This window comes from Daphnia pulex, chromosome 2 (assembly GCF_021134715.1).
Source record: "Daphnia pulex isolate KAP4 chromosome 2, ASM2113471v1".
NCBI lineage: Eukaryota > Metazoa > Arthropoda > Branchiopoda > Diplostraca > Daphniidae > Daphnia > Daphnia pulex.
This window is the reverse complement of record NC_060018.1, coordinates 9606699-9675381: the sequence shown is the minus strand read 5'-3', so window position 1 is coordinate 9675381 and position 68683 is coordinate 9606699. Positions and strand designations below refer to the sequence as shown.

Sequence of the window (68683 nt, the reverse complement as noted above, 5' to 3'; positions counted from 1 at the left end):
ATTTTCATTTCATTTTCATCTCACATTGCTCTTACAATTTCTTGTGTCCAAACCAAAACATTGTGTTTTTTTTAAATAAACACTTACACTATTGTTCTATGTGTCAAACGTATTCCAAAAATATTCTTGCGTGTATAACATTTTAAAAATATTTGGGCCTGAATTACATTGAAGTCCGTCTTTCAAGCCCAATGTTCGTGACGTTTGGCCCAATAAAAGTTGGCCTGAAAGACGTGGGCCTGAATAACTGGGCCTGAACTTCGTTCACCTGACGAATAAAATATGCAGGTAACATTAATAAAATGGACGTAGGGATCGAATCTTTGCCCTTTGAAATCATTACTACCATTACTCTACATTCAAATTTTCCAGTCGTCACCGTTCTTATGTCCGGAAAGCAGAAAAAATACCATGTGGCGGTAGCTTCAGCTATTTTGGATCTTTTTAGCCAAGAAACTTGAAAAAAGACTTTTTGAAGACGAAAGAGAGGGGAGTCAGTTGAGATAAAGCACCTTACATGGCAACTTTTTGATCTTGCGAAACGACCGTGACTAGGTTATAAATTTCAGTGAGATCTTGATAAGACCAACTGATTTTCGACTTTGGCTTCGACATGGACATTCCTTCACTTTCCAAGAGAACAGCTACCAATTGATGAACTTTTTTCATGCCTTCAATTGCCTTTTGTTAAATGACTGTTATCTTTCTCGGTGTCGGACACACCAGAAACTGCATTGCAATCACTGCTGGTGTGTGTGAATAAAGCACGCGCCAAATCCAACTTAGGATGCTCCTCCATTCTAGAAGAGCAGCAGTTAATATCAGAGGGTTTCTTTTTATCCGCTACCTCCACCTCTTCATTTTATCTTGGTGTCTATATAGTCAAATGCTAGCAGGGTTCCTTTTTCATTTTATAAATACTCTACCCCCAAAAAATCGCCGGTATATACTTGCAGTGAAGTGCACGGAGAATCAACAGCTTTCCCCAAGGCATAGTAGATAAGTGATTAACTTTTCCTGTCAATTTTAATTCAAAAGATGGGAGATTTGAAGATGGTTTGGCGGATGATGACGACCTTGCTACTTTCCATCCGGCAATGCCATCCCAAATCAACGCTTAAAATTTACATCATTGGCAGCAATTCCTAAATTCCATGAAAGGTATTAGTTGAAATTATAAAACGTTTGATAAAAGACAAGAAATACCTGGAGTAGTTTTTTATGAGGCTCAAAAACTTTCAAATGGTATCGTTCCTTCTTGAACATCTGTAACGAAAAGTGTAGTAGTAGTTAGGAGTGTGTATGTAGTTAGGAGAGATAGGGAGACTTCTCTATATTTGTTACCAATATTTGTACACCGTGAGACTGAATGAGCAGCTGTTCTTTTTAGTTTGCGCGTAATTTTTGTTTGTGAATGATTCTTGAGGATTGAACCGTATCCTGACAGTGATGATTTGTAAATTGTTGCTCTGACGTAACCGATAGGCTGACTATTCATTCGTTCAACACTTCGTTTATTACTTTGACAGTTATCGAAGTACACAATGGTTTACACATCCACTCTTCTGTCTTCAACCCGTGAATGTCATTAAATATTGCTCTCGGGCTATATCTAAGAGTTCGTAAGCGCATTAAACAAACCCAAATTTTTCACATGCAAACTATCAAGTTAAAACAATGGGGAATCGTGTTTTTGGTAAGAAGTCTGGACTCGTAAGATATACATGTCTTGGTGCACACCTGACGCTCAAAATATTCTTCTGTCAAGTAATATCGATCTTTTATGTCAATAACGCTCCGGAAATTGTTGTATATGTTAAGTATGAAAGAAATAGCATGAGTGTCATTCTAACTCTTATGAGGCACAGTGTTGTGGGCTTACATATCTTTATGGGCATCCACTGTATGCGGGGAGTCACATGGCGGGACAAGCAGGTTCACGTGATTGACATATATGCATCTATACATATAAGAATCTCTATGTGCGACGTACTATGAACATTGCATTCCCTGATATTAATACCGTGGTATATGTTGTATGATGACACTAACTATCCTTGATGAATGTTTGATATCAATCGGGAATCTGCTATATTGTTCACATGGAATGGCGATACAACAGATGACAGATGAGAGAGTGTAAACAGTATCTAGCTATTGCTACCCAGAGTGGCGTTGTGCCCATCCCCAACACTCACCCTCAAACTCACTATGGGTACAATATGTAAATGGCTGTGAGATCATGGTCGGACGCCGAGGAACACATATCATACTCGTATGCCTAGAGGGATACTGAATAAATTTTGTAGATTAAAACATGAAGGAAAAACGCGGTCCAGTGAGCGGCTTCGTGAAAATATCGGCAAATTTTCTCGCTGATTCGACGTAATTTATTTCGATCTCACCGCTCACCGCTGATAGCGCATGGCTATGTGTTTTGTCTCTAGTTTGGGTTTCTCGTCAGCTGGATTGCGCTTTGCTTGTCACACATGATGGTAATGGGGCCGTTGTTGCATGTCTGAGAGAATTCTGCTGATCCAAACTGATTTTGCTCATGTCGCTGGCCTTTACGTACTTGGCTTCGGTTGTTGATGTTGCTACGCAGGGCTGGTGGTGACTGCAGCACGCGACGGGCCCACCACTGTACATGAAGACAATTCCTGTTGTTGATCTGCGAGCGTCTAGGCCACCCGCACCCCGTGTAGTTGGCATCGCTGAAGCCAATCACTTGGCTCGGTTCTGATCAATTGAAGCAGATGCCATAGTTGTGTGTGCCTTTAGATACAATATTTTTTGCCTGATGGCCTTGCTGTGTGATGATTCGAAGTTTTCTACGAATCGGTCGGCCTGTCCAACGGCAAATGAAATGTTTGTCCTTGTCATCAGAGCCAGGTAGAGGAGGATCCCTATTGCCTATCTGTATGGGAAGGTCATTCCGGCTTTTTTCTCCTCCACCTGCCCCCCCCCCCCCCGTGCTGTTGCCATTTGGAAAGTTTTATGATCTTCTCGGTGTAGTCTGGCTGTGACAGGTATATTTTGCACTGCATTCAGTCTCTGTGGATGATCATGCCCACGAACCTGCCAAGTGCAGATGAGAAGATTTCGAATTCAGTACCCATCACGGATAGTAGATCGTTGATCGAAGGTTGGCTGTCGCTGGCGATAATGCCGTCGTCGACCCAGATAGCAATGTACGTCGCTTTGTCCCCTTTGTTACAGACGAATAGGTACGGGTCTGCGGCTCGGTAGGTCGGTGTGAAGTCGTTCTAATGTAGGAACTAACTGAATCATTCACCCCATAATCTTGATGCTTGTTTGAGGCCGTATATTGTCTTTTTCTGGTGGCAAATTCCATTCTCACGACCCGGGGTGATAAATATCTCGGTTGGCTCCATGTATATTTCTTCGGTGAGATTGCCGTACAAGAATGCGATCTTCACGTCCAGTTGGACCATCTTCATTTTTCTTGGTGCGACAGTAGACAATAGTAGTCGTATGGTGACGACTAATGCATGTGACGACTAATGCATATGTCTCGTTATAGTCTAGGACTGTGGTCTTTGGCTGAAAACCTTGGCTACTAGACGGGCTTGGGAATTCCGTTGGCTGTCGGTTTGATGGTGAAAGTCAATCTTGATTCAATTGGTTTTCTCCCGGGAGCAGGGTGTCAGTTACCCTGTCTCGTATTCGTCTTTGAAGGCCACGTGCTACTTGTCCACTTCAGGGCAGTTGATGGCGTCTTCGTACTGGTATGGCTCGTAGGAATCGTTGCCGTTATCTGGCATATAGCCGCGCTCGAATCCCATTGCTTCTAAGGAATTATGCTGCGCAGCGAGCGACGGGGAAGGCAAATTTGGTTTGAATCTGTTCCGGTGTGGTTATCTGGTTGATTTGGATTACTGGGCTCTGTATTCACATTCGCTGTTAATTAGGTTGTCGATTGTTGTCGTTGTGTCATTAGTTGGCATATTGGTAGTAATTGGGCGGTTGCTTTGGGTAGGATCGTTTGGCGCGTCTTCGATAACGTCGGTGAGGCGTTGGTGTTCGTCGAACGTCGCGTGGATGCTTTGTTTTACGGTTCGGCTTTCTGGATCCCCCCCTTCCAGGCTTTCGACGTGGTTTTGTAAAATACGAAGATGCGTCTCGAACTTTTTTTATCTAGCTTCCTTCGTTCTTCCTTTGGTACATGGACGTAAGCGATGGAGTCGAAGAAGCGGAGGTTTGACACGTAGGGCCGTCGACGATGCCATGACTCGTATGGTGTGACAGGGGATGCTGTTAACTGTACGCCGTGTAGGATGCCGCCTCTGCCCACAAGAAAGTAGGAGTGTGGCCTTCCACCACAAGATTTTTCGTGTCCTTTGTCACGTCATTGTCTAGGTAGGTTCTGTCGTGAATGCACGTCCGCGTTTTTTCAGTAATGGTGCGGATGCCGCGTTCAGATTCGCCGTCCCGTTTGGTGTGTGGGGCGCGCTTGTTTCGTGCACTATTCCTTTTTTGTTGGGCCGTTTGGCAAAATTGCTGCTCGTCCATTCTCCTCCATTGGTATTAAATTTCTGGAAAAATACGCATCGTAAGCGCTCAAGACTACATCTCACCTTGAAACGAGGCCGTCTAAAATGCTAAAAAGGCCGCTTTTCTTCTTTCTAAAAGTTTTATTTTTTTCTTAATCTGGAAAATAAATCATCTTCGTTAGCCTACAGCCTTTTTTCTAAAAACAAAGACTTGAATTTATCTGACCAGCCACTAGGTGGTTCTGGACAGAAAAATTGTCCGTCCGTCTGAGTTTCTGTGCAAGATACTGTACAAGCTTTTTTAAAGAATTAAAGAAGATTAGAATAGTTTCCAACCGCATATTACCGAAGATTTGGGGTTTTGGACAAAGATGAACTGGGTCCATTCATATGTGACGTTTCAAGCGAAGAAAGGTAAAGAGTGGATTGAAAACTGCTTGAAAAACAATGTGTTTCCTAGAGATTACTATTGTGTATTGTATAAAATCGTTTCACCATTCGTTGGCCTTTTATTACTTTAAAATATACCTACTTCAAAATTTGTTTCATTTTGGCCCAATTCAGCTTTTATTCACCTAAAGTGAAATAAATTAAGGCAAAAATGGGTTTTGCTTAATTGAATTTAGGTTAAATGCAATTCACCTCAAATTCAGCTTAATTGCATTTTAAAACATGGAAAAACGCCAAAATGCATTTTTTTTTAGTCCTGACTCCTCCCCTTTAAAGCAGACTACTTTAAATCGCTTTTTGACAAAATCTTGCTACTGACAAATTAATTATTACTTTTCAAATTAAAAGAAGAATAGAGACCAGGTAACATTTTTTAAATTTGTATTGTTCAAGATTGTATTTTTTATTTTTTTTGTATCCAATATCACTTGAGTATGGACAAAAGAAAAAGAACTTGAATGACAAGAGAGTTTCATATTTTGACGAACAATTTGTGTTGTGTGTTATATGCAGATGGTTGCTATAACATTTAAGATTTACCAATCATTAGTTCCATTTCATTCAAATAGCTTGGTTTTTTCTTGAGTACTTCAGCACCAGACCTTGTTAACGAAATCAGTTTTGCATACTATGCGCTTAACCACAAGGCTATTTCATTTCACTTTTAGTTTGTTGGCACGGTCTGAACTATTTGAAAATTTGTAGACTGCTTCTTGCAGCTTATTACCAATAGACTCCCAGACCGGTAAAACTTTGAGGCCCTTTGCACTCAAAATGAAGTAATTTTCTTTAACAAGTTCTGTTGAAAAAACAAAAAAGGAAAGAAAATTAAAACTTACAGAATCTAAGTGGTAATATGTGATAGACATACCAAGGAAAAGCAATTTTACAACGTGATCCAGCTGTAATTGCTCTCTATCTTTTTTGCCATTCCAAATGGGTTTGGAGTTCTCATCAGTAATAACTTTGGTCGTGTTATTATTTTTTTCCAAATTTCAATTTGAGTCCAAATGAGTTCTATATTTTCTGAGACAGGTTCTAAAGTCATTTTTCAAACACTACTGCGGAAAAAGTAACAAAAAATAACTATATGAACGAACGAACTCAAAACACACTCATGAGGTTTTAAAAATAATAGTATTTTTTTATTCCGTCTGCTTTTTGTATGCAACATATATAAAAATGGGAGGTGCACAAATCGATAGGTGAATAGTGAATTGGGGGAGGTGAACAGAGGTCCAGACATCTATTCAGCTGAAGTAAAAAAATTAGTAGGGAAACATGAATTTAAAAATTGAGCTGTAATGAATTAAAAATCCAAATTCACGCCAAGATACACACTTGTACTTCACTTCAGCTGAATTTTTGAACCAAAATGCGCCTAAAGAATTTTTCGACTCTCTTATAACAGTTAACGATTGCGTAGAGATCAAGTTAATTGGCGACTATCGAGACAGCTCTATGATAGAAGAGATAGAAGAAAGTCCGTTCACGTTTTAGTGTCTAGAATATGAGTAAAGAAGCCATACAAACGTTGTAATGGAAATATGAAATACAGAACGTACCTTCTCGAAAAAACGTAATGTTTCTCTTGAGACTGATTGTGCGTGAATAAAATAACAACGCAAGGGGCTCAAACTTTGTTAAAATATTTTTTCCATGTAAAACTATTAACCGGCAAAGCACCGATAGGATTTATTTGTTCTAAATCGTATATCATACCAAAATATAAATTTTAAAAATAAATTTTTATTCAAAAATTAAAATAGCACGCACGGAATGATAATTTCATTTTAAAAATCTAAGACTTTTGGAAATGATTTCTTGTATCATGTATTACCCATATCTCCCTCTAAAGCCAAAGGAATAAAAAAATGATTTTTTTTTTTGGGGGGGGAGGTACACACTATTGCTTCATAAATCGGTATGTCAAGAATTAGTTTTTTTATATTTCATAATACAATTAGTTTTAATCACTCTAGAATGAATTTTCCAAATGTTAATTTCTGTCTACCTTGTTTAAGATGTTGTCAGAAGTCGTGAAAAATGATTTTATTCGAAAGCTTCAGCTATGTCAAAAGAAACGGAGAAGTAAAAATTTGATTTTGCTTAAAGAAATATTTCAGTATAATCATGAAATAACTAAAATATCTTCTAGTATTTCTTATAATAATGAAGATTTCCATGCCTGCTTCATGTCTTAAAACGTAGGGAAATGTGATGCACTGATATCCTGCAGGCATTTTGGTTGTGATTTTCTCTTCTCAAGGAAGAATCACCGAAGAACTCATAAAACTAATGAAAGGTACTTCCTAACAGTTTTGTTCATTTTCAATTTTATTTGCAATAATAACTATTTTTTTGTACACAACAATGGCAACTGCTAATGTCGTCGACATCAAATAAGAATATTCTGCTGTTCAAGAGCAATATCAGCTGGAGCAGAATCCACTACCAGTCAGAATGAACTACGTTCCACAATATTTGTTATTTTTGTTCCTAGATAAAAAATAATTGGACTAACCAGGACTTGGTTTTAAATATTTTAAATTGGGACTCAATTACGATACCCCAATGTTGCTTACGTTCGTTAAGGCAAATAGTACAGTGTCGTTTCTGTAAAGTAATGTTGGAGTAAATGGTATCCTTGTTGATTCTACAGTACTGCCAATAAGTAATCTTAGAACTGGTATAAGGAAACAGGGAGAAAATCCTGGAGTTGTCTGAACTAGATCAACTGCTGTAACCGTAAGTTTTTCAATTCCACAATTAATAATTGAAATAACATTTAAATTATATTATTTGTCGGTCCTCCACCACTCAGTCTACATAGGTTTTAACATAGAATATATTGTCAACTATTTTATCGGTAAGCTTTAACAATTAAGAACTGTCATCAATAACATCCATCCAAACAACAGCCTGTCCCTGCACAACATAGCACAAATGCCACAAATAACTAACCAGGTAATAACACATGTTTCAAATTACAATTAACACAACAACTAATTGCAATTTATTTCTCGTAGACTTTAAATTCCGCCATGCATTTTTTCAGTCTAAAGTGTAAAAGTTTCGTTTGTAAATCTGGCTGACTTTTGTGGTCAGTGTTCGTCAATTATTGACATCTAAAGGAATGGTTCGATAACTTATATTGAGATTCTGAAACTTCTCTTCGTCTTCGTCTTCGTCTTTTGTGAAGACGTTGGAAAAATTGCGTAATCAACAACACTAGACGCGTGATTAATACCTCACATAATAAATCTATATTTAACAAAACCGAAGAGTGGAAGGTGTTATAATTCTTATTCGATGGTTACTGAGTAATGAAAATTATTTTCGATTTTTTTTGGCAAAAATTAATAATTATTATAGTGGCAAATCGACTGGTGTATAATTTATTTTCGTACTCATTCTTTCTTTTTTAATTTCCGACAACAATTCATTTCTATCAACAATTCAATTGTTTATAAATAAACGGATTTATTTCTCAAATAGTCAATGTCAATATTATATTAGAAATTATAAAAAGCGCTAAAATATAAGTTTTCATTAAAAAACAGTGGACTTTGTTCTAATGTCGGATAGGAAAATTTGATGGCGCTGCACTTGCCGCTCGATCGGAATAGTTCATGGTTTCTGGTTTTGAAGTGGAAGTGTTTTCAATTCAATGTTTGTTTTGTTCTGTGTTTTTAGTTTAACTGGAATAGTTAGCCCTTTCTGATATTAATATTCAAGTATTTCATTTGTCTCTGTTTAAAGATCAAAAAAAGGAAATATGGATAACCTTTGTCGTCTCCAGTTTCATCGCAGGTAACTTATGTAATGTTTATTGTCATTTTTGGTTCTGTATTTGTATCAGCATGTGCTAGTAACTTTGCTATTATTATTTAAAATAAACTGAAATGTAACTGAAATGTGTTGTCAAATTCGATTCAACAATGAAAAAAATTAGTTTTACAGTCTCTCAGTATAAGTAATAGAAAAATGGAGTTGAACGACTCTTTTTTTGTTTTTTTTGCACATTATATACTACCAATTTTAATGTTATTTTTATTTTAACTAATTTTAATGTACTTTAATTTTACACTAGATTTTTAATTTGTTTGGTTGCTTGGTTTGTTTGTAACAGCCGAGAAGTTGGTGAATTCTTTGAACGATCCTGAAGAACGCAATAGACTCCGAAAAGTTATGAAGACACCAAAAAGGCTTTCTAGTGCCGTTTGTTATTTACAAATTAAACACATGGGGTTATGAATTTTGTGATTACTTATTTCTTTGATTATAAAAATATTTTATTTTTACATTTTGAGAGAGAAATACGGAAAGTTCGGTGTGATACGGTCAATGTTCCCTGGTGTTCTGATAATGGCATTGACTGGAACCCCCACTCCCGACACGCAATCCATAATCCATTCATCGCTTTCTTAGCGATTTGACGCTTTCTTTGTTTTTGTGGGTCGGTGAGTTCTTGTTTAGTCTTAACTTATTAAAATTTTCTTTTTACCACAGACATCAAACATCAAGGCACTGGATTATCGACACAAATCACACAAACGAATGCGGCATTGTATTTTTTTCATGGAATGACTGTAATGCTGCTTTCGACTTTGTTTAATGTTGTTCATTAGCAGTAGCATATCATGCTGGTATATTCCTGACGAAACTCGAGCTTTTGTACAACAAAGTTGGATGTGTGGAAACAGCCGGGTATTGATTTTTACGTTAAAATTATTATTAATTTGCTTTTCGCCCCCTTTTCTGTCCACTCCTTCGCTTTTTCCCTGTTTCCTATGTATCAAAGACTTGTATATCGATACAGATGGGACTTGATACATAGGAAACAATGGAAAAAGCGAAGAAGTGGGGGCGAAGTCACATATACGGCAATCGGCAACACCGAATAAAATGCCTGAAAAATGTGTCGAAATGGGGGTATCACGAAAATAGTGATATCTTGGACATCTTAAAATACTTCAAAAAATCCTCTTGGATTCGGAAAGATGGATGAACGGGCTACATTTTTTATAAATTAGTTATTTTTTTAAGGTTGAATATACGGCGAAAAGCGATGTACACTCTCTCCCTTTTTGGGTGTACAAAGGGTGTACATACTTGGTGTTAAATGAAAGTGGGTACCAGCTTGTAAACCTGGGTATACATAAGGTGTACATATTTATTTTGTACATCCTTTGTATACCCTGGCACAAGGTCATAACGTCTTTGTTTTATCAAATTCGCGCTACCACAATATTTCTCTACCATCCCCCACTTTTAAGAATGAAAAAGAAAATTTTTTGTTTTATTTTATTTCTTTCTATTTACTTTCACTTCCATTTAATCTCATCATTTGATATTTTACTTCTTCACATTTCGTAATTCATTGCTTTCTTAGACTCATTCAAAGGCTGTCACATTTATATATGCTTTTTCGGGAGTCGAACCCGTAACCTCAGATTAACAAGCCAGTATTTATCCGCTTTGCCACCAGCTATTGATATATAGTTGGGAATTGATTGCTGAAATTGATTCTTGAATGAAAGAGCTTGCTAACAATATATTAAGCCAACAACTTATCGAGTGTTCATCTAGCCCCATTGAATTTCGGCGATGGGACTTGGAAATTTTTTTCGTTTTTAGCCGCCATTATGGATTTCCATCGCGCTGGTTTTCAAGAAAGAACTTGAGATTATGGGGTATAGGGATGGGAGAGAAACGCGGTCGAAAAAAAGATTTCTGGGTCTCTTCCTTTCGCTAAAAGAGTGTAAAACTCGAAAAAACCTAATTTGCATACTTATACAGGAGGCATAAAAATCGTTTTTTTTTCTAAACAGAATATACATACGTATACAAAAGATGTGTAAAGACGAATTTGTACACCATCTACAAATATGTTGCCCGAAAAAGGACGAGAGTGTAGACGGAGGGGGAGACTAGGTTTTCGTGATATTTCACGATTTACAACCATGATTATCTCGTTAACAAAAAAAGATAAAAATCCAGACTTTATTCCGTTAGAATCGCCCTGCGATTCTGAGCAGAATAGACCTAGTCCGGATTTTTAGAGTCCTTTTCCGGATTACGATCCCAAAACGACCTCCGGAAAAAGGGGGTATTTCGGTTCGGTTAATTGGGAGATGGCTTGTTAATGAGTATGGTTTTATTTTGCGAAAAAATTTCCGACATTTTCCGCAATTTCCTCATCGCCAAATACCTTGGAGAGCGCGCGGTCGATTACAATTCTGAAATTTGAAGTGTAATATAGAAGTAGCTGTCGAAATTTGTCTTTCAAAAAGTGAGTTGAGTATGTCAGGGACACCATCAATACCTGTTGATACACCCTAAAGTTTTCCACTTCAAAATTTGTACTTTTTACTACACACTTGCACTGTCGCCCCCATAGGCATTAGAAATTTCGACAAATTTTGAAGTGGAAAACTTTAGGGTATAGGGAAGGGTTCTCTGAGTTGATTTTATTGTAAATCATTCTTTATATTCGTATAGAGTGAAGAATTGTGCTTCTTTTGGCACAAAAAAAATTTAGCTTTACTTTTAGTATTTTTTGTAAATTTTTGAAAACGCCGTATTTAACACGGCGCAAATGGGGGGGGGGAAACGGGTGTACCTAATAAACTGAAAGATACCGTAGCGCCATGGGGGTTAATCCTACAACAATTTTGTGTGTGTTCAGTTGTGTTTTTGAGTTCAGAAAGCTGCTTGTTTTGTTCGTTTGTTGGTTTTTTTTATTATTTAGCTTTATTTTTGCGTCGCGCCAGAATTTACTTTGTCTTAGGTCTATATGGATGGAATGGTAAGTGGCAATAATAACTATAGGTTTTTTCGTATTAGTTTATCCGTAGTTTCAATTCGTGAAAGAGGTATTTAATTCCGTGGTAACGCTGTGGCGATTGCGTCATCTTCACTTGACGGACGAACGACTAGAAATGCAAAACTGACAACACCTCGGGAATAATTTAAAACGTATTTCTCTCTCTCCGCCCCCTTCCAGTATACCGGGGAAACACCCCACAAAAATTCGTTCCATTCCCTAAAAATATCTCCACCGAAGGGTGGGCTGAGTAAACAAAAATCTTCTCCTAATTTTATTTAGTTGAGAAAAAAAGAGAAAAGGTTACGGGATGGGGGTCAAAATGTCTTCCAGATGTTTCCGCTGCCGGTTTGGAATTGAACCTTATTAAGACGCATGATCCCCCCACCCCTCCCAAACTCGAGATTCATCATCCGGCCGGAGTTCCAATTTAAAACCTTTATTTTCCCATCGTGATCGACGCCAGTCATTCGACGCTCCACACAAAAGTCTCACCATCGTCATAATAAAATAAAATTTGAAACCCCCGCTCTAATGTGTGTGGACTTTGTCATCGAACTGAATTCATTTTACTAAATTATTTCTGATGTGTAAAGGGGGAAAAATGGTCGATTGAACTACAGGAAATCAAGCCCGCCAGAAGGAGCTCCTTTTCTTAGAAAAATGGGCAGGTGGTAGGCGTGCCCTGAAGCAAACAATCTGCTGATCTACTTTTGCGGTGATTTGATTGGTGTAATGATTACCGTGACCGCAGCACACTGCCGTGAGTAACCTTGGCAACGGCCCGAAAGAAAATTCTGAAGGTCGATACAAACTCTTGGATCGTTCAAATCAATTTCGTGCGATATGACTCATCTGCCGACCCATCAACGAAATGTGTGCGTGTGCAATCAAAGCAAATACAACCGCACGCATCTGGCGCGTGTCATTAACATGGTTTTAGACTGAGCGCCACTCCTGCAACGCTATTCACATTTTTATTGGGGGCATCTCAGTTTCGATGCTGATCGAATTCTTGTCGATTCCAAGAATTCCGGAGATGCTGAATCCACTCAACCGGACTTTTAAAAACTTTTCAGCCGTTTTTTTCTCTGTTTTTTTGTCGCGCCCTCATCTCTTGTTCTAAATGAAAAGGCCGGGAGGGCGGATGTAGCAGCCATTACACGGAAATTTGTTCATGCAAATCTATACCGTGTGTGTGTGTTTTACCCGCTATCGTTCTCTCACACAAGTGGGCATATATCCGCCAGACGGAAAGTATCAACAGTGTGGTACGTGTGGTATGGAGGAGGAGGGGAGAGAGGAGGTTTTTTTCCCCAACTGTTAAACGGGTAATATGATTATGCTTCAACTGTGTTCGGTTGGGTCAGGTGTTATTCTCTGAATCAATAGATGTAGGGGAGAGTGCCGGTAATGTTTCCTCCCTCGCCCTATGTTACACAAACGATCCTAAAATGGCGAACAGAGGGTGGAGGCCAGATATGCCAGCCAAAAGGAAAACAGCATGCAGAGAGTTAGAGAGAGAGAAAAAGGAAAGACTGGATATGGGAGAAAGAAAAGACAATCGCGAGCGTGAAAATATCCGTTTCCGTTGAACGATATAGAAGAAAGAAAAGGGACACGTACGCGGACGGTGGAACACGAAATGTGCCGCTTGTTATTGGTACAGTATGGTCCAAAAAAATCCGAACACCGATTTTATTTTGAAAGCCACCTACCCACATTGCGGGAAACTATGTTTCACTTTTGGTCCTAATTTTGGGGGGCTAGGAACAAAGCGAAAGGTTGGAAGAAGGGAAAAGGAGTAATGAGCTCATTTAGCCACCGGTCATGCCTTTCCCCCCAAAAAAATCATGAATGAAACCAGACAGGCTGTCTGGAATTTCCTTTGCGGGTAAAAACGAATAACCGCATTGCAATAGCCGTAGGCCTTAGGCCCTAGGCTCACCGTCAATATTTCGACAAGTGACAAGAAAAGGAAAAAGCTGTTCAAATCCTGCACCATAAAGCGGGAAAAATTCAAAGTTATCGTAAGGTTGCTTTGAATCACGTTTCATGCAAGTCAATTTTGACCGAATGTCGTGACGTCAATGAAGTCATTTCATTGGCGATTAATAATCATTGCCTATTATGTTGCTATCATTTAATTAAAGAAGTAATAAAAAACGATAATTTGATTATCAATTTAACGAGATTCCATATTTAGAGATGCCGAGATTTAAACTCGGGACCTTAGGGGTAGAAGAAAAACCCCCGTATCCACTAGACTAACAACGAGTTGGCAAAATTACAAAGAAACGAATAGCAATGGGTATGAATTACTTTCAGGAATCAATTTTTTTTTAATAATGAATATGTGGCAATAAGGCAAAAGTTTTCTTCATCTGTTACCGTGTTAATTTGCAATCATTCACCCGTGATGTTTCGTGAAAATCCAAACAAAAAACTCTCCTTTTCGGAGAGGGGAGCTATTGTCTCGTTGACGAATTCTGGTTTGGGTGTGAGAGAAATTGCAAGGAAATTAGGCATTTCTCCAGCCACAGTGGGACTTTGGCAATTCCGATTTCTTGAAACGGGAGACATTTTGCGACGAGAAGGATCGTGCAGACCAAGAGTTACCACTCCACTCAAAGATCAGCGATTGTTACGTGTGGTTCTAAACAAACCTATCACGACATCAAAGGAAATTGCCGGTAAAGTGTAGTTTTTATTCTCATGAATGAAATCATTTGTTAATTGCTAATTGAAATAGATACTACCGATGTTGATGTCTCTCGTCAGACAATTGTTCGACGATTGAAAGCCGTCAATCGAATTCCGAGGAGAGCTGTGCGGAAATTCTTTCTTTCTCCTCAACACATTCAAGATCGATTTGAGTTTGCTGCTCTTCATGCTTATCGTGATGCTCAGTGGTGGCGATCTGTTATTTTCACAGACGATAAGACATTTGGGTATCTTTAAATAATTACTGGCCGATACTGTAGTGGTTAAATCGGTTGCCCTCCACGCCGGAGTCTCGAGTTCAAATCTGATGCGTCGTCCGTTTTTTTTTTTTTATGTAGATCTGACGAATGTGGCAGAGTTTTTGTTTACCGCCCCAACGGCACTAGATTTGAAAAAGACCATGTTCAAATTTATGACCGTAGTGGGAGAAAGACTGTGCCAGTATGGGGTTGTTTTTCGGCTGAGGGGTGGGCCCTTGATTCAGATTCACGGCAGATTTACCGGGCAGCAATATGTTGAAATTCGCCAGGGTAGTTCCACACCGCTTTATGCTGTTGATCTATTAATTTTTCAAAAATATTTTGTAAATAAAATTCTATTTCGACTTGGCCGAGATTCCAACACCGGCGCTTTAGAATCATAGGCCGAGTTGCTGACCACTATACCACCCGATGACATGTATGAAGAAGGGAAAACATGGGAGTCTATGGTATGGCCCAGGTAAACCCCCCTTCTCTCACCCCTCTCCCATGAGTGCGTGCAGCCTCCCCCGCTCGACCACCCTTCTGGCCGGCTTGAGCAGCACCTCGCGTCAGCCCCATAAAACAAGAAACTTAAAAGTGATATGCGTTTGTTACTTTAAAAAACATGAAATTGTTATAGATATGTTTGAAATCAATCCGTAAGATTTATTTAATCAAACATGTTCATTTCCTACTTCACGTGAGTACTGGCATTGGCATAGGTAGAGGGGGGAGACGCGTTCAAGGCCGAATGAATCTTAGAAATAATTGGGAGAAATAGGCCCACTTTGACGGAGAAATAGGCCCACTATGACGGAGAATTAGGACCGCTTTAAAAATATATTTAAAGTGGGCCTATTTCGTTCGGTCCTATTTCCCGGGCCTATTTCGTCGGGGCCTATTTCGACAGGTGCTATATCTCCGGCTTCCCCGTGAGTCGCCGTTTGGCATTTCTTCGTCGATCGAAGATAATAATTCCAACGACTCGAACGGTAATCCGCAGATCCGTGATAACTGATAAGCGATTCTTTAATTGGAACGCCTTTGCGACTGGAGTGACTATTACTACCTGGTCGGTCATTTCGAGCGCACCTTCACCTCGACGGTGGTCATTCCCGGCGTCAACACCGTCACAGCCTTGTCTACCAGCCGGTTACGGCATTTGCCAAATTGCGGTCGGTAAATCAAGCGTGATGGGAACGTTTGCTAATTTACTGCCCCGTATTCCGCCCTATAGAAATCCTTTGATCGTTGTTGACCATCAATGTCCTTAATATTATGACGCTATTGCTGAATTCCCGTGTTAATTTATGCGCTGGATTTATTGTATATCCAAGGTAATTGCTTGAATTAATTTACTGAAAATTATTTAAAAAAAAGACCTCTTAAAAAAAAGAAATTATGTTTTATTCTGTCTCTTAAAAAAAAGAATTGAACATAAATCTTCAAATAGATTTTCTCCAACGTTTATTTAGACGACCATCTAGTAGTACATTGAAAGTATGTGAAGAGACACATGCATACAACGTAAAAATCTTGACAGCATATTTATCATCTCATGGAAGAACTTTCACCCGATTCTAAGTAGCGTGAAACGACTTTTTCCAGCTGGTTAAACTCTTTCTCGATCAAAGTTGCACACAAGTAGAGAGAAACGTGAAACGAGATAGTCCTCGTAAAGCGGTCGTAAAGGATGGTTATTGACAAAAGCATACACGACGTGATTTTCAATGGCACCACAAGCCACGAGAAATCAGAATTTAGAATCCCAACGAAATCCGACCTCGTCAAACAACTCGGCCACCATTTCAGTTCAAAACTTTTGTTGTCAGCTCAGCTCACGAGGGAAGTATACTAGTCCTTTAATTAGTTATAACATATCGGAAAACGGGAAACGAGATAGACCTCTGAAAGTGTAGTTACAGTCAAGGTAAATACATCAACAATGATTGAAATAGCACTACTCAACTAGGCCTATATCAAGAGGAATTAATGCGAGTTTAGTGGTTCGCTCTTCCAGCAGAATCTGATCTCGGACGCCAAGTCCATCAGCATTTTAATTTTACCATGCAGCAACACAGCAACAATACATTTTGCAAGCTCGGAGTCTTATAAATTTAAGTTGAACACGTAGAGATATCAGAATTAAGGAATATATAACTCGATAGAGGGAAAAAACAGTCAAAGAGAAAGGCATTATGCAAGCCACGAGAAATCACCAAGTTCCATATTTCCAGCAAAATCCGACTGAACCCATACCAGTTGTAAACAACTTGTCCAGCTCCGCTATATTCTTTCTGGATTCAGTTACGCATAGAGAAGTAAGAAAATAGAGAGAAGAGAAAAGAGAGAAAGTTCGCATTCAATATTGAAAAAAAAAATTATTATTTTTAAGAAAGATACCGTAATCGGTTTGTTTTTCTAGCTAAATCTGACCTCTTAATTTGGCCAGCAAAATTCTACATCATGCTAATCAATTTAGAATTTACAGTTTACTGAGTAGCGTTCAAGATTTAAGAGAAGTCAACGGCCGAATCTTTGTCCCGTGTCCGCTACTGCCATGGTATACTCATTCCAATTTACCCCGCACTTTAAACAAATCAAAAATAAAAGTTAAATATTTTGGGCCATAAAATGAATGAAAAATAAATGAATAAACCATTATGCCACCCCCTAAGCCCCTTCCAATCTCTTCCACCCCGCTACTACCAAAATAACAAAACTTAATATGAAAAAGTTAAATTTCGAATGAGAGACAAAGTCTAGGGAAGTGAAAGGAAAGTTATTTACGGAAAGCAAACGAAAAAGAAAAGCGGACTTGGAAGATCAATCTTTTGTCTCCTCAATAAATGCACTAAATAAATAAACTTAAGTAAATTCTTGATTAAATTCACTAAAAAAATAAAATAGAATCATTCATTTTCTCGTTTTACTTTTCGATGTAAAGATTTTTGAGAGAACTGCCGGGAAACAGGGGACCTTGTCGTAAAACTAATTGCCGATATCTTCGTAGCTCTTGGCCGGCTCTTCCGGGCGGTTGAGCTTCTCGCAGAGGTCGCACCAGCCGTCGGTTGGAAAGCGGATGACCTCCCAGTCCTTTTTCCAGTCGAAATATTTCGAGTAGAGCCCCGGATTGGTGTCCAGGACGTAGAGGTACTCGGCCAGGGCCTTTGGCGAGGCGAAATCGGCCGTGTTGATGTAAGAATGGGCCGGAGCGTAAGCGGAGTAATCCGCACCGCCGTAAACGATGGGGACGAGGTCGGCTTCCAGGGCGCGATAGAATTTATCGGTGACGTAATCGGCGCACGAGGAATTCTCGGCGGTGATGTAGAATTTGTAGTTGCCCAGGAGCTTGTCGCAGTGGGTCCCCTTGGCCGGATCGCATTTCAAATGGCCGCAAGCGCCGTAAGTGTCGATCTGCGTGTACTGGGCCATTTCGCGGAAGTATTTCTCCCGTTCGACCGGAGTTTCACAATTGGAATTGAACCAGGCCACCATCAGCTTGGTCTTGTTGCCCACTTTGGGATGCAAATGGTGTCGAACAATTGACTCGGATCGGGCGGAGTCTCACCTTCCGGCAGCGGCTGGGGGAGGACGTTGGCCACGACGGAAGTCGATTTGAGGCGGAGGCTGAAGTACGGATAGCTAGAGAAGACGTCAGAATCGCGACGGTGGGTCATGTTCCAGTTGAAATAATTTGACAGCGGCTCGGTGAAGACGGACAGCCGCTCCCGCTCGCTGGCCATCGCCTGGTAGTAGAGGAAAACGTAGCGCTGGAAGGCCAGCCGGTGATGGGGCAAATTGTCGACGTCAAAATCGCTGGGTTGGAAGATGAGGGCGTCGCTCTGGTTGGCCAGACTCTTGTCGGTCGTCGTCAAGCAGTTGGTGTAGCGACAGCCGGCGGCGATGAACGGCTCACGACCCAAACCAAAGCGGAAATTGTCCCAGCGGAAGAAAGTTGTCCACAACAGAATTTGCTTGGGCTTTCAGTTGTTTCGACAGTAGCAGTCGACTTGGACGTCTTGTTAGAAACCTCCTGCTCGCAAAATTGTTATTATTTGATTGAAGAAAAACATACCGGTAACAATTACAATATTTTAGACATACCGGGGCGGTGCTAGAGTTGCTGTTCTTGGCAGCTTCCAGGCCTTTGCAGACAAAAATCTTCATCGTTATTTAGTGGATGATTTGATGCCCCACCTGGCTCTTCATTTGGGGGTTTGACATCCTAAGAGAAAAACAGTTAACTACTCTTTATGCTTGAAATAAAACAAATATCTGTTCACCTTAGGGTATGTTGGAAGGCTCGAAGACACACCTCATCACCTGAAATAGTGTTAACAGGATCTACAACAATAACCACAAAGGGTGTTCAGGAAGGAAAGCTTGGTTAAGAACCTAGAGATAAACATGAATTCCTGAGAGCCAGTAGCCATATCCAGGATGTGAATGCTGCCATGAAATTTTGAATACGATTAAAATTCAGCTGCATAATTAGCAGAAACCAATGAATTTTACATACCTTGATGCTTTTTCAGTTGTCTTGACAGCTACATCTCCGTTTTCTAACTGATAAATAAATGTTTCTTATTAAGAGCTTCTCTCTTTCCATTTTAGAAAAATAAAAACAGAACTGTCAAACCATGACGCTTAAAAAACAAACTGCACAGTTGAGCCAAACGACCGTCAAAGTCGCTGTGGTGCGGCTGCTATGGCTGCTGTGCTGTGGGCCTGTGGCTAAAAAAAAACGGTATGTGACGTCTACATTTAACCATGCACAATACGGAGAGGTGCTGGCGTTCCAGTATAATTCACTTGACGATGGGTACTGGCGCGACAGCTGTTTTTTATTACTCTCACAAGAATAAAATTTCGAAGGCCGACACGCAGTTTATTAACACAAAGCATTTAAATTGAAAGCACTTGTACCGCTGGATGCGATGTATGATATAATTTTACGGAATTCAAATAAGGAAACGGAATTTGTCTTAAAATAAGGGAAAACGCAGGGTACAAAATAACCTAAATGGCAAATTTTACCTGCGAGTAAAATAGTTGTAATAAAAGAAAATTAACTTGAAACAATGATGCTTGAAAAACGAAATAATGCCTATTAAATAAAATATACTAACACAGCACAATACAATATACTAACTAACTACTAATATACATACATACTATTTATGTTCCCTCTTTGCTTTCCGTTTCCATTCGTGAAATTCGGGCTGGGGAAACTGGTAGGGAGGAGTTGGGCGCACTAATATTTCAATAATAATACTTGTTAAATGTAATAATTAAGAGTTAGAGAAAAAAATTACCATTTCATTGCAACCATCCGCTTTAACAAAATTCATTTTCAAACTAGACAGTTGTCGGACCAGCGCGACGGCAAGTTTTGCCGAATCGACAATACAATTTCGGCATTATGTCGATTCGGCAAATCCAATTCGGCAGATCCATTTTTTTGCCGAATCGACCAGCTTGCGTTTTCGCAGGGAAAACACAACATCAACATTTTACCTCTTCGAGTAGAAAATTATTTGTTTTACTTATTTTGCTTTTCTCTCGCCGTGTTTTTCTATTTATGGTTTTCCAGCGGTTTTCTTTAAGGCAAAGAATGTCGGAGTGTAACGTTTAAAATTGTCATTGAATAAACGTGTGATGGTTTTCAATTTTTTTCGTGGAAACTCCTGCCCCAGCTGATCTTTTGCTTGAAATTCATATTCCTAAAAAAAAATTGTATTATTATAACTTCTAGTTGTTTTAGGTTTTAAAATTTAAACCTACATTGTCCGGAATTCGATTTCCCACGGTAAAAAAAGTTCGAGGGTCATCGTACCTCTGTAAAAACTGGCGGGCTCTTTTGGTTTCATCATCCACCATGGCAGTAGGTACTTGCATCAACTGATTGGCACTTTCATCCGACAAGAGTCGATCCTTGTTCTCTATTAGCTGACTGATTCCATTCAAAAGTCTCGACTTTTTATTATCGCTCGCTTCAAGCGAGAAGATCCTTTCCTGCAATCGGGGTTCAGTAGCTTTCCATTCAGGCAGCTCGGCCTCTTGTTCCTTTTTTGTGGGTTGAATCCAGGATTGAGCCCTTTCGAGTTCCATGCTCAACTTGGAATTAGTGATCTGCAGGGAAGTGAGCTCAACCAATTTCTCTTCCGCTTTGGTCAATTTCACGTCCAGTTCCGCCCGTTCGTCTAGGACAAATCGATGTTTCTGCTGTTCTTCAGAAAGACATCGCAGGCAATCGGCCAACTGTCGCTCCGCTTCTTCCGCACGAAATACAGCTCCAGCGTGAGCTTGACGAGCTCCGTTGAGAGTAGAGTCACACTCCTTCAACATCCACTCCAACCTCAAAATATTTGACTTCAACTCTTGATTTTCCAACTGGACAATCGACAGGTGAGCGGTCACTGCGTCCCGTTCTTCAGTCAATGCAGCCATCTGAGAAGCACTGTTAGTTTGATGTTCTTCTTTTGCAGCAACTGCAGCAGCTCGGAGTTCAATAACTTTTGACTCCAGGTCGTGAACATTAGAGGTACTACCCACATGTGACTGATGACTTTGGAATGCTTTGGAAATACCAGAAACTGATATCCTTTTATTATTTTCTTTAGTTGGTTTCAGTCGCGAAACTGGGGTTATTGGCAACCTAGATGAAAAAGAATTGTCATAATTGACAGAATCATCCTTAATGCTTCGTAAAATCTTTGTGATTGCTTGAGAGAAGTCAGAAAATGAACTCCGTTTCTTGTTTTCATTTCTTGGTTTTGTAAGAGAGAATTCTGTCACTTCAGGACTAGTCAACCTGGACGGAAATGAATGGTTGGACTCTTCCTGAAAGCTGTGAGTCGGTGTCTCATCAACACTCCTCTGACTATATTGAGAACTAACTGCTGGTGTAAAAACTTCTTCAAGTAGAACATTTTTCTGAAATTAACAAAACAATTTACTATACATGTTGGAGCAAAAATTTAACAAATTAATATTACCTTACGAAGTTCAGGAGAAAAAACATCGTCTAACTCAGGCGAATCCACTGATAGCGATAGCAAGAAAGCCATTTGGAACATTTTTAGGTTGAGTCTATTGCCATGACTTTCCGTCTGCTTTTTCTTTACGAACGCGATGGACCGGCCAGGGAGGAATATAGAGGAGAAAGCAGTTTGCTATCCCTCTAAGAGGGGAGTCCGGCCCTTAGTGGTCCGGGGAGTGGAAGCCGCCCACCAGTTGGCAGCACAATGAGGTAGAGGGTAAGTTTTTAGCCGTTTCCCCATAAGCTTGCGTGGAACAGCTGACTACCCGCAGATGATTTTGTTAACTTAAATTGCAGGGGTTATTTGCAATATTTTTGAAAAACACTTCAAACAAAAAGTAATCAGAATTAAATTTCTGATTTTGTTATGTAATTTTTTTTTTTTTTTTACATAAAAAAATCAGAAAACAGGTTTTTCAAAAATATTGCAAATAACCCCTGCAATTTAACAAAATCTTAGGTATAGTAAAAATTTTAGGTATAGGAACATTAGATCATTCACTACTTATTTTTTAATTTTAATTCCGATTCTCCCGGAAAAATGTTTACATGGCCGACATAGGAAATGCTGAAGAGGCCCGTCCTTAATTAGAGTAGTCCATGAGATTTACATATTAATAACTAGTCAAAATTGAGTGAATCTTTCTTCATGTTAATTAATTCAGACTCATTATTATACAAGTCATATTTTTATTGTTAATTGTATTGTAAATGGGGTATGGGGAAGAGACCACATTTAATCTGTAACTACTTTCTCCAAAACGTTCGTTTACAGACAGGACAGGATTGGTATCTTTGATACAATTCGTATTGATCCTTATGCATCAATAGAATAACTGGCGATCGAAGTTGATGGACGGCTGCCGAGATTTGGGTGTGATTTGACTTGGCCAGAACTGACAGATCTGTCAACGTGTCGTCAGGGAGACAGAGCACAAAAATGGCTGGCAACTTCATGTCTTCCAGGTTCCTTCGTCGTCCCCGGTCATCCCTTTTCGGTGACCCGATTGCTGAATTGACATTGTCCTTTGAACAAAATGAATCCATGGTCGACCCTTGAATTTTTTAAATGGAGAGCTTATTCATTTATGAGATCTGCCTTCCTGTGGCAGTGCAACTCCTTGAACTCATCGATGCTCGTCGATGCCAACATCTGTGTGACAATCACAGTTGTATTGAATTGCCAATATATAAAGTCAAAGGGTGATTGTACCAGAATTGCTCTTACACTTGCGACTTTGGCTGGGAAAGGATCCCATATCAGTTGGGCAACCGTAACCTCTTGTTGTATTGCAGTCGTTGGCGTTTTGAAAAATATGGGAACCCAGACTTGGGTGATGCGTGTGTTAATTAGCGTTTATTTTCTTTGTCAACCTTTCTTATCGTTGGAATATTCTACCCCACCTGCAGTGGCCATCAGGGCGACTCCGCACAACAAAATCCAACTCTTATTCGCCGCATCTGAGGTAAATATTTCAAAAAATAAGAAATCTAACTCCAACTTTCTCTAGAAGAAATCCAACTGCTATTTAATTGTGTGTCGAAAGTTCCCCACAGCATTGAAAATTCAGCGGAATGCGACTGGCCACTTGGTCAGGTTGGAAGGTGCTTCAGCATTGGTACTGGACTGGTTGTCTCTTCGACATAAATTCAAGTAATACAAGTAAATAATTAAACATTGATGGTCTCCCTGTCAATAGATTTTTTACTATACAACAGTTACTCTATCTTGGACATCAACGGCCCTCCACGTCCGATTCAAACCCTTGAACCTGCTGGACCAAACAATCCAGGGCTCATCAGCTACGTAGTTAGAGGGGTACTATATGTCCATCATATTCAATCACATTAACTTTTCCAATCGTGTTTTCTTGTTTATTATTATATTTTGCTGGATATGCGTGTACTATAATATATATAGGAATGTGACGGGATTCTCGCCATCATCAACGCGACACCGGACCGTTCACGCCGTCTGGAACTTGTCCAGCAATGGTTCTACACGCCGATTGCCTTTCTGATTCCAACCCCTGAAGTTTCGCAAATGAACGTCGATGCCGTGATTAAACCATTTCAGTTATGGGTTCGTCATCTTTCTTCATTTAATATTATTATTATTCATACTAGCAGGCCAGCAGCAGAATAAGTTTCACTTTGTTGATTTAATTATTATATTCAAAATAGGTGTGGGTGATGTTATTTGTATCTGCCGCCTCCGTCATCATCGCATTGCTGTACTTCAATTGCCTCATTCTCAAAAAGGAGATGAAATTCTCCGCTGCTGATGACGAAGAAAAGATGTCAATCGTATCTCCTATCCGCACCTCTGAGAGCATTTACATGTATGTAGCGGGGACGCTATTGAATCAAGGTAAAACAGCACAAGTGTTTTGTAAATAGTTCAGCACAATATTTCTAATGAATTATAATTGACATTTCGTTTGATACAATAAGGTGGATACATTTCCAGCACATTGACAACCATCCGGCTAGTGGTGGGGGCCTGGTGCCTACTGACCTTTGTACTTCTCAACGTCTACAACGGCATTTTGATCTCTTACGTCACCGCTACCCGACACGCTCGTCCGCTCATTAACTCTGTCGACGATGTCCTAGCCGATCCCAACATTTACTTGATCCTGAATAAGGGTTTAGGTGCAGACATTGTATTTTCAGTAAGTATTATTAGCTATCCATAAATTCCAATGATTTGCTATTATACCTTTGATGGATTGTTTCACATCAGTCCGCCGAGAAGGGATTGTTCAAGGCGATGGGCGACAAACTGCGATCCTATCCCCACTCGAGATGCAACTCGACACAGCAATGCGTCGACATGATCAAAACCACACCCCATCGGCACGTCTACTTGCACGTATGTCTAGTGGTTTCATCAGTTTTCTTGATCAAGGTCGAATTGATTTATTTATTATATATCTAAAAAAAGGGTTCGGTGGTTTTAAAAGCTGAAATCCAAAGGGACTACAAGAAAACTGGGCAGTGCCAATTGACTATAGCCGCAACAATGCAGGACGGATTGGGTCTCGGTTGGGGACTAGCCAAAAACAGTCCTCACTTGGAGAAATTCAATCAAGGGTCTGATGATATTCATCTTTAATTATAATTGTGAGTGTGCTGTGCTGAGAAATTCAATATTTTTTTAAAAACAGGACTTTGGAACTTCTTGAAAATGGACTCATATCTTCGTGGTTGACTCGGTTGGAGCCCAACACTCGGCCTTGTTGGAATAACGACAAGGGCAATAGCAACGCCAATAAGAGCGACAAAAAGCCGCTGGTACGATTGACGCTGATGAACTTGACGGGAGCATTTCTTGTTTTGGCGGTTGGATCTCTAGTGTCCGTGTTGGCGTTCCTGACTGAAGGGATTCTTTCTCATTATTGGAAAAGGCATCAGCAGATGACCAGCATTGCATAAAAGTCTTACAAAGGAAAATGATAGTGCTGGCCACTGCATAGCATTTATTAGTTCGTTACCGCTCCGACACCAAACTCACTATACTCTGTTGCTGACACAATTAAACAAAGATATAATTATAGGTAGTTTATATTATTTATTGTGTGTGATAATGAGACGTAGACCGCTATGGATTGAGTAAAAACCCAAACATGTATTAAACGGTTATTGCTGTGTGTATAGGCTATAGACAGTAGATGTATAGACAGTAGAATATCCGAGCTGTAATCTTAATTGGATGTAATACACAATTGTGCAAGACGTCTAATTCGCCCCGTTTGGCAACGCACCACGGACAAAGAAGCTTCCCCTCCCTATACGTTTCATTGTCTACTTTGCATAACCTTTCCTATCTTTTCTATCACTTCTTCTCAGTAAACTGTGTCGCTGAGACGTGTGTCTCTTAAAACTAAACTTAAACACTTTCCGTCTAGTCGGCTGGCATCCGGCTATTCACTCTCTCTCGACTTGTCCCTTTCGTTTTGATACGGGCCGGCTGGTACCCGACCCTCCATCAGTCAAGTCCCTTCCCAGTCTAATATCATTAAATTGTGGCAAAGTCAGGAATACAAACTCAATTCGTGTTCCATTCAAACTCCTGTGTTTAGTCCCCTCTTTGTCTTAGCTTAAAGTAAATATTCGATGTAGCGACGGCACGGAGGCCTAACACATTTGGTGCATCGACCTTGCGTTTTGAACCCTACAGAAAACTAAAATCCAATCGTACAGAAGTCGTGCACATTCCGTGCATCGACCCTGCGTTTCGAATCAAAAAAAAAAAATTAAACTCACTCGTAGAGCAAGTATTGCACACTTTGTGTAGTAACCTTGCGTTTCGAATCAAAAAATTTACTCGCTTTAATGTAAAGTCCCGTACAAACCGTGCAAAGACATTGCGTTAGATCCCGTAAAAAATCCTCCCCCCGATCCATTGAAATTGGTTGACGACCAAGCGCGCGGCGTCACCCACCGTCAGAGTAATCCATATTTATCTCCGACATCTCAACAGGTAGACAAATTCCCTTTGAGAAATTAATTTCTGGGTCTAAAAACAGAAGGGAAAAAACCTCGTAAAAAAAAAAAAAAAAAATCTCGATCCCCCCTTAAACTCATTTTCTAATTTTATTCATTGCAAATTAAAACCACTTGGCGATTTTGTCTAGCTAGCATATTGCCTAATATTTTTTGCGAAGTAATTTCATTAGAATCGGCAGGCTCCATTTAAATTTATCTGGCAACGCTGCCGAGAGGAAGGGAATCGGGAACCCAGGGGGAGCCACTTAGTAGCAGACGACGCTTTCTCTCTCTCGCTGCCGACAACCGCATCGTCAAGTGCTCTCCCCACATTTGCTCTCGTAAATTTTTGTAAGTAATAAGACTTGAGCAGCCCACGTGTTGCGCGTTCATAGCAAGTCTTACTACTTCCTTTTGGCATCTCTTTTCTCAGTGAATTTATTTGTTGGTCGGATATTAAATTTGAGGTGGTAAGACTTGGTGAGCCCACGTGTTGCGTGCTCAGAGCAGGTCTTGCCGATAATTTCACAACTTGCCCATGTTAATTCACGATCAAAAGCAGGCCACTAGATAAAAAAAAAACTTGCTTAACAGCAGGTGCTTGCGGTATTCTTTGATTGCTCACGTTTAGCATTCGAGTAAAATTTTCTCTTGTAGAACTGCTCATGCAGCAGTTGTAGATTGTAATCTAATCCAACCATCAAATAAATTCCATTTAATAGTAAATTCGCCATTTAAAAAAAAAAAAATCTTTTGTTTCCGTTAATCTCTTACGTGTTGCCAAGCGCCCACCCTCCCTTTTCTTTTTCTCGAAGAGGCCACGTGGCCGTTACGTTTCAAAACTGCCTCGTCGCCGCAACAGCCCAATTTCCCGCGCCATCCAGGCCACTGTTCACGAAGAAAGAAGAGTCGCTCGACGTCAACAACAAGTGCAGCAGCTACGGCAAAGAGAGATTGACGATCAACCCAATCAGCAAGCAAGACAAGCCGCAATCAACGCGGCCATTCAAGAAGCAGAAAGAATATTGCAAGTTATTCTGGCCGAACGAGAATAAGAAGAAGCGGCAAAACAAAGAAAACAAGAAGACTCAGCCGCTGAACCTGAAAAAGATTCCAAGGCCAGTACATCTCAAGATCAAGATTTGCATCCTGTTTCGTGTAACACACGGTCCTAGTGATCGGTCCTAAGTCTTTTTCAAGGCTCATTGGGCTATCATTCGTTGGGCTTGCTGTTCTCACTTTTATATTCAGTTAAAAAAAAAAAACGGTCCTAAGAGCCAAGTCCTAGATCCCTCGTGGTCCATTGGGCTAGCTTCTCATTGGTCCTACTGAATTTTCTAAAAAAAAAAAAAACAACTCCATTTCCAAGATGTCAGCCGCCAATTCATCGCCCAACAACGACACTCAGAGTCCGCGCCCACCAAGTCGAGCCCAAGAAATGCAGACGGAGTACACCGCCCGATATCCACCATTGGAAAACCTAAGGCAGCCGGATCAGACCGATCGTAATCCACCATTGGAAGACCTAAGGCAGCCGGATCAGACCGATCGTAATCCACCATTGTTCGACCTAAGGCCGCCGGATCACACCGATGAATACCCACTATTTGAAGACACAAGGGCGCTGAAGCAAGCAAGATCAACCGAAAAGGCTCGTGCGACCAGACAAGGAAACAAAATCATCAGTCACGTGCGTAATAAAAAAAGTCGCACCGAACTCAAGTTCATGAGGACAGAATTTTCCACGACTATCGCCGACTGTCTTTCAATTCATCAGCAATATTGTGATTCGAAAGAAGAAGAAGATGAACGAGACGACGAATGGGTGAAAGAACTTGGAGAAGATGCAGAAACGATATTTGAAATCATCGACCGTTATTTAGAAAGAACATCCCGTCCGCCATCCGCAGTATCCATCGGCCATGCGTCTCAACGGTCACTCGGCATCCAGTCAAACGCCACCGTCTATCCAGCGCAACCGGATCCGCCCAATCGATCAGCAGATCACCATTCCGTATCACCATCCAGCTCAGTCTCAAACCAAGACGCTAAAGCTTTACAAGAGGAAAGGCGTCAGCGCGAAGAAGAAAGGCGTCAACGCGAAGAAGAAAAGCGTCAACGTGAACAACTAGAAAAGCAAATCCAACAAATGAAGATAGACGAAAAAGAGAAGATCAAGAAAGCCGTTGAAGAAGAAAGAGAGCGACAGTCCAGCAAATACACCACAGCTAATCGAGATGCAGTAAATGAAGCGGAAAAACGTGCCAACGAGATAGCTGAAGAAAACAAAAAAATCAGAACCGCGCTGGAGGTCCAAAAACAAAAGCAAAAGGAGCTGTTTGAAGCCGCCCAAGAAAAGGATCGGTTGCTGAGGCTAGAAAAAAAAGAAAGGCTTGAGAGTGAACAAAAACTGAATCAGAAGATCCAAGAACAGCAAAGCAAATTTCCCGTCAGTTCTCTCTTAAAACAACCGTACACCTCCTTCCAGCCCACGCAATTCGAACCAACCAGAGGAGCCAATCCATTTGACAATTTGTTCCAGACCGCGTCAAATCCAAATCGTCAAACCGAAGAGGAACCAATCAACTTTAAGCAATGGACGGCCCACAACGACAATTTATTGTCGTCGACAAAAGATTCCACCGAGTCAAACCACAACACAAGATCAGTTTTTCGTCTTCCCAAATTGGACTTAAAACCCTACGACGGCGATCCCAAGAAGTGGCCCGACTTTATTGCAATCTTCAGAGATTTAGTCCACTCCAACAACAGCTTATCATCAACAGAAAAAATGGCGTTGCTCAAGCGATCCTTGTCAGAAGACATCCGAAATGGACTAGGCGACTCTCTCAGCAGCTCGGCTTTGTACAGCGAAGCTTTGACCGAGCTCGAAAACACCTATGGTCATCCTCAGATCGTCTCAAGAGCCTACATCCAATCTCTGATCGAGCTACCAAAAGTGAACAACGACTATAAAACTTTGCTCAAATTCTCGCAAACTCTCAATGGAGCCGTTTCATCTTTGAAGAATGGAGGTTACGAACACGAGCTGAAAGCATCCGGCATCCTCGAGCTAATTTTGGCCAAGCTTCCAGCGGAGTTACAAAGCAGGTGGGGGAAAAAGATTGTCAAGAGTCACCCAGTCTGCCTAACCCTTCAAGACTTCTCAAGCTGGATCCACCTAATCGTCAAAGGAGAAATGATGGCCAAGCATTGTTTGATTTCTCCAGCATCATCGCCCCCATCCAGCAAAAGCAACCAAAAGCCGGGCCGGCAGCAAACGGACCGAAAGCCGAAGCATCCGCCTTCAATCAACATCATCGGTCACAAACCAGCCGCTCCGCCCTCAACAGCAGCCAAACAAAACGATGGAAGCAAAACCTTGACGTGCCTCCTGTGCAGAGGAGACCACCGTCTTTCATCGTGTCCAAAGTTCGCAGCCTTATCGTTAGAAGAAAGGATGAAGATCATCAAGGAGTTTAACTGCTGTCTACGGTGCCTAACTAAAGGACATTGGACGAAAGAATGCTTTAACAAAACGAAATGCAACTTCGAAGAATGCACTGCCCATCACCACCCACTTCTCCACGGCGCTCCAAGCCTCAACGTGTCCTTTAAAGAGAAAGCAAAGACACCAAAAGAAGAAAAATCCGAGACACAAGAAAACAAGAAAACAACCAAAAAGGGCGTTGGAACGCACACCGTCGAAGGAGATTCAATCACCACCCTGCTGCTAACAATTCCAGTCATCATTGAAGCTAACGGAATCCAGGTCAACACAGTAGGCATCTTGGATCAAGGAAGCCAAGCATCATTGATCCTCGACAAAATATCAAAAAAGCTGAAACTCGACGGTCCTACGCAGTCATCACCTTTAGCGACTTTCCACGGAAACGATCCGAAGAATAAAGTGAAATGTGTATCTTTCAACATTCTCACCACCGATTCCAGCCGCTCTTTCGAAGTCAAGTCTGCGTACACAGTCCCGCGTCTACAAATTCAAACAACCAGCCTTAATTGGCCGGCAGTCAAACATCAATGGAATCATCTTAGCGATATCGAGCCAATCAACGCGGACACCAAAGAAATAGGCGTTCTTTTAGGACGTGATGTGCTCCGTGTTCACGATGTACTAGATTCCCGCTATCCAGCCGACGGAGTTGAAGCCCCGGATGGAATCAAAACTCATTTTGGTTGGTGTGTGACCGGACCAGTGGCAACCGCCACTTTGCATCCACCTCTTCACATCAACGCGCTTTCCATCACCCAGCAACTCTCCGATCAAGCTTTACACGACGTCGTCAATCAATTCTGGCTCACAGAAAGTTTCGGTGTTCGTCCGTCAACATCTTTGCCTTCATCACTGGACGACAAAGCAGCATTGAAAATACTGGAGCAGACGACGCGTCACACTGGAGAAAGGTACGAAGTCGGACTAATGCTTCGTGATCCCAAAATCAACATTCCGAATAATCGTGAAGTCGCCGTTCGTCATTTCAACTCGCTGGAAAAGCGCTTCGCCCGTGATCCAGCATTCGCCGAAAGATATTCCCGCGTGATGAACGAATACATTTCCCTCGGACACGCAGTATTATTGGACGTCAACAACTCTATCCGCAAAGGCTTCACCTGGTATCTTCCGCATCACGGCGTCACAAATCCAAACAAACCGGAAAAAGTTCGTGTGGTATTCAATCCATCCGCTCGTTACAAAGGAACGTCGCTGAATGAACAATTGTTCATAGGTCCCGATCTGCTAACGTGTCTAATTGGCGTCCTTCTTCGCTTCCGGCAGTTTCCCGTTCCAATATCCGGCGATATAGAGAAAATGTACCACCAGGTGCTCGTTCCCAAACAGCAACAATCTCTTTTCCGCTTTCTTTGGAAAAACCCTGGCGACGTAGGAGAACCGAAAGAATACCAAATGACAGTTCACGTCTTTGGTGCCGTATCGTCTCCAACCAGCTGCATCTACGCGCTGAGAAAAACGGCAGAAGATTTTGGCAGCCGCTTCCCCGACGTCGCCGATTCAGTATCCAAAAATATCTACGTCGACAATTATCTAGATTCCACGGAGACAGAGGAAGAAGCTATCGCAAAATTACGTGACGTTTCAGCATTGTTAAAGCTCGGCGGCTTCAACATGGTCCAATGGCTTTCATCTTCCCGATCCGTCTTAGCCACCGTCGATCATTCCGATCTTTCACGGTCACTCGATCTCGACGCCGACAAACTTCCAATCGAACGGACTCTTGGCCTGCTCTGGAATTGTCAACAAGATGCGTTCAACTTTAAATCGTCGATCAAAATCCAAGCCAAAACCAAACGTGAAGTTCTCCAAGAAGTAGCTTCCGTCTTTGACCCACTCGGATTTCTCTCTCCAGTCGTAATGACAGCCAAAATCCTGCTTCAAGAAATTTGGCGATCCGGCGCGGATTGGGACGATCCATTGCCTCCTACACTGCTTGAAATTTGGATGGCATGGGCAAAGGAACTTTCAGCAATCGCCTCCATCAAGATTCCGCGTTGCTTCCGGCTACAAGAAAAGCCCATCTCCTACGAGCTTCATGTTTGTTCCGACGCATCCGAGGTCGGTTTCGGCGCCTGTGTCTACCTGCGAGCCGAATATCCAAACGGACATTTTCGCCTCAACCTTCTTCTCGCAAAAGCAAGAGTTGCGCCGTTACGCCAGCTTTCTATTTAGCGTTTGGAGCTACAAGGCGCAGTGCTGGGCGTCCGATTATGTGATTCCGCCATCAAGGAGCTTGGACCCATCGCAGCACAAGTTATCTACTGGTGTGATTCTCAAACCGTGCTTCAATGGATTCACTCAAAATCGTGCAAGTATCACGCGTTCGTCGCACACCGGATTACCGAAATTATCGAAAGCAGTGCCGCTTCTCAGTGGCGCCACATCCCAGGCGAATTGAATCCGGCCGATGATTGTTCCCGCGGCATTCCAGCAACTCATCTCACAACTCAACACAGATGGTTCCGTGGCCCAGATTTTCTCGCCTTGCCTCAATCTTCTTGGCCCTCAACAGGCGTGATATCCGAACCATCCTCAGACGATCCCGAAGTGTCGCCGGCAAAATGGGTCGGCTTCGTTCAAGTGACCAACGACCATCCCGTCTTCAACTTAATTCAACAATCTTCAAATTTACACAAGTTGAAACGCATCGTCGCTTGGCTACTCCGGTTCGTCAACAATCGCCACATCAATCCGAAAAATCGACAGTTGGCTCCTTACGTCAAAGCTCCTGAACTCCGCGAAGCACTCCGCTTCATTATTCGTGTCGACCAACGGCATTTCTTCGACGACGAGTTCCGGTGTTTGGCCAAAGGACGACCAGTGCCAACAGCTTCATCCCTGGCCAATCTTACCCCATTCTTAGATCCGTTCGGAATCATCAGAGTCGGTGGTCGGCTACAACACGCGTCTCTGCCGGAAGATACGAAACACCCAATTGTGCTATCCTCCGACAGTCAACTGTCCACTATGGTCATCACCGACACACACAAACTTCTCATCCATGCGTCAACAGAGCCTACGCTTCACGCACTTCGGGCAAAATACCATGTCCTTCATCCTCGAGCTTCAATCAATCGTGTCATACGAAAGTGCTTTACGTGCAAGCTTCGTAATAGTCAACCAGCGCCACCACTCATGGGCCCACTGCCTGCTAGTCGCCTGCAAACTCATCTTCCCGCTTTTACCAACGTCGGAATCGACTTTTTCGGCCCATTTTCCGTCGTCATCTTGAGAAGATCTGTCAAGCACTATGGTGTGATGTTTACATGCCTAGACACCCGAGCTGTACATCTTGAAGTCGCCGATTCCCTCGATATGGACTCTTTCATCAACGCTTTTTCCCGTTTTGCTGATCGTCGCGGCGTCCCTCAACTTTGCTACAGCGACAACGGAACAAATCTCGTGGCCGGTGAGCAAGAAATCAACCGCGCCCTTTCCCGCTGGAACGAAGCCGAGTTGGTGCAGAAGATTGAAAAACTAAAAAACCAACCAATTGAATGGAGATTCAGTCCACCCGTAGCTCCTCACTTTGGCGGCTCATGGGAGCGATTGATTAAATCCGCAAAAACCGCCCTGCGAGGTATTCTAAACAATCGGTCTGTCACCGAAGACGTCCTCGTCACGGCTATCGTCGGAGCCGAAGCGCTCCTAAATTCTCGCCCGTTGACTCACGTCAGCGTCAACCCGAACGACTTAGAAGCCATCACACCAAACCATTTTCTGCTGCTGCGGGCTCATTCAGGATGTAACCTTGACTATCCTCCAGGCGCCAAAGTTTCCAGTCGAAGACGTTACGAACAAGCCCAGGAGCTGATAACGCATTTCTGGAACCGGTGGCTCCGAGAATATGTCCCCAACGGCATCGAAAGAAGAAAGTGGCTTCGTTCGCGACGGAATCTGGCCGTCAACGATTTAGTTCTCGTCGTCACGCCCAATTCCCCTCGCGGATCATGGCCGATCGGTCGCGTCGTCAGCGTCCAGCAAGGTCCCGACGGATTCGTCCGATCCGCCGACGTCAGAGTCGTTCGAGCCATTCCAACCACCTCCAAGCGTCGCCGTTCAGCATCTGACGTCACCTGCACCACTCATCTGTACACCCGGTCGGTCCACAAGCTTTGCCTCTTAGAAGAAGACGAACAAGATGTTTCCGAAGACGGAAACAGGGCCGGCAATGTGCAAGACGTCTAATTCGCCCCGTTTGGCAACGCACCACGGACAAAGAAGCTTCCCCTCCCTATACGTTTCATTGTCTACTTTGCATAACCTTTCCTATCTTTTCTATCACTTCTTCTCAGTAAACTGTGTCGCTGAGACGTGTGTCTCTTAAAACTAAACTTAAACACTTTCCGTCTAGTCGGCTGGCATCCGGCTATTCACTCTCTCTCGACTTGTCCCTTTCGTTTTGATACGGGCCGGCTGGTACCCGACCCTCCATCAGTCAAGTCCCTTCCCAGTCTAATATCATTAAATTGTGGCAAAGTCAGGAATACAAACTCAATTCGTGTTCCATTCAAACTCCTGTGTTTAGTCCCCTCTTTGTCTTAGCTTAAAGTAAATATTCGATGTAGCGACGGCACGGAGGCCTAACACAACAATCAAGAAATATTATTATAATAAATATTATACAATACGTGGTTGGATAAAACATAAAAGAGTTAAATTGGCTTTTATTGTGTTCACAAGTTCGTCGTCTTAACCTGCTTGGCTTTTGATTTGCTTGACTAAACGGAATCGTAATATATTTAACACCGATTTAACATTTCATGGCCGATCGGCATCAGTTCTTTAATATGGCTCGATATTTTCTATTAGCGATTTAGCATTGAACAGAAAAGTGTCAATAGCTAAATAGCCAGTAAAAGCTAAAGGTTTGAGGTTAATGCGGCGTTTAATTGGTTTCTCCTTAACTAACAATTTGTTTGGCATTGGACGATGGCGTATAAATAGCGCAGCCAAAGAAGCAATCGGCATCAGTTGGCCAACTGACTAACTTGTTTGCTAAAACAAATATCTTTCACGAGCCCAAAAATGAAATTGACTGTAAGTTAACTTTTCTAATTCATATTCAATTTTGTTACATTAAATGTGACATGTTGTATTCCTTCAGATTGTCTTTGCTTGTCTCTTGGCTCTGGCCGCTGCTGCCACCGAGGACAAACCAAAAGCTGAAAATGACGACGTTCAAGTCTCCCCTGCCGATCAGGACGTCGCCGAGTGGCGTCACTTCGGATATTTCGGTGGACACGGCGGATATTGGAGAGGACGTCGATCCGCCGAGGAGACCAGCAAACGGGAAGAAGCGGCCGCGGCCGTTGAAGTTTCTGCCGACCAGGAAGCCGACGAAATGTACGGCCGTCGTTACTACGGCTATACTACGGTTTTCCTTACGGCAGTTACGGACATTGGCGCGGACGTCGTTCTGCTGAAGAAGAAAAGGTTCAAATGGCCAGCGCCGATCAGGACGCCAACGAATGGAACGGCCGAGGTTATTATGGGCGCTACCGGTACGGTTATCGTAGTTACTACGGCGGGTACGGCAAACACTGGTAACATTTTTGCCCCACAAATATTGATTGAAAACAAGACAACAACCATTTTGTACACTTTCATACGATCAATAAACAACTCGTTTCGTTTCTCCGCAATTCTTGTCTATACGGTGTTTATTAAACTAAAAAATGATAAGAGGAGAGTGTAGGAAGAGTTACAAAGCTACAACACGAAAAAGAAAAGAAAAAATAAATTTTGTTATGGGACTGTCCGAAACGCGTTCAATTCCGGTACCTCCCCGGAAATGGACAATCGGAACTGAAAAAAATGTATGACGTCCCTGAAAAGTGAAAACTGTTTAGTTTTTTTTCTTTGTTTTTGTTTTCTTTTACTTTGTTAAATTTTTGATTTGACGTTACCGAGATGAGATGTGATTTCATCATGGCTATTTTTATTCAGCAACGCCATTTTCTAATAGCATTGCAAAAATCACGAATTTTGTTTGACAGCAATTGCAAGTCGAATGTTGCCAGCGATTGTTACTTTATTATTTAGCTTATTAGTCCACCATCAACTTAATTTTACAATTTTTTTAAAATCCTCATAAACCTTGGAATCAATACTATACGATCTTAATCAATTTTGGTTATTAAATCAACGTGAGAAATGTAATACAATAGTGCTATGGAAAACAATACTCGCATCCCATGAGATCCAAAGTGTAGCCGGTGGGGATGTTGTAAAATAGAACCTTGATTGCATCCTGTTCAAATTTGGGATTGCGCAAAACATGTTGGCCGATGTTGGCAGTAGCATATAATTCTTTGAGCAATTTTTAAAATCAAACATTTTGGCGACTTTTTTTGTTTTTATGACAGACATGACGAGATTTGAGCGATGCGACACACTGACAATAATTTGCAAACTGTCCAAGGTCGCCTAACGGCTAATGGAAATTTATAGGCGGCGCATATAAAAGCAGTCGAGATGGACTCAATCAGCATCACTTTTTCGCAGGTTGGTTGACTCGGGACACTTACATCGCGCTAGCTCAATCATGACAATTGTGGTGAGTTTAATTTGATCTTGACCAGGAATAATAATTGAATTTCTCTTTTTATTTCCTCGTGATTATATGTGCTTTAGATTTCCTTATTAGTTTGCTTCGGCATTGCGGCGGGAATAAACGGCGCGTCTGTTTTCACCGATCGGCCCCCTGCTGGAAAGATGCACACGGAAACTAATTGGCATCGTGTACCCGAATCGCCTCAGTCATCCGATGATTATTGGGCGAATCTCCGCTCGTCGCCAAGAATTCTGTCGAGCGCCGACCGATTCCATCCGTCGAGTATCGACAGGATTTCTCCGCCCAATCTGGACAGGATCCCTCCTTTGACTATCGACCAAATTCATCCTTTAAATATTGACAGAATGATGCCAGGGTCGAATCTCGACCGAAAACTGTCAACAGACATAGCGCACAGCAGTCACAGCTGTCAAAAGATTCTCATCGTCGAATGCTTGTAAGATTGGACTGTGCCTTATAGCCTTTCTCCACTTTATTTCAAGTTAGATTATTCGCTACTCTCTACGCTATCTGCTTTATCAATAAAGGTCAATAATAAAACGATAATTCTGATGACAAATGCCCTACAGTTCCAGCTATGTATCCCACACCCTTCGATCCATTTCGTTGTATATTCGTGACTGCAATCAATACATCAACAGAGTGTCATGATGGTTCTCTGCTGGGAAAAGAAAAAATTGGCTGTTGGCTCCAACTTTTCCTCATATTTAACGGATGAAACGGTTATGGGAACGCCTAGACACAACTGCGCAACAACAGCGCCCGGTGAAGGTCATATGCGCTGCACGATATTAGACTCGATTATTTAGCTCTTGGATAATTGCAGTAACTCGCCTAATTTGCCCACATTGCTCGAAAGTATGTTTTGACTCGTCTGCTAAATGGATCCTCCTTCAAATTATAAATGCGAAAATAACCGAAGTAGTAATGGAATAATAATATAACAGCCCAAATTGAATTGACGCTTGCCTGTGTCAGTTGGCTTTTTACTGCCATCACTCAACCATCCAATCATGTTTTATGGCAGCAGGCGTAGTACACATTTGTCAACAGATAAACCTCAGTCTAAACATACACGGCAATTTTCCGGTTATATAAAAACACAAAAACATTTAGATACAGCTCCGATGGGTGCCAAGGAGACTATTTATCCATGAAGGACATCATTGATGGGACTCGCTGCTTTTGTTTTTTAATTCCCGAAAATTACACCTCCCGCTGACCACTTTTCCCAGTCATGTACTAGACGAACTTTCTTCACTTTGGTTGTTTTGACCGACTCGATTTTGTGGTTGGAAAAAAGGCTAAACCCATAATGAGAAGAAGAAGCAAAAAATTTTATCGTGTGATTCTTCTTCTTACAGCCATAATAGTACTTCCGGTTTCGAGGCGTGGCACCTTGTGCAAGTATAAATAGTCGAGCTATAAACAGTCCAGCAGCAACAGTTCCTCAACTGACCAGCAGCTTTGCCAATAAGCTCCTCCACTTGTAAGCGAACTAAAATGAAATTCGTGGTGAGTCCAATTTAATTCTAGATTATTATTTAAAAACAAATTTAAAGTTAATTATTTCTGTTCACCTATTCAGATTGTGTTGGTTTGTTTGATGGCTGTGGCCGCTGCCGTTGACGAGAATAAACCGGATGATGCGGATCTCAACACCAACATCGAAGCTCCAGCCGATCTGGACGTCGATGACTGGCACAGTCGCCGTTACTTTGGCCACTATTACAATCCCTACGGCTACTACAACCCCTACAGATACGGCAAACATTGGCGTGGCCGACGCTCATCCGCTGATGAAGACATCCAGCAACCGGAAGCGGAAGCTAATAATCCCGTCGTCGACCAAGACGCTAACGAGCACCGCCGTCGTGGCTATTACGGCTACTACAATCCCTACGGTTATCGCAACTACGGATACGGCAAATACTGGCGTGGCTATTCGTGGCATTAGAAATAACATTCAAATCTATACGAGTAGTGGGTTCTATATGTATGGCTATCGATAATGTTTTATTACCTCCCATTGTTGACCTAACTGGAATTTGAAATTTCACTTGGCAATTCCGTCATAATATTACGCTTCAAAATGTTGTTTCAACTCTGGAAACTGGATCTGCTAAAGGTGTTTTGTCATATTGCCTTTGAATTTTCTTTTAATAAATTTCTTTCAGCAATAATTTCTTTGATATTCGAAATGAAATCATTTAAATCGTATTAAATTGTATGCCTTAGGAAAAGGTATAGAATTTAGAGAGCTCATTAACAGCATCATTTACTGTGGCCCAAAGGGAGTTAAATAATTCACTTAAGGCTATAGAATTAATTAGATTTGACATTTCAGATTTAGGCCTAGCATGTTAAAAGATAATGTTCAAAACAGAAATCTAATCTAAAAGAAACTTATCAAAGTTAGTCTCAGATGTAAACTTACCGATCGTAATGAAAATGTTCACACACACACCGAACAATCGCCAACGTTCACATGTCGTCACCGCTAAACTGTTGCGTCACTTTAGAAAAGGCCGTCGGGCATCTAAAACAGCCACTGGGCAATTCCACACTCGTTGAAGAGGGGCGTTAAGACGTATGTGAGAAGGCAAGTTCATGACCATTTAACTTTCAAGACCCCCCCCCCCGTTTGACCTTGATCGATCAGCTGGTCTGACCTTACATGACCGTCGAGTCGTTGTATGTGAGACCTCACTCGCTCTTGTTCTTTCGTTGGCTCAACACCTCGGCATGGAATCTCTCAGCAGCTCTGCATCCGGCATTTTGGTAAGTTAAAAATTTAATTCCTTTCACTTTAATTGTTATTGTGTGTTTCTTGATAAAAGAAACGATTGTTGAAATGATTTCAGACTCCAGCAGCCACATTGTCGATGGAGGTGAGTTATCCTTACCATTCGCATCTCATCGGCAGATCTGGGCAAAATGTGAACCGCGTGATGGACGAGTCAGGGACTCGTATTCATTTCCCTGATCGTAATCGCATTGTCGGAGAGTACAAGTGCAACAACGTCATCATTCGAGGACCCATGGCCAACATCGAACAAGCTCGGACTCGCATTCGGGTGAGTCATCCACCACCAGTCGGTCATTTTGATTTGCCATTGTCTTGAAAACATGTTCTTCTCGTATATATTCTAGATGGATATTCCCGTCGAAATTATTATCGATTGCAGCAATGAACGGATTGCATCCATCGGCCAAACGTCCCTAGAAAGTTTCTTCTCCACCACTTATGGCGTCCTGTTGCGTTTCTACCCGAAAATCGACGGTCTCAACTGTCAGGTGAACATCCGTGGCCAACACCATCGCATTCAACGTCTCAAGGAAGCAGTGACATTTTTCGGTCGAATGACACAGACCCAATTGGTACCAAAAAAACTAAAAGATGAAAATGTTATTTCCTTGAAATAATCCGATTAATGGCAGGAATCGATGGGGATGAAAATCGAAACGTCGTTTGACCACGTGTGGCTTATTCACGACCACATTGACAAAATCGCTGCCGAAACCGGAACCGGAATCCGAATCCCGGATATTTCCAACTTGAAGGAGCTGCCGAAAAAGTATTGCATCTGGATCCGTGGCCCTAGTGTCGATTCCGTTTACGCCGCCAGTACTTTTCTCACTGTAAGTCGTTTTCAATCTTTTCTTAAATTGTTGCAACATTTTTCTGATCAATTTTCTACTGGTTGGGAAGGGACTTTTGCCGATGCAATTGATGGTCCAATTATCGTCGGATCGTATCAATCCTTGCCTCCTGACTGAAGCTCAAGAAATGGATGTTTTGTTTCACGTCGAACGTTCCGCCGTGGGTTCCCTACTGACGGTCCGACTCACTTCGTACGAATTGAATGCACGTAAGTCATGCCAATACATTTTAATTAATTGTGATTAAAAAGGCTTTTTTGATAAGGTAATTTGTACGAGATGTTGAGACGCTGCCTAGATCTGCCCGTCAGCCACGCCGTCGTGCCAAATTTGCCTCCCATTTGGTTTCATCGTGCAGATTTAGTTCACAATACCTTCCGTAAATTTGCCCATGGATTTATTTAACTTAAAAATTGATCTTAATTGTTAATTGTATCTTCTAGTTCCGACTACAAAGAAACTGTTACAAGAGTTGTCATTTGTACAAGTCCAGCGTAGCACCAGTCCTCCTCTGCAGCTGAACGGAATCGTAGTGGGAAATCCGCAATCGCCAATCAGCACCGCAGATTGCAGCCTCTCTTCCGCAAGCGTCTCTTCACCCTGTGAGTTTCTTCCTTTAATTAGTTATTTGTCTTGGAATTTGTTTATTCACGCTTGTACCTGGCAGGTGCTTCGAACGAGTCGTGCATTCCCGCATCGCTAACAGCCGCAAGATTCGACCCGAACTCGTCGCGTCACCTCTCCGACTTTTTGGGGACTGTCGGTTTATCTCACTACTCGGGTAAGAAATTTAATTTTCATTGTTTTGAATTGAATAATTGCATTTCTCATTTTGTATTTTTTTACAGATCTCTTTTTGAGAAATGAAATCGACATGGCGATGTTTACAACTTTAAAGGATGAGGACCTCATCAGCATCGGCGTCACTTCGTTCGGGGCTCGCAAAATATTGCTCAATGCCATTCAGGGTGAGTTGTATTACATCTTTCCTAAATGAATCAAAATTAATTTACAGGTTTTATTCGATTTATTTTAGAGTTGCGCATGTAATCTGAATCGTTCGCTTGCTGAAACCAGGATTTTAGCTGAAATATCTTTTTTTTTTAATTATTATTTTAACTCAGGAGCACACACATAATCCCATTTCATTAATTCAATCTTCTTCTCCTCCCTTACTCTGACCCAGGACTTTCATTCGACTCTTCCTGTCGGACTCCTTTTGCTCGTTTCTCACTTTTGCTCGTCCTGTATTGATTTCTTAACATTTGAACTGCTGAACATCGCATCCGCCATTGTACATGACATTTATTGAAAATCTTCATTACACGACTGACCCTGTTGTGTAATCTTTTACTTGCCAAACCTCTCCCGTCCCAACTTTTTAACCTGAAAAATTATTTTCTTTTTCTTCTAATTTAATTTTTGTAAAATTAGGTTTTGATTCAAGCTCAGTGGTTCGTACAGTTGGTAATATTTTTTGGTGTAATCATAGACCTTCATCTAACAGTTTCACATCATCGCTTGTATCGATCGCAATCAGACTCGAACACCGTCACAATTCCGTGGAACTCGGCGCCTTTAGTGATTCGGCTATCCAACCTGTACATGATACAACTTCTGATTCCATCTTAATTGCTTTATTTAGAAGACTAAACACCTGAAAAGAAAACTTTCGGTTTCATTTGTTTTAGTGGGAAACTTTACCAAGTCTTGCACACTTGCTGCTGGAGGAGGAACCGAGTTATTTGCCAAGACACGGATGAATGAACGCCGGCAATTGTCGTGTGACTCCTGCGACTTGTCGTTATTTAATGAGCAGAAACGACGACCACCATCCGTGAAGGGCGACTGCCGACAATGACTTTGTTTAGACGAGTCAAAGACCACGTCAATATTGTTATGTAAGTAATACTCGTTTCATTTTCACTGGACAATCTTTTACACGCACGTTAACCCGAAATGTTTTCATCGACTCTCATTTCGTTCTGGCAGAGTCCCGACAAATGGCAGTCAACTCCAATTTCAAGGTTTATCGTGTGAGGTTTTTCAATTGATTTCGTTTAGTTTCCGTTTCAAGGCGCAGCATTTTGTATAAATAGTCCAGCGAATCGATCCAGCAGCATCAGTTCCTCAACTGACCAGCAGCTTGCCAGGCTCATCCATTTTCCGCGATCGAAAATGAAATTCTTGGTGAGTTTTTTTCAATATTTCTTGATTATATTTTCACTTGAATTGACTTGATATCTGCTTGGTTTATAGATCCTGTTATTGGCCTCTCTGTTGGCTCTGGCCGCCGCCGAGCAACCGGAAGCGGATCTCAGCACCAACGTCCAAGTTCTTCCTGACCAGAGCGTCGCCGAATGGAATCGCCGTACTTACTACGGCCACTATTACAACCCTTATGGCTACTATGGACACGGATACTGGCGTGGACGACGATCCATCGATGAAAAGAAAACGGAAGGAGCTGCCAAAATTGGTGATGCTGATCAGGATGTCAACGAATGGCACAATCGTGGCTACTATGGTCGTTATCCACGCCCATCTTATTATCGTCACCACTACGGGCACCATCGTGGACGTCGTGACGCCAGCCAAGACCAGGCGACGCAGGAAACCTATTACCCCGGGTGGGGATCTCATCGTGGAAACAACTACGGTGGATATCCTTATCGCCAGCATTCTTATTACCATGGCCACTTTTCACCATCGTCTTATTCTTATTCCTACCGTCACTGAATAAGAACCTGCAACTCACGACAAGGAGGTTTCACCAATACTTTTCTTTGACATTTTTGGGGTGCAACAACACTTGGACTTTTGGACCGCGTCTTCCTGCTTTGACTTATTCATTGGTTTACTTTTGCGTGAAATGTAATACACCGTTTTGACGTTGTTGCAAACAATAATACACACTCTTTGTTTACGTCTAAAAATTGTTGGGAAACTTTGGGATTGGAAAACAAATAGAGAAATAATGGATTAAATTTGTTACTGTTATCTTTTGTCTGTGGTAGGGGGAGACGAACTAATTAATATTTGAATAATTCCCATCCGTTTAGCGAAAGCGGCCCGAGCAGAATCTTTCTGTCCAAGAACCATTGCGTTTGGAAAAATAGTAAAAAAATGAATATTTTAACTGTTGGGAAACCGTTCATTTTCGCGTTTTTCTTGATGTGAAAAAGACGAATAAAATTTGGAAAGTTTAATGGCAAATGTGTGTAATAAATACTTTAAGATATTAACATACACTCGTTCAAAAGAGGGCTACTTAGCTACTTATAAGTTGAGAAACGCTTCATACGAAGTAACCGTAGTTACCTTCGCAACCGCCGACTGTTGTTAGATTAGCAGGTTGTTCAACGTTATTCGACGATAAAATTATGTCTGTGACTAGGGTTGAACCTTAGACTTTAAGAACAGAAACGCTGTGCGCTAACTTCTTCACCGATACATATGACTGTATTACTAACTCTACTTTGGTCGTTGCATTAACTACAGAAATGCAGATGCACCTTATGCCTCTCGTCTTTGTAAAACATGTACAGCATATAGATTTCAAAAATGCAAACTAAGAATGCTTTCTTGCGTATTTTCCCAGACAAAACTACTTTACTGTTTTTCTTCGACCGTTTCTCAGCGCAATGTGTCCCTCTCCAGTCTTATATTGGCGCAGAAATGGTTGAAAAACAAACAAGCTTCAAGCGCATCCATCGAAGTTCCTGAAGGGATGGTTAAAGACGCCTTAAAAAAAAGCCAGTGCCACCATTAACTAATGGTAGCGTTGGAAACTCGAGATTTTAATTTAAAACTTTCATCACCGTCTCCCGTCGTTAGCTTTTAACTGTCGGTCAACAGTATCAGAATAATGTTTTACTGTCATCTGTCTGACAAGAAAAGACTTCAAATATACTAGGATAACTAGGAAATTATGTTGGATCGTGTGAGATTTATGCGGGTTTTTTGTTGTTTTTTGCAAGATTTTGCGGGATTTTGAAGATAATCGTGCAAGATAAAGTGCAGGATTTTTAAAAAAAAAAAAAACGGACGGATTTTCGGGACTTTTTAGGCCTGCACGACTTTGCTATTTCAGAAGTGGCAGCACTGGCTATCTGTCAAATCAGGATCTGGACCAAAGTGTTGACTCGAATACATACACAGAGTGTTGGCAAGCTATTTTATCATGGAGTTAGTGACACATTGTAAACATTCCAATGTGCTGCCTAGAAAAGGTGAAGATTGGTATGCTTTCTTAATTTATATATTGTCATTAATGTAATACATATTTTTCACAGAGCACGCAACATCCCAATCTAATTGCTTTATGCTGGTATTCCTCCATTACCTAATCATTGTGTGTCAAATGTATGCTCATTTGTCTGTTTATTACGGCATTTTATTTATTTCATTTTTGCTTTGTTTAGATTCTGACTGAAAACATGCTAGCCATGCTGATGCCAGCAAGGAATACTCCTCGATTGTCCCCCATCCTCTTTCTTGGATCTTAACTTCTGGGAATGTTTGTTCATATTAGTTTACTCGCTGGCTGCCACATTTTGCTTCCCATGTGAGATCTATTGAATTTCACGTGTGTTGATGGTGTGGAATCCTGGTATTGCTAACTATTAGCTCCAGTCTAAATTTGGTCTTGTTGCCGATTTTTTTTGGCACAATACTTTCCCTCCAGAAGCCGGTCTTTAGTGAACTATCGGAGGTTCTTGATCCAAAATATTCATTGGTGCATAACTTAGTAGTACTGCAACTTTTACAGATAGATTCTCATTATGATTTCCTTTTTTTGTTCTTTTCAGATTCACTGGCCTATTAGCACGAAATGTGGTAAAACCCTTTTGAGAAGAGCCTTGTTGTGCCAAACTTTAAAGTTCTGTTGATCGTTCGACATACCAAGAACTTTCCCAGGTAAAGTTGAAAATTTAAGATGTCGAGAAAGTTTTGGATTTACTCTAACTCTCTGTGCATGCTAAAAGGAATTCAAAGGAAGTTCTAGTGGCAGCTTATGTTCACTGGCAAATGCTGCGTGACACATTATGACACACAAAACAAGCCTAGACGCCCATTTATTCCACATCAAACATCTCTTTATCCTTCGTGACCAGGTTGTAACCGTGTCATATTTCATTATATTAAAGCGCTGGTCATGATTCATCATTATATTGTTCATTTACAGATAACTCCTTTTCAAGTCGACTTAAAAGTAGCGGTCGACGAAATAGCGGGCAGCAGAGTGCCGATTTGACTGTTGGGGACGTTATATTGGAGCACTTCCACCACTATGAAAAATTTGTGACATCTAATGTGAAGCTGCCCCTTCAACACTACAACCAAATTGAAGATCTCGATTCGGCTTTAGCCAACAACGATCTATCGATTGCAATGGTAAGATTGGCTGTATTTTATAAAAGCACCTATATGTTTACTCTAACCTTACCATGCAATTTGTTTTAAATATAGTGTGCCTTTTTTTCAAAAATCTTGAAAACCATGTCATCTCGCGATCAAATATCGAAGATGTTGATGAGCAAACTCTTCACCAATTCATTGTGATCAAAGATTCAATGGAAAAAAAGAGGAAACGACAGGCGTCCAGGATTCGGTCATCTGACCAATCTGATTGCAGTTATGGGAGGTTAGTTTTTCCCTCAAGTCCTCACATAACTTGTTATTGATAATATATTTTTTATTAGTTATTATTAACATCATACGGGAAATCAACAATAAGGCACCTAAAGTGGACTTCAAAGAGCTAATAGGAACCATCCAAATAAGCGCTCGTCGCATCTTGTCGTTCGAGTTAAAAAACAAAGAATTGAATCAAATCGAAGTCCCAGACGAGGTAGAAGGGCACAGAGCCGATCGTAAAACCCAACTCGCTGTAGACAGCAGAATGGCAGAACTGTACAACGCCATCCTGAATTTTGAACTAAATTAGCGGTTTATGTACAAGTACGTTGTACCTACACCACAAAAATTATTGATTTATCGCTCGCTATATGCTCAATAACATTTTTTTGTCTACAGGTCATCTGTGTTAAGCAGTTATTGATTCCTCAAGTACATCCCGTGTTTAATTGCTCATTTCATTGCTCATTTAAGAATTTTATGACGTTTCAGTTTAAGCAATAGGACAATACATTTGAGAATCCCGGAGTAAAACATCTCTTTGTCTTTTCTGTTATCATTATACTCTTTAAACATCGCCAAAAGCGTCATAAATATGCATGTAGCCGGTATTCCCTTACAGATTAATTGCTGATTTTGATGGGATCTTCGAACGCATTTTTAATGAACATTTGTATAGTTACTTTATTGTAAAATAGTGTAAACAAGTGCAGAATGCACGTGTCTCTTTTACATTTTCAAAATTGATTTCAAACAATAAATCCATTCGAAAAATGCATTTTTTCTACAAAATTCATAGGAAAAATTCTGCTCGGGCGGGTGAGAAAACTGCTTTGTTCGTTTTAATCGTTTTTGAACGGATTGATTTTTAATCATTTAATAAAGTATCGATATCTTAATCTAATTAGAATATTAGTGTCGTCTGCTTCAAGCTTGCTTGTTTCAAGTTTCGAAAATGAGGCAAAGATTACAAAGAAAATGAAACGATCACTATATTTTTGGAAACGTACAGTGGGTACCGAAAGTATCCCTACGGCTGAGAGGATCAGTAGGGGAAACGCGTTTTTCAAAACGCTCCCAAAAATAGAATTCTCGGTGGAATTCAATAATTTTTTTTTCAAAGGTTAATATTAGGGCGGGGTATCATGTGATTTTTTTGGGGAATTTTTCAACAACGTGATATGTGTTTTTTATCGCGTTTCGTAAGTATCCGTACGGCCGAGAGGACTAGTAGGGAATGGGCTTACTTTGGAGGCCTGTCATTCGGTATCTACGTAATATTATAGGGTGGGAAAGTTCTTAAAAAAAGAGCTGCATTAGCTCTATGTGTGGTCATAAGATCACATTTTTCAAGTTTCATTTATCGTAATGAAATCGAAATTGAAAACACGAATTATAAGTTTTCCGTTTATTTCCCCTCGATTCCCCCTCACCAGTGTTGCCATATCCCAAAATATTTACCCTTTCTCTTTCTCCCTCTTCCGTAGGGCTGTGGCCCGGGACGTTTTTAGCGGTTTTTTTTATGGGTTTTTTAGACGGGTTTTTCTTCTTCCGCGGGTCGGAGCGGGTTGGGCCAACTGAGTGAACGGGTTTGGCCCGGGCCAACCCATGGGTCAAAAAATTTTTACCGGCCGGGTAACGGCCCGGGTAAAAAATCGGGTCAAACACACTTTTTTTTACAAACTTTAAAAAATTCCCTAAATTTCTTAATTATCTTCTTCTTCCAACAGTGACACATCAATTCTGTTTTCTGAACACCCCTGAACGCCCTTTTCTACCACTTATCTTACTTTTCATGCTACGAAATTATCGTAGAGCATTTGGCGGCAATATTTTGAGGCCGCAGGCATAGAGAATAACAAGCTTCTCTATGTGACTACTAGATGGCGCCACCGCTCGGGTTGGCCCGCGGACCCGGGGGTTTAACCCGTCACCCGCCCCGTTAAAAAAAATGCCTCGGTGGGTCGAGTCGGGTTGGGTTTTTTTTCGTTCAGCCCGGGCGGTGGCCCGGGTTTTCATCGCCCGGGCCACAGCCCTACTCTTCCGTTCAAGGGAAGAAAGAGATTTTGAGATATGGCAACACTGGTGAGGGGGAATCGAGGGGAAATAAACGGAAAACTTATAATTCGTGTTTTCAATTTCGATTTCATTACGATAAATGAAACTTGAAAAATGTGATCTTATGACCACACATAGAGCTAATGCAGCTCTTTTTTTTAAGAACTTTCCCACCCTATAATATTACGTAGATACCGAATGACAGGCCTCCAAAGTAAGCCCATTCCCTACTAGTCCTCTCGGCCGTACGGATACTTACGCAACGCGATAAAAAACACATATCGCGTTGTTGAAAAATTCAAAAAAAAAATCGCATGATACCCCACCCTAATATTAATCTTTGAAAATTTTTTTTTATTGAATTCCACCGAGAATTCTATTTTTGTGAGCGTTTTGAAAAACGCGTTTTCCCTACTGATCCTCTCAGCCGTACGGATACTTTCGGTACCCACTGTACATGTCTGTACAAACAGCAGATTAATAAACAAAATTACAGAAATGTGGTTGTCGTTTCTTTGAAGTTTAATTGGTCTGTGTATGTCAGTTCCTGACCAGCCATTATCGTTTAAGCCCCATCTGTCGATTCACGGCAGTTTCCATGCACAATGTAACCTGTGCAGATTTGAGGCCATGGCCTCAATGGTCGTCATATTAACCACAAGATTATAATTATATTCAAGTTTTATTTGTGCTAGTATTGATCTGTCACCAGCGACAATCACAGTATCATCACATGAGTAATGATTTTCGTTGCTTTTATTCCTGAGACCTGCTAAGATATTTTAATGATGAAGCAAGACTTGCATAAATGCAGTGTGTGACATGACATGGAGCGTGGAAACTTTTAATTTTCCTGTTTATTAACCATTAGGGTTTAGTTCTGCACAGTCTCATTTTCAACTTTTCCTTACTTGTTGTTTCTGTGATTGTTTTTCGTAACCCATTTTTTTTTTCTATTTTTATTATTTAGATAAACAGTATCCAGTTGGATTGGAGAAACTACCAATGTCACCCGAGTTTAATGTCCTCGTTTACACCCATTTGAGTGTGAGTGTATTCAGGAGGACGCCCTTTTTCCTATCCCGCCTGCTGGATTCAACTTTTCCGTCAGCGGATGGATGAAGCCCGGATTTATGCTTAACCGTATTGTCCCAGGCTTAAAGGTATTTTATATTTATCTGATATCCTTCCCGTTGCTTTTGAATCGTAAAATAGTAAGAGTACGACTATTCCAGAGTTAGGCGGTTTTGACTGGAACTGTTTTCTTTTGCCTTTTTTGTTGACTCAATCAAAGGTTCATTAAATAGCTCATAATATGTGGAAATACTGCAGTTCAGGCTTGTCTTTGTACCTCACAACCTTGTCTGTGGGTAAACAATTGAATTCGAAAATATTTTAATTTTTTAACACTTAACTAGAAAATTGTATAACGGGACCCGGGAACCCCTCCTTGTTAGTCCATAGAGATCGAAAATGCAAGTCGATTTCAACAGCCTGTGTTTAATTAAAAATTTCTTAAACACTTTTCTCATGAAAAAATTCGACAATTTCACACCTTTTCGGTAATTCCAAAAAGAAACGATCCGGACGTTGCGTCGTTATTGTTTCAACATAGGAAAATTGACGATATGATTTAGATAGAAAAGTGATGGCCTTTAAGTAGTACAACATATTACCCACTTCTGTGGGTTTTCATATTTCCTGTAAAATTCCCGTTGGATTTTGACGTTTGAGATTAACTGCACATTTGATGTAATCGTGACCCATTTCCAGTTTCCTGCTCCTTAATAAGGATTTTTAGTGACCGGGTTCTTTCCTGTGACATTATTCGTTAGCATCTCAGAGAATCGCACGATCGACAAGTTGTCGTCTCCTTAGAGTACGAGTACTTTGATTGACATTACGTCATTTGATCACAACTTTTTCTCCCTCCATCATCCTCAGCTCTTCTGCATTGAAATGGATTTTTGTTCGTTGAACGATTTGGTGAAGCAGAACATTTATCGTCCGTTTTTTCGGTTCCGGCATGAAGTGGAACAGACCAACGATTACCGGGTCGTCGTAGTGGGTGGCGCAGCGACCGGCAAATCGTCGCTCGTCCTCCGATTCGTCAGGGACACCTTCAACGAGCGTCACATTCCAACCGTCGAAGACGTTTATTGCCAAGTAAAAAAAAAAATTTAATAGTACAGTCTAATGCAAAAAAAAGGTCTTGGATGAAAATTGAAATTCTTGATGTAATTAACTTCTCTCCCGGAGGTCTAAAAGCTTGTTAATTGGCTTCTCATTTACCCTGGTAGCACACTGACATCCATCGTCTATCATATAGATGTCTTAATGTCTAAATCAAATCTGATCTAGCTACAACCTAAATTGGATATCACATGGATACTCAATTTACTACGGCCTAATGCTATCTTCGTATAGATGTACCATAGATGTACGTTTCTCATACGATCACGGACATCCATTTGTACTAGAAATCAGACGCTTAACAGACAGACGTAACATGACGTCTGTGAGATTTTCCAAATTATCTGTCCACAGGATAGATGAGGAAGACAAGGACTTTAAATTTTCATAATTTTAACTGCTAATATTAATTTAGACTGGTTGAACCAAATACAATTGTAAAGTAATAGAGAGTGGTGTAGTGGGTAGAGCAATGGAGTCCCACTCCAAAGAACGTGGTTTCGCGCCCATCGAGGAACGTTTCTTTTTTTCTTTTTGCTTAAATCTAAGTATTTTGAAGACGGCTGTAAGCCGTACCCATTTGGATGTCTTACAGCGCGACATTAGTATAGACATGGGCAATCCTAGGAACGTCGGGTTAAGCTATCTCACTCGGCTGAAAAGATGGGCGACGTATATCCTATAGATAGAGGCGTGCTACCAGGGATTTGGACTAATAAGTTCACAGCGAAATAATCAAGCGCAAAAGTTACCTGTATCCGCCTATGCCGATTAAAATGTGATTTCCTGTTAGTTCTATGGTGACGTAAAAAGTGTCGAATCATTTCGGGGGGTCATTTATTTGTATTGCAGTTAGGTTACGTAATAAAGAATGGTTTCGAGAATACCTCATTGTGACTGAAATGTATTCCAGGTTGAGGCTAGTATGGTAAGAAATAATGAGGTTAGTCGTCATTTTCCAACTCGTCTCCAAACAAGGTTTCGTATACAAACTTTTGATTGAATCAACTTTTTGAAAACAGAGAAAACTGCACAGTCCGTGTTCAGCAGACAAGAGGTTTAGTTAGAATAAAGTCTTGAACAAAAGTGCTAGACTACAACTTTCCTCAACAAAGAGTGTTGCTTAACTCTTCTTACGTCACAATAGTTTGTTACACAATGATTCTTGGAATTAAGGTCTGTATAGGAATGAATCGTTTGACTTTTCTATTCGTGGGAGGTGACATGCGAGTGGTGTTTCGATTTAGGCCTTTTGATTGATGCTGTCCATTTCCTAATAGATTCCTTTGCATTATTCGGTAGAACGTGAATTTGGTTTCCCATCAACTCGACGGGGAGGTGGTCTCGTGCAACAAGAATTCCGTCTGCAACCTGCAGATCGTCGACACGACAGGCTCTTACCAGTTCCCGGCCATGTTACGGCTCAACATTTCAAAGGCCCACGCCTTCATCATGGTCTATTCGGTCACGTCCAGGCAATCCCTCGAGGAGCTCAGACCCACCTGGGAAAACATCCTAGAAATCAAAGTTCGTTCATTTCTTCCCTCTATAGACTTATTGATTTGATCTGCCGATGGAATAACACAGTCGATTTCAATTTTTATTTCAATTTGGTTCCAAAAGGGTTCGATGGAGAATGTGCCTCTGATGTTGGTGGGCAACAAATGCGACGAGACGGACGCCAGGGAACTGACGGCCAAGGAAGGAGAAGAACAGGCCAGGCAATGGTCCTCCCACTTCATGGAAACGTCGGCCAAAACCAACTACAAAGTCAAAGAACTCTTCCAAGTACGTTGTTGTTGTCGATCCTTATATTAGTTCCAATGTTGAGTTCAGCAATAACGACCCGACTATTTTTCTGTCCTACCTCAATTATAAAATGTTGTATAGGGGCTGTTGAGTCTGGATAAGGACCGAAACATGACGATTGTCCAAGCGGAATCGGACAGACAACGGGGAAGTCGTCATTCTCTCAAACACTCGTCATCTGAAGAGTGAAAATCACTTGATCTTCACCTTATTTGTAATTTTTAAAAAGGAATTTTTGGCTGTATTACTTCTCATATGGAAATGGGATTGCGGAAATGAATTGAGCGAAACCCCCGACTCGACTGATTTTCCCGTCGTTTTATTTCATTTTAAAGAAAGAACAAATAACCTTACAGATTATATAACATTCAAGTCTAAGCCTATATTGTACAGTAAGTTTGACTTTTGACGGACACGAATCGATCTGGTACATTCGGAACACGTCGTGCATGCGGATTGAGTCCAATCCTTCTGGGTTTCAGCATTTCCAATCTGTTTCCGGACATATTTATTGATATTAAATTAAAATAATTTACAGAGTTTCAAAAGGTATAACTAATTTTGGTATAACTTTGATAATGCATATATCTGTGACGAGAAGCAATGATATACGCTCATTTGAACATAACTACTGCAAATAAATTGATTTCAAGGTTAAGCTTGTGAAGTTAATGCGGCGTTTAATTGATTTCTCCTTAACTAACAATTTGTTTGGCATTGGACAATGGCGTATAAATAGCGCAGCCAAAAAAGCAATCGGCGTCAGTTTGCCAACTGACCAACATCTCTTTCACGAGCCCAAAAATGAAATTGACTGTAAGTTAACTTTTCTAATTCATATTCAATTGTGTTATATTAAATGTGACATGTTGTATTGCCTTTATTGTCTTTGCTTCTCTTGGCTTTGGCCGCTTCCGAGGACAAACCAAAAGCTGAAAATGAGGACATTCAAGTCTCCCCTGCCGATCAGGACGTCGCCGATTGGCGTCACTACGGATATTTCGGTGGACACGGCGGATATTGGAGAGGACGTCGATCCGCCGAGGAGACCAGCAAACGGGAAGAAGCGGCCGCGGCCGTTGAAGTTTCTGCCGACCAGGAAGCCGACAAAATGTACGGCCGTCGTTACTACGGCTACTACGGTTTTCCTTACGGCAGTTATCATAATATATTGTTTTTCTGCTCCTAGAGCCTGGTTTAGTCAAGTAATGTTTCCACGTTTTCGTACATTAAGATTAGCTAGCAACTGTGGTATTTTTTGGCAGTGAATTTCTGGTGCTGGGCGGTGAATTAGGACGGACTTGGCTTTTTTGATGGCCTCTTCTACAGATGATACTTCTCTTCCTACAGCTAGGTCCGCCTCTTTTATCCACTTTATGATTGAAGGAGTTGAGGTAGTTGTGTCCTGTCCTTAGTCGGTATAACGGTAATCACTCTATTCTTGTAGTGGAGTAATTCGTTTGTCCGGTTTTGTGCATTGCCTAAATACAAGTTTTTTGGCATGTTTGGTCTCCCTCATAACGTCAGCCTACACCTATCGAGAGGGGGTGATCACCCCAACAGACCCTAAAGACAAAGAGGGGGAAATTTTGCTTTCGCGAGCGCTAGGTGGCTTATAGGATGAAGCCCGGCATGGCCGAAAAACAAAGAAATTTTTAGGAATTTTTTCCAAAATTTCAATCGTTAATATCTCGGCTTCTGAGCCGAGCATCGAAAAAAACATGATGGTTGAAAAGAACAAATGGTTGAAAACCCCCCAAACGGTATCTTTGAGTGGCGGATCGCTTGTTAAAATCAACTTTTTAAAACTTCTTTTTCTCTGTCCCAGTGTTGGGCGTCGTCTATTGACGGTTTTTGTCGTTTCTGCTTTCGTTGGGTATTTTCGTTTCCATGAGGATCATGTAATCTTCGAAGAGAATTTTTCTCTGTAAGTAGCACGTTTATGAAGTGTAGGATTGATTTCTTGTTGGTTGATGATAGTTTTAACATTTTGTTGTGGATCAGGTCCGTTCCTACTTTATTTCTTTTTTACCTGGGTAGGCCCCTTTTCCCTCGATTTCTTCAATTTTTATTGGGTTGTTTAGGGTGTTTGGCCTGTCCGATGAGAGAGCATGATTATAGTATTCTACTTCGGCCTTTTCGCTAGGGTTGTTGGTGGTTATTCCATTATTTTTGATTGGTTTCCCGTCCAGGGAGAGGAACAATCATTTTCCTGTCATGCTCTTGACAAAGGACAACATTTTCGTTTGATCTCCGAAGTTGGTTCATGCTTGTTTCTTGGCTGCCTAAATTTCTTCCCTTTTTTTTCGCCTCCGCTTTGTTCCATTCGACCATTGCTCATGCGTAAAGGGGTGATTTGATCCATACTTTGAATATTTTTTTCTTATTTTTCAACGGATCTTCGCAGTTTTCGTTCTAACAAGGTTTTCGTGGCTCCTGTGACAGGAGTCCAGTCTGTCTGCTCCTTCTAGGTTGGCTTTTTTCAGTTTTTTCCGTTCGCCGCTTCTAGGTCTTCCATGAAGGTTATCATCGCCTCTTATGTGTTCGTCCTTGTGGTGAATTTCTACTTTTCTAGGAAAGCTGCGATTTCTTGAATCCATGCCACCCTTTTTTTGTGTTGAGGATCCATGTGAGTGGGTGGCCACTTATCTTTTTGGTGTGGCGTGGTGGCGTTAAGGGTAGTGATAACCAGGAGGTGGTCGCTCCCGAAGTATAAGGGACTCTCTTTATTGTTGCTGTGCCTGCTAGTCTTGGTTATAAGAGTACCACGAGTTAAAGGACACAAAGAAAAACAAAGACGATGAAGATGTTTAAGTGGGCGTATTGCTCACTTTGCTATGCCACGAAGGATTTAGAATATACGAGAAATTCTAGTGGATACCAGCTGGTAATAAAAACAAGATAGCTCCAGTCTTAGCTAAATCTGATGCCCATTTTCAACCCCGGAAAGTAAAACTTTTGAGCTCTACAAGTTTATCACTCGTCAACAACGTGATGGTGAGTCATGTGAATCGTTTTGTTGGAACTTCAGTCCCTCATCTCAACGTGTGAATATGATACGCAAAGATATACTCTGTTCTGCGTGATCAAATTGTTATCGATGTAGAAGACATTAAAACTCTCGAGAAATAGTTTTTCGACACTCAACTAACGTTGGTTAAGGCCATTGAAATTATTCCAGCGTGTGAAACGTCATCATCGATAGCCGAAAAAATGGCATTAGAGTCGGTTAACAGATTACCCTTTAAAAAATTTAAACAGTCTAACCTCGAGACATGGCCAGTCGGATCGACGTGGCTTAGCAGACAAGTCTGAACATCGAAAGAGTGTCGTACAGATTACAAATTGTGCGGTTGCAGTCATGCGTCATTGTCCAGCTTACGGGAAACAGTGCACAAAAAGTGGCAAGCCCAACTATTTTGAGAAAGTTTGCAGCAACGACGAAAGCGTTGCTAGTTTTGACAAGTTCGTAATTCACTCGTTGAATGATCGACCAGACTCACAGTGGAATGTTGAAATTGTGGTCAATGACAATCCATTCACTTTCAAAGTGGACACAGGTGCTTCGTGTAATGTGTGGTCTCGTCATTGGTTTGAAAAAGTGAATCGCTCAAAGTCTCAGCTGAAGCCAGGTCCACAATTACGTACGTATAGTGGTCAACCATTAAACGTCCTTGGATAACAAGACTTCACCGTCTGTTTAAAAAAAGTGATATACTCTTCGGATCATAGTAATTGATGAAGAATGGCTGCCGTGAACTAGGCCTTGTACAAATACCTGCACGGCAACAAGTAGACGCAATTGGAGACGGAGTCGGAGTGGAGGCCACCGTGCCTAGTGAATTTAAATTGTATAAAAATATGTTCACTGGTATAAGCAAATTGCAAGGAGCATAATATCAAACCCAAAGAAAATTACGTGCCAGTTGTTCGCGCCCTTAAGACGAGTGCCATTTAAGCTTCGAGATTTAATTAAGAAGAAGCTTGATGATAGGGTCATTCCGCTGAAATCGAATTAATTCTAGCGCTCGACACCATCGACTTGTTTTATTTTTTTTACAGTGTATTAATTGTGTTGGTATGATATTCTCTGTAACGGAAAAACATTTTCCCGTTTACCGAATTCAAAATAAAAAATCTTAAAGATTTGTTTGGTTTTTTTAATTTTAAACTATGTTTTTTTTCTTAAAATTTCAATTATGACCTCTTTAGTTTTCGCTACAGGATTAAAAAGTAGTGAAAAGAAAGCGAATTTTTTTAAATGATCTATTTGGATTGGAAATTTTTTTATTATAAAGTTATGTAACCGAAGTTTAAACTTTAAAAAAAAATGAACCCAGTGAAAATAAATCAGCTTCGATTTTATTATTTTTCACTCATCGATAGATCTTGAGTGTGCACATATCCTGTACAAACTTGGAGTCTCACCCGTTTCCCGTGTATTTATTACAAATTTTCAATTTTTCATTATTCGCCCTATCTCTTACACAGAGAACCTGTTCATAGTCATAGGGTCGTCTCTAGAGACTTTCAATATCCGCGCGCGAGGTTTGAATCAGCTGTGGTGACTATATGAGTGATTAAACGCAAAAACATTTGTCTTAAAATGCATCCGCCATGCGGTTTGTGTATTTAACAAAAATTAGGAGTGACACGGGTATGGAGGGACACCATGGAAAATTTTTCGTTAGTTTGTACCCTCTCATGAAGCCTGACTCACCATCAGGGGACATGAATTTAAATTTAAATTCTTGGTTTATTTCATTAACTGTACAGATTTGTGCAATATACCATATACCGTTATCTTCATATATACAAGCAATAAAATCATTAACATGACATGTTTCAAATGTAAAAATGCTTTGATCAGGCAGTACATCACATACTTTAAAGTCCGACTCTATTCCAGAAAGAGGAGAAGCTTTAAGCTGGAAGGATTTAAGTTGGACATAGCAATGAAGAGAACGGGTTCCGGTTCCCTGAACTACGGAAGCTTGCTCATCTTCCTTTCAATTGAAGCCGAATTATTTGGAACGGCATCGAACTCACATATAGGGTCTTTATATCGACATCCTCCCTTGCCCAATTAAAAAGTTGCTGAGGGGAAATTTTTGCTGTGTCGTTGCAGGCTAGCTAATCTTGCTAAAAGTTTCAATGTGCCCCCAGTCACTTGCATTTTTTCCATGACATGACGCCAACAACGCCATTCGGCCATCAAACCGAAATCTGCTTCATGGCTAAACAAATTAGCAAAATTATTTTTGTTTTTGAATTGACTGGCTTCTCCACCGGTGAAGTAAATCTCTTTTTTCAATAGAAGATTGATTGATTTCTATTGAGTCAGAACCGGTCGCAGAATTGCGTGAACGGCAAGCTTGTCATGCGTTCAATTATTATGTGAAGAGGCACGTTAAAAGCGGAACCATTTTCATTTTTCATGTATGCCATAAACGGCAGTAAAGTTGCGCTATCGTTCATCCAATAATAGCCCCGAATAGCTTCTTGAATTATAAATGGGAAATTTTCCGAAAAATCACTTAAAAGTACGCAAGAATCGATGCCGACGTTTGCCTTGCTCTCAGCGTAAAAAGCGCTCTGAGAGCGTATGATATAGTGATGCTTTGTTAAATTACTAATTAATTGAACGAGTGATTCAATGAATTCTTCTTTTTCTTCTGTGATCGTTTCAAGTTTGCTCTCTTTGTCCATTTCTTATATGTAATTTGTTCTTCTTATTCATCTGCTAAGTCACTGAGAAATTGGCGCAAAATTTTTGTCCCAGGACAAGATGCGCAACGTGTCATCATAGCTACAGTCCTATTAGAAAAAAAAATATAGAACTTTGAAAAAAATAATTTAAAAAACAATTTATAAAACTTATTGTAAACGTTGCACACCAATTTGTCTATAAAGTAGTATCGCTCAACGGTTATGTGAATTGCAGCCAATCTTAATTTGACGTTCTTGTGATAGACGCATATGCATACGGAATGCGTACCGCTTGATCCCACAGTGATAACATTCGGCGGCCTTAACGACGCAAATCCCTACAATCCAAAGGCTCTCAATCCATCAGAAGTGAGTTTCTTTTTGTAATATCGATGTAGTCGATGTGTAAACCAACAACAAGCGCTTTTGAAAATGCGAAGCGCATCTGTTTGGACGATGTGATCTACTACTATACACCCACAATATGCACCGACCATTTATTTTCGTTTATTACAAATCCGAAGTATTTCCCTACTGATATTGAATGTTATAGGATAAGAGAACAATATTCATGGTTTGAAGAAGGCTAAATGCATGAACAAGAAAAGTATGCAGTACGATGCAGATTGGCTATTAGATTGCCTTATCCTTCGCTTGAAGAGCAAAAAAGCGTATGATCAATTGGTGACGTCAAAAATGATTCCAGTCCCTCATGTCAATACTTTGAAAAGACTTTTTAGGGGAATGTCCACTCATTTTGGTTTAAACAAATTTGCGTTTCAGACTTTCAGGAAATTAAGCGAACTCTATCAGGCCTCGTGGACATACAAAGAATAGGATCGGTCGTTTTTTATGAAATGTCTATTAAAGAGGCATAAAACTTTAACTCCCAGACCTTTAACTTTGATGGCTTTATAGCCACATAACGTGAAATTAGTTCTACAATATTACCTGCAATTCACATACGCCTCGAAGATGACGAAGTCTTAGACACGTAAGAATCGAAACTTGCTCACCATGCAAATAAATAATAAATATTATTGAGATTTGTTTGAAAAGAATAATAAAAAATGACAACTTATAAATTACTTCGTCCAAATTTTGATTCATCTATTTCTATAGTTACACCATATCCCCCCAATTTTCTCTGAATTGTCAATCATCATGTCCTCGGCTACCTCACGAAAAAAATTTCCCCAATCTCTAGGTGTGGCATGAGCTAATAATGAGTAAATAATGAATATTGTTAAGTAAAGTTCAGTATAAGTAAAATTAAAAGTTAAGTATTAGTAAAGTAAAGTATCAGTAAATGATCGATATATGTACCATGCTCCATTTCTTTTTCGATAAATACAGCTTTCAGCAATTCAACCATTAATAAGTGGGAGTCAAGATTGCTGCAATTTTAAGATACTACTTGAAAAACCACGATTTTCTTCGGATAGAGAATTTCCGACCACAAATTTTCCTTTTAAGTTTGCTGTCCGAAAAAGGGATGGAATTGTTACACTCAAACTTTATTCCATCAATCGCATCTTCACATAACATCTGCATTGATATTAATTACTTTCTTATGAATTTTAAATAATTTTTTTTTACTGAATTACATACCAGACTTAGGTCTCCAGAACAAAAATTGCATTTAGCTGATTTTTCATTAACTATGAATCATATTTCTAAAAAAATTTTCTACAAATCCATCAAGATAACACGTAAAAAACCATACTAATTTTAAACGCTGTCCAAAATTGCATGTCAAATCCTATCACCATTTTTTCACTAGACATATTTTTCCTCAACTTACAATAATATTCTTTTAAAGGAATATCATATCCCTTAATTATTGCACTGGAAGATGAATTGAAGAAAGCAATTCATTTTGACATTGAATTACGTTCACAGAAGCGCAGAACACAAAACACAACCTACAGGCGAAAAATATTCAACAGAACTGAACATTTGTAGGCATATTCACCAAATTAAAACGCCCCTTTGAAACAACCACTAACTAATAAACTAAGTACTAAACTAACTACTAGTCAGCTAACCTAACATACCCTTACTTTTTTGTAATTATACTTAGCTAAACTTAAATAGGCCTACCCTAAACTAACTACTAATAAACATGGAATGTTTCTTTTACTATACCCATACTAAACTAATTAGAAATAATGTATGTGGAACACACAAGTTTTCTTATAAAAAAGTCGAAGATTTTAATGAAAATAAATAATTAGAACAATATAGAGCAGCTGTGTTACTTTATTCAACACACAATGGCACAACTTTCATTTGCATTTGCTTTACCATGAGACAAAACAGTGTGAAGGGAAACAGGAACTTAGCAGTGCGAACAGAGGGGATTCAGGTCCTCTTCAATATCAGTAATATACTTAATTAGAGTAAGGATAGAATAGAACCTGAGAACAACTTTTGTCAAAGCTGGGAGAGAGAAGAAGACAAAGTCAGAATGACATGTGAACGAGAAGACAAGGAGAGGATGATACTAAACAGCATCTTCTGTTTTCCTTGGTTTCAGCAACAGCAGATTTCCATTGGGTTGCCTAGTTTCAACATATCCTCTCAAGCCAACGGGAATCTGCTTGACTTTCAATAAACGTAATATTAGCTTTGTTTGAAAAAAAAGGAGAGAATATAAATAGAAAGTATTAAATGATGTTTTCTCACGCTTAGTCCGTCCTATTTTTGGCAAGAGGTCCGTCCACACCTAGCTCCTTGCGCATTCGTTTGAAATCCGACTTTGGCAGTGGTTTTGTGAAAATATCTGCCTTTTGCTCCTTTGAGGGGACGTAAGTTGCATCAATGATTCCGTCTTCTTGTAGCTGACGGATAAAGTGGTATCTGACGTCTATGTGCTTCGTGCGTTGGTGAAATTCCGGGTTGTGTATCGATTTGATTTCTGTGGTAGATTGCGACACGCAATTTTGTCTCCTACTGGACCAAGATACAAGGATTCCTCTAACGAAGAAGGCAAAGCCTGAGGTGGAGCACCGTGAGTCTAAATCTCCATCATAATCGGCGTCCGTGTAGCCAACTAGACGTGGTTCAGCAGTTGAGGGGCCGAAGTAGACACCGAATTGGTCTGTTCTAGCTAGATGGGATAAGACACGTTTTACCGCAATCCAGTGAGCACGTCCAGGGTTTTGGCAAAACTTGGCCACTTGACTGACGACGAAAGAAATGTCAGGTCTGCAAGTGATGGACAAATACAGCAGGCAACCGACGGCTTCTCGGTATGGCAAATTTGACATATCTAGCTTCTCCTCTTCGGTTGATGGTAACATTTGTGCCGAAATACGGGAGCAGGGGTCAGCTGGAGTGGTAATTGCATTGCAAGTATCCATATTGAACTTGGCAAGGATTTTCTTTACGAAGTTTGACTGGTTGATGAACAGCTGTTTTCTGCTTCGATCAAGATGAATGGAGAGTCCAAGGAAGCGAGTTGCAGGAAGGCTTCGCATATCAAATTCTTGGGATTGGAAGTCGATAACACTTTGGATGAGAGTTTGGTTGGTGCCCGCAACGAGAAACCATCATCATGAAGATGGCGACAATAAGAAGTTCATTTTATTGTGGACGATGATACACACAAGGATCTGCTTCACATCGTGTAAGTCCGAATTTTAAGAGAAATTGGTTTAACTTGTCATTCCAGACCCTCGGCGCTTGTTTTAGCTCGTAGATACATTGCTGCAGGAGACACACCTAGTCTTCTTTTCCTTCAACTTCGGGCTAAACGCTTCAATTTGTAATCGAAATGGACGAAAGGCAGTCCGTTATCGTTTTTAATCATGTAGACATCATCGAGTATGGGCGCATTTTCTGTTTTGACCGCATTTGGTCATCATCACGTTTTACGACAGTCGATGCATCCGTGCTTGTTCCAACGTAACGCGTTTTTTTATCAGCCAAAGTCAGTTTCCAATTTATGAAATCAATATCAACGATCTCTTGAATAACGCAGGCGTCTATACGATTGAAGATTTTTCAATACGGAAAGCTTCAACATGTCATCAACTGAGCAATGAATCTGGTTTGGATCTTTTGCGATCCAAGGAATAAACAATTTTGGGTTCAGGCTCGACGCGTTGCCTTGAGAATAAAGAATAATTAGCGTGCTTTATGATAAAAAGAATTATTTTTATACGCACCTGTGTCCCTCGTGATCTAAATGGGAGCCATCTGCCTCAGATTGTATTTTTCTCTTGACTAATAATTTTTCAAATTCATTTTGGCCAAAATTGCAATTCACTTCTCGAACTGATGAGACTGCCCAAGCAGTACCAGGTTTTTGGGTTCTCAACCGTAATCGTTTCATCGCCATTGTCTCATCCTTCCTGGTCGTCAATTTTATTCGACAAAGATCCGTCTCGCAATGAACCGTTTTTTTTGCTCGCGTTCGTTATAACCCAAAGGTTCCTCTCAAAGGAGTCTAGAAGAAAACTTCTTAGCATTGCTCTTCTTAGTAAGAAGAGCAATAAGGAATTCTATTACAATACTTAATAAATATTTCTCTAACTTTATGATGTACACATAATTCAAAATCGCAAAAGTCTAGAAAATGGGCAATTTTTAAATTACTGTATCATATATCTTATTCAGCAGGTCAGTGAAAACATTCTCAAAGATTTTCATCTCCACTTTGATCTCTGGCAAACATGGAACATGTAGGAAAAAACTGGGCTATATTTACTCACAACTTCTCTTGTCAACTGAAAATTTGATTTTTTGCTAGTTCAGGTATCAATGAATAATAATGAAACTTTTTCTTCAAAACTGGGATTTTTTCAAGAAACTACATTGAATTTGATTCCATCCTTATACTATAGATAGCGAAACGGTTCTGAATTATAATTCAAATTCAACTTATAGGTTTTGTCGATGCTCGTCTTCTTGATTTTTCTTCAATTTTGATTGATTTCACAACTAAGAATCTTTTGATTTCATCAATGGATAACCTTAGAGTTTTTGAAAATAAAATTCTGCAAGATAAAGATGACACTTTACAGTTATTCACAATTTAACTATTCAATTATCTTTATGTCTTTTAGGCATAATATCTGAGTATGACATTAACTATGTTAACATTGGGAGATGCGTTGAAGATAATGCAGATAACCTTATTTGAACCTTAACGGCTAACAAACATGGAAAAGGAACACCAGTGGTGTTAATCCATGGATTCCTCTCTGCATTGGGATTATGGGTCCTGAACCTAGATGAACTTGCTAAAAACAGGCCAGTTTACGCAATTGATCTTTTGGGTAAATATTGTTACATCTTTGTTTTAGATTATAATTGTTTCATACGGTGCAATATTATTCCAGGTTTTGGATCCAGTGGACGACCAAGGAGGTCGTTCTATTCCTGCAAACTGGTACACCTAGACGTTACCAATGCACACTGCAGTACCCAATATATGGGCAAAGTAAGAAAATGTTTAAATATTTAAAAAAAATTGTTTTCTAATTTTCTTTTAACATTTCAGATAAGACATGCGTCCACAAACTGGCAGAAAAGAAAAAGGAAGCAAGAAATCTTGCATTCGTCGAGTTCGCTCAAACACTATTTGCCAAACAAATAATTCCTGCTGCACGTTCAGCAGTGATGCTGTAGAAGCCTAAAGGCAAATGGTTAAATCCATTGAGGCTTGGGTAACGAAGGTGTTGGGATCCAAAGATTTCGTTCTTGTTGGACACAGGTATAATGCAATATTGATGCAGTAATTCGAATGGTAATGTAATAACTGTATTTCACTAGCATGGGAGGTGTTATCGTTTCGGCTTACGCCCTACAGCATCCCTAACGAGTTTCACACCTTGTGCTGGTAGACCCTTGGGGGTTTCCTACTGAAAAGGCCAACGGAAACATTCCATTTTCGTTGAAGCCGAATGACGAGAAGAAATTTCTCACAGGACTTTTTACCCCCATGTCGGTTCTCCGATTGTCTGAACGCTTAGGTTGGTTCACATAGCTAGTAGACTTGTGTAATTCAGCTTATGTTTATCTTACTTATAATCAACTTTTATCTTCTAAACAGGGCCAAAACTATCATGTAAAAGTTCTAAATACCTCTCTCAGAAATTTTCTGGAGCAGTCGAAGATGCTCATGAGAACATTTCTCAATATCTTTATTGTTGCAACGCACAAAGTCCAACGTAAGAACGTTTAAAATTAAAATAATTTCATTCAACAATTGGCTAAAAAGTTTTCCTTGAATTAATATTTTCAATTTCACGGGAGAAACGTGCTTCATTCATACAATAGTCAGTAGTTCGTGTTAACATTAAGATTTCTTTTCTAATAAAAACTTTGATTTATTATTCGATGCATAGATGGGAAGTGGTTTTCAATGAGCCAAACATCCCATGGAGAACCGCCTTCCAGCACTAGAGCCAGGAATTCCGATAACTTTCATCTACGGAGCGAACTCGTGGATTGTAAGGGAGCCGGGATTGTGGATTGTGAAGGAGAGAAGAAATGGATCCACTGTCAACCTCCATGTAAGCGTCTGTTTTTATTTTTTTCAGTTCAATTTTTAAATAAAGAGGTCTTCATTCAGGTAATTGGTGGCAACGGCCATCACGTTTATGCCGACCAAGTGAATAAATTTAATAAAATTGTTTTGGGAGCATGCATGGAGACTGACAATAGGAAGTCAGCTGCAGCCACTGCAAGAGTCGGGCATCACTCACCACCAAACGCGAGCGCGCTCTGAGCTTTCCACTCAGTCCCTCAGAGTTAGCGCGCCTCAAGCTCACAAAATTTTTTTTTAAGTTGCAATTTTTTTTTCAATTACTTATTTCACATTTTATCTTATGCCCCGGCGGTAGCCCCAACCACTTCAGGATGGCCGCCACCAAGGACATCACTCCCTGACGTCACGACCGGCACCGCCCGACGTCATCCCTCATCGTCACACCAGGCAACACACGAACTCAGCAAGCCCCAAGTCAGCACTCGTCCCAGCCGGACCGGATCTCAATCAACCCAGACCAGCCGCCGCTACAGCCTGGACTTACGCTTCACCAAGCCTAACGAAGTAATAATAAATTATTTTGACTTTGAATGTTGCCCTCGTTGTTTCTTAAATAATAAAAAAAACTCGAATGTTAAGCAGAGACCCCTTTTTCACGAATTTAGGCTTGTGTCGGTTTGGCTGATGGCTAACCTCACAATCAAAATTGTAATATCCAATGATTCATACTTTCACTCGTGTTGGTGGAACCACGGACATAGATGAAAGAGAGACAATGCCTTATTAAAAACAACTGACAGCGTCACCCCCTTCTAAAAAGTTGCCAGGTTGAGAAAATTATACTTGGGGCCCGGGGTTGCCATTGGGATAAAATTAATGGCCTGGGGACTTCTGTTTTTAAGTGGGTTGTCATCACATTTTGTTTTGACAGTTGTTTTCTGCTTATTAACATATATAGGGTGGGAAATTCCACACCACACAACGCAACAAAACGAGTCACGTTGGACAGACGACATGATGTCTTTTGTCAAGGAAGCAGACTTTTCAAACACTTTTACGCAAGGCAGCAAGGCAACTCCCAGGCCCCGAGTATAATTCCCGCAATTTTTTAGGTTAAAACTGCTGAATACTATTGCCGCGGCATGACGAAATTCTTGTATTGGTATTTAAAGTTACTTTTATCTTCGTTTCTTTATGTAAATTTTTTTTTCTTTATTTTATTTTGTTGTTGCATCAAAAATTACCTTTTTTTCAATTATTTAACACATACTCGATCTACTTGAGTTGCACTCAGGTAAATGGGTAGTAATCGATATCGAATAGAGACGACGAGTACTCGACATCACTAGATCGGATGGGTCCGGCAAAGTCCGACAAAGCGAGGGGCAATGCCTGAAGCTCTACTTGCAGGCAAAAAGTTACTTCAACTGCTCAGCAGCACGATCTATTCAAATGTAAAAAAAGATGCCAAACAGTTCTACATATAAAAACCGTGGCAATATAAAAATTAATGTTATATTTTTTTCCCTTGTTTGTTAATTTCTGGTCTCTTTTTTATTTTGTTTTCGTTTCTATTTTTTAGTTACTACGTTTTCGTAGTACGTTAACGTTTGCGCCTATTTAGAAAGCTGCACCGTCGGTTTTTGTTTACAGAGAAAGTTAACAGTTATAGTTTTACCCTAGGAGCTAAATTTCCACACACTTCTTTTTCTTTTATAACTCTTTTTCTCGTGAAAAAAAATGACCCCTATTGAATTGGTCGCGAAAAAGCAGTGAAAGCTCACGAAATGAAACAATCTGATAGAATCTAAGTTAATTCTTTTCTGAATTCTTTCACTTCTGAAATGCGTTTTTGTATCAAAATTACTAACTCGAACGGTTCGAGTATGGGTAATCGAACAACTATCACTCGAGTTTCGAGCTATTATCAATCGCATTCGAGTGTTGACGCATTTGGCACTGAGCTTCGGTGCGTTTCGAGAACCTTAAAAGAATGAGTGTGTGACATTGTTTTACAGTAGAAAAGGTCTCGATATTATGTATAATGTATATGTTTGTACTACCAGAAATTGGAAAGGTGCCATTTTTTTAAATGAGGTGTGTATTCGCCGAAGGCGAATGTTACCAAGGTGCCATAGAAAAGTATGTTTTGTTGATTATAAAATAGGTTTTGTGACGGAAAACGAAGATCTCATTGTTTGCCTGTTTTTACATTCGAAAAACGAGAACCTGTCAAATACTTTAGAAATTTAAGGACAAGGACTTGAAATAAAATGGGACATTGAAAGTATTTTTAGTTTGGGGAAATTTATAGTAGGTTTAATGTTTTTAGATTGTCTGATAGATGATGGGGACTCAACAATTGGGAAAATGGATATAATAAATTATAAAAGTTGGTATAGTTGTTATAGCTACAAGCTACGGATACATGAGTCAGACGTTCGGTCGTGGCACGGAATTTTTATTAAAAATCGTTTTTATTTCGAAAGAAAGAATAGTTCCCACTGGTTATTACTTAAAATTTTTACTTAAATAAAGTTTTAAAATTGGGCAAAAAGGGTACTTCTAGCGTGATAAAAGGGAAAATCGAGGGTTACGAAAACACATTTCGATTTTCCTAGATGAAAATTAATTTTTCTTCACCCGTTACCCACTTTCCGAGAGATGTATCTGCGAAAACTCGGACAGCTATTTTTCTGTCCTAAACCACCTAGTGGCTGGTCAGATAAATTCAGATTTTTTTTTAGAAAAAGGCTGTTGGTTGAAAAACCGTATGAATTTTCCGGAGCAAGAAAAAAAGAAATTTTGTGAAAATCGGAACAATACGCATTGTATGCACCCTATGCTACATCTCACCTTGAAACGAGGCAGTCTAGACTGCTAAAAAGCTGTTTTTCCGTTCAGTATGCCAGCAGAAGCTTTTATCTATTGGCTTTCATTTTAGACCTATAAAAATTAACCCGAACTTCATATTTATCGAAATCATATTTCTATACGTCTAAAAGGATTAGATCTTCTGCTGGCTTCCGCAAGGAGCGCGAAAGAGAGTACAAAAAATGGTTGCCTTGCAGCGAAGGAAAATGGCTAAATGAGCCTCTCAGTAAATTGATGATAATTCAACCAATCAAATCTTGAAAGAAAATTCCTTCGGGATTTTGGTGGCTAAGATAGAGATGAACCTTTTCAGAAAATTAGTTTTTCCTATAGCTCCCCCGCTTTTCAGGAGAAAAGCGATGCGAAAGTCCCCCAAATTTCTGATACTATAAAAAAACCCGAATTTCAAAGCTAAATATCTCCTAAACGGATAGGAATTTTGTCTTTCTGCAAACGCAGGCAAATCCGGTGTGCAGAGACAAACAGGAATACATTTTTCATAACTTTAAGGCCTTTTCCGGATTTAGATATGAAAAATCGTGCCATGATTTCGGTCTACCTGAGTCGTGGATTGATAGTTTAAAAAAATACTGAAATAGTCCAAGTTTTATTGGAACAACAAGTAAAATAGTTTTTGGCTCTTAAATCGTATTGCCAATTTCGTTTTCTTTTGTGGAATTCCCTAGTTAACTTAAAATTTATTTAAAAAAAGTTTCTCAAAGGAAATTCTTTCCTCTTTCGAAAACCAATACTTATTTACTTTTATTGACTAAATTGTTGCTTAAAAACGCGATAATAAGAAAGAAACCTTTTCTAGGAAAAAATTGTGTTGCTGGGCTATGGATAGGAGGGAAATTTTTTGGAAAATTTAGTTGATTTTTTCCTTATTTCTCTGTAAAAAAGCCTAAGGCTTTAACACGGCAAGATAGGACAAGAGTCCAGTTCTTGGTCGTATCAAGTAGCTAAGATCTCAGCGCATCTCAGCTTGGATCACTACTTGATAAATTTTCTCTCGTCTGCTCAGTGATTTAAATCGATGGGGGAGAGGGGGGCTAAGTTGGCATTTTGCTAATTAGACCCCTTACAAAACAAAACAAATCAAGCCTTTTACACTAAATATGAATGTCAACACCCAGATTTCTCATACAACATTTCAAAAGTATACGACTTCCCCAACAGGAGTTACAGCAAAAAGAAAAAAAAAACGGCAGAAAGTTTTTTTTGGGCCTCTTAGCACTTTTCATTTTTCTCATACTATAAAACTCTAAGAGTGTCAGAAAACCCAAGCAAAAAAAATTAATGTTTGTCTTATTTTTAAAAGTAACCCGACATTTCTACATTAAAAAGTTATTTAGTTATCAATTTATTTGTTCGTAAAGCACCCTGTGGGGTAAGTTGTCAGAAATTTTGAGGGGCATTTTGGCATACAGATTTCTCACGAGATGTTGAGTTGCAAGTTTTCAATATTTCCTGATATATTTCTGAGCAATGGAGAATCGTCAACTTCCAACTTACCCCGTACGTGGGGCAAGTTGGCAGACTTTTTTTCAGTTTTTCTCAATTTCACAATTTCGTGTAAATGAACATTGTTAACAAATACGATAAATTTATAGAGAATTGAAATCTGAATTTGATTTATTCATTCAATTTGCAAAATGTGTGGTCAAAAAATTCAAATAAATTCACAAAAAGTGATCCTGCCAACTAGCCCCCCTCTCCCCCCTACATATATAGCCTTGCAGCCAGCTTTTATAGTGACACTCTTTTTGTTTTTGAAACATGGCGATTTCTCAACAGCCACGCATATTGATAATTGCTACGGTCATAAGTGAAG

The 68683-nt window shown here is 40.4% G+C and overlaps 11 protein-coding genes and 3 long non-coding RNA genes across 19 annotated transcripts; 10 read left to right on the top strand and 4 right to left on the bottom strand.

Moving 5' to 3' along the window:
- Positions 1 to 17750: 17750 nt before the first annotated feature.
- LOC124203050 (glycoprotein 3-alpha-L-fucosyltransferase A-like) lies at positions 17751 to 18505 on the bottom strand. The gene is made up of 2 exons (XM_046599627.1): positions 18331 to 18505; positions 17751 to 18277 (listed from the first exon to the last, which is right to left on the bottom strand). The coding sequence occupies exons 1-2, from the start codon at positions 18503 to 18505 to the stop codon at positions 17751 to 17753; spliced, it is 702 nt and encodes a 233-aa protein (XP_046455583.1).
- A 333-nt stretch (positions 18506 to 18838) lies between these two features.
- Positions 18839 to 19353, top strand: LOC124205449. Its single transcript, XR_006879330.1, has 2 exons — positions 18839 to 18977; positions 19051 to 19353. It is a non-coding gene; the product is annotated as an uncharacterized LOC124205449 (long non-coding RNA).
- On the bottom strand, positions 18867 to 20217 carry LOC124205445. Its single transcript, XR_006879316.1, has 4 exons — positions 20078 to 20217; positions 19282 to 20016; positions 19046 to 19211; positions 18867 to 18987 (listed from the first exon to the last, which is right to left on the bottom strand). It is a non-coding gene; the product is annotated as an uncharacterized LOC124205445 (long non-coding RNA).
- A 53-nt stretch (positions 20218 to 20270) lies between these two features.
- On the bottom strand, positions 20271 to 21966 carry LOC124208497. Its single transcript, XM_046606251.1, has 3 exons — positions 21761 to 21966; positions 20547 to 21698; positions 20271 to 20485 (listed from the first exon to the last, which is right to left on the bottom strand). The coding sequence occupies exons 1-3, from the start codon at positions 21839 to 21841 to the stop codon at positions 20342 to 20344; spliced, it is 1377 nt and encodes a 458-aa protein (XP_046462207.1). The 5' UTR covers positions 21842 to 21966; the 3' UTR covers positions 20271 to 20341.
- Positions 21967 to 22209: 243 nt separating this feature from the next.
- On the top strand, positions 22210 to 25363 carry LOC124208672 (glutamate receptor ionotropic, delta-2-like). The gene is made up of 9 exons (XM_046606523.1): positions 22210 to 23270; positions 23352 to 23458; positions 23524 to 23623; positions 23726 to 23887; positions 23989 to 24175; positions 24259 to 24479; positions 24551 to 24679; positions 24752 to 24900; positions 24975 to 25363. Exons 1-9 carry the CDS (start codon positions 22842 to 22844, stop codon positions 25240 to 25242), a joined length of 1752 nt encoding a protein of 583 aa, XP_046462479.1. The 5' UTR covers positions 22210 to 22841; the 3' UTR covers positions 25243 to 25363.
- Positions 25364 to 27664: 2301 nt separating this feature from the next.
- LOC124203040 lies at positions 27665 to 34015 on the top strand. Its single transcript, XM_046599619.1, has 3 exons — positions 27665 to 29920; positions 29981 to 31957; positions 32000 to 34015. The coding sequence occupies exons 1-3, from the start codon at positions 27665 to 27667 to the stop codon at positions 34013 to 34015; spliced, it is 6249 nt and encodes a 2082-aa protein (XP_046455575.1).
- Positions 34016 to 34806: 791 nt separating this feature from the next.
- LOC124203552 lies at positions 34807 to 53357 on the top strand. 2 transcript variants are annotated; one of them, XM_046600235.1, is made up of 4 exons: positions 34807 to 34867; positions 34935 to 34948; positions 52662 to 52972; positions 53033 to 53355. In XM_046600235.1, exons 1-3 carry the CDS (start codon positions 34856 to 34858, stop codon positions 52954 to 52956), a joined length of 321 nt encoding a protein of 106 aa, XP_046456191.1. In that variant the 5' UTR covers positions 34807 to 34855; the 3' UTR covers positions 52957 to 52972; positions 53033 to 53355. The 2 variants fall into 2 exon arrangements, with proteins under 2 accessions (XP_046456191.1, XP_046456183.1); XM_046600227.1 differs by having other exon boundaries at positions 52662 to 53357.
- On the top strand, positions 36330 to 37077 carry LOC124203530. Its single transcript, XM_046600206.1, has 2 exons — positions 36330 to 36386; positions 36464 to 37077. Exons 1-2 carry the CDS (start codon positions 36375 to 36377, stop codon positions 36842 to 36844), a joined length of 393 nt encoding a protein of 130 aa, XP_046456162.1. The 5' UTR covers positions 36330 to 36374; the 3' UTR covers positions 36845 to 37077.
- Positions 37764 to 38587, top strand: LOC124203541. The gene is made up of 2 exons (XM_046600216.1): positions 37764 to 37919; positions 37993 to 38587. The coding sequence occupies exons 1-2, from the start codon at positions 37908 to 37910 to the stop codon at positions 38359 to 38361; spliced, it is 381 nt and encodes a 126-aa protein (XP_046456172.1). The 5' UTR covers positions 37764 to 37907; the 3' UTR covers positions 38362 to 38587.
- On the top strand, positions 39080 to 41420 carry LOC124203498 (protein bicaudal C homolog 1-like). Its single transcript, XM_046600176.1, has 10 exons — positions 39080 to 39185; positions 39269 to 39481; positions 39558 to 39785; positions 39846 to 40046; positions 40117 to 40276; positions 40333 to 40446; positions 40511 to 40669; positions 40735 to 40848; positions 40916 to 41035; positions 41104 to 41420. The coding sequence occupies exons 1-10, from the start codon at positions 39150 to 39152 to the stop codon at positions 41115 to 41117; spliced, it is 1359 nt and encodes a 452-aa protein (XP_046456132.1). The 5' UTR covers positions 39080 to 39149; the 3' UTR covers positions 41118 to 41420.
- On the top strand, positions 42103 to 43003 carry LOC124203519. The gene is made up of 2 exons (XM_046600195.1): positions 42103 to 42257; positions 42327 to 43003. The coding sequence occupies exons 1-2, from the start codon at positions 42246 to 42248 to the stop codon at positions 42804 to 42806; spliced, it is 492 nt and encodes a 163-aa protein (XP_046456151.1). The 5' UTR covers positions 42103 to 42245; the 3' UTR covers positions 42807 to 43003.
- On the top strand, positions 44164 to 46241 carry LOC124203570. 5 transcript variants are annotated; one of them, XR_006878548.1, is made up of 9 exons: positions 44164 to 44299; positions 44363 to 44421; positions 44492 to 44805; positions 44879 to 44987; positions 45056 to 45184; positions 45256 to 45464; positions 45540 to 45714; positions 45773 to 46031; positions 46107 to 46241. It is a non-coding gene; the product is annotated as an uncharacterized LOC124203570 (long non-coding RNA). The 5 variants fall into 5 exon arrangements; XR_006878550.1 differs by having other exon boundaries at positions 44363 to 44432; positions 44492 to 44679; XR_006878549.1 differs by having other exon boundaries at positions 44363 to 44432; positions 45056 to 45176.
- LOC124203508 (GTP-binding protein Di-Ras2-like) lies at positions 49577 to 52064 on the top strand. Its single transcript, XM_046600186.1, has 4 exons — positions 49577 to 49931; positions 51261 to 51485; positions 51582 to 51746; positions 51849 to 52064. The coding sequence occupies exons 1-4, from the start codon at positions 49725 to 49727 to the stop codon at positions 51954 to 51956; spliced, it is 705 nt and encodes a 234-aa protein (XP_046456142.1). The 5' UTR covers positions 49577 to 49724; the 3' UTR covers positions 51957 to 52064.
- A 6809-nt stretch (positions 53358 to 60166) lies between the features above and the next one.
- LOC124203033 (secreted RxLR effector protein 161-like) lies at positions 60167 to 60841 on the bottom strand. The gene has a single exon (XM_046599609.1). It carries the CDS (start codon positions 60839 to 60841, stop codon positions 60167 to 60169), a length of 675 nt encoding a protein of 224 aa, XP_046455565.1.
- Positions 60842 to 68683: the final 7842 nt, after the last annotated feature.

Excerpts from the sequence above, each read along its gene's own strand:
- LOC124203050 (XM_046599627.1), bottom strand. The coding sequence starts at position 18,505 with ATGGCCAGCGAGCGGGAGCGGCTGTCCGTCTTCACCGAGCCGCTGTCA. Across the intron at positions 18,278-18,330 it reads CCCCCAGCCGCTGCCGGAAG|TGGGCAACAAGACCAAGCTG; the intron begins GTGAGACTCCGC and ends TGCATCCCAAAG.
- LOC124208497 (XM_046606251.1), bottom strand. The coding sequence starts at position 21,841 with ATGTTCCAAATGGCTTTCTTGCTATCGCTATCAGTGGATTCGCCTGAG. Across the intron at positions 21,699-21,760 it reads TTTCTCCTGAACTTCGTAAG|AAAAATGTTCTACTTGAAGA; the intron begins GTAATATTAATT and ends TGTTAATTTCAG. Across the intron at positions 20,486-20,546 it reads GAAATCGAATTCCGGACAAT|GAATATGAATTTCAAGCAAA; the intron begins GTAGGTTTAAAT and ends ATTTTTTTTTAG.
- LOC124208672 (XM_046606523.1), top strand. The coding sequence starts at position 22,842 with ATGAATCCATGGTCGACCCTTGAATTTTTTAAATGGAGAGCTTATTCA. Across the intron at positions 23,271-23,351 it reads TCTTATTCGCCGCATCTGAG|TTCCCCACAGCATTGAAAAT; the intron begins GTAAATATTTCA and ends GTGTGTCGAAAG. Across the intron at positions 24,901-24,974 it reads TTGGAGAAATTCAATCAAGG|GACTTTGGAACTTCTTGAAA; the intron begins GTCTGATGATAT and ends TTTTAAAAACAG.
- LOC124203040 (XM_046599619.1), top strand. The coding sequence starts at position 27,665 with ATGTCAGCCGCCAATTCATCGCCCAACAACGACACTCAGAGTCCGCGC. Across the intron at positions 29,921-29,980 it reads ACGTGTCCTTTAAAGAGAAA|GGCGTTGGAACGCACACCGT; the intron begins GCAAAGACACCA and ends ACAACCAAAAAG. Across the intron at positions 31,958-31,999 it reads TTCGCCTCAACCTTCTTCTC|CGTTTGGAGCTACAAGGCGC; the intron begins GCAAAAGCAAGA and ends CTTTCTATTTAG.
- LOC124203498 (XM_046600176.1), top strand. The coding sequence starts at position 39,150 with ATGGAATCTCTCAGCAGCTCTGCATCCGGCATTTTG. Across the intron at positions 40,277-40,332 it reads TTCGTACGAATTGAATGCAC|GTAATTTGTACGAGATGTTG; the intron begins GTAAGTCATGCC and ends TTTTTTGATAAG. Across the intron at positions 40,849-40,915 it reads CGGTTTATCTCACTACTCGG|ATCTCTTTTTGAGAAATGAA; the intron begins GTAAGAAATTTA and ends ATTTTTTTACAG.
- LOC124203508 (XM_046600186.1), top strand. The coding sequence starts at position 49,725 with ATGGATTTTTGTTCGTTGAACGATTTGGTGAAGCAGAACATTTATCGT. Across the intron at positions 49,932-51,260 it reads TCGAAGACGTTTATTGCCAA|AACGTGAATTTGGTTTCCCA; the intron begins GTAAAAAAAAAA and ends ATTATTCGGTAG. Across the intron at positions 51,486-51,581 it reads AAAACATCCTAGAAATCAAA|GGTTCGATGGAGAATGTGCC; the intron begins GTTCGTTCATTT and ends TGGTTCCAAAAG.
- LOC124203033 (XM_046599609.1), bottom strand. The coding sequence starts at position 60,841 with ATGGATACTTGCAATGCAATTACCACTCCAGCTGACCCCTGCTCCCGT.